Here is a 72,089-nt window from a genome sequence, read left to right as displayed (position 1 = left end):
GAATGAGCTGTAATCCTCTGAGGCGGGGTCTTACCCGACTCCAAATAAGCTTGACGAATCAAAAGCTATAACCAAGAAGCCAAGGAAATAGCAGAAGCTTTCTGACCTTTCCTAGGACCAGAAAATAAAACAAATAGACTAGAAGTGTTTCTGAAATCTTTAGTAGCTTCAACATAATATTTCAAAGCTCTTACCACATCCAAAGAATGTAAGGATCTTTCCAAAGAATTCTTTGGATTAGGACACAAGGAAGGGACAACAATTTCTCTAATAATGTTGTTAGAATTCACAACCTTAGGTAAAAATTGAAAAGAAGTCAGCAAAACCGCCGTATCCTGATGAAAAATCAGAAAAGGTGATTCACAAGAAAGAACAGATAGCTCAGAAACTCTTCTAGCAGAAGAGATAGCCAAAAGGAACAACACTTTCCAAGAAAGTAGTTTGTCCAAAGAATGCATAGGCTCAAATGGAGGAGCCTGTAATGCCTTCAAAACCAAATTGAGACTCCAAGGAGGAGAAATTGATTTGATGACAGGCTTAATACGAACTAAAACCTGCACAAAACAGTGAATATCAGGAAGTTTAGCAATCTTTCTGTGAAATAAAACTGAAAGAGCAGAGATTTGTCCCTTTAAGGAACTTTCAGACAAAACCTTTATCCAAACCATCCTGAAGAAACTGTAAAATTCTCAGAATTCTAAAAGAATGCAAAGAAAATTTATGAGAAGAACATCATGAAATGTAAGTCTTTCAAACTTGATAGTAAATCTTCCTGGAAACAGATTTACGAGCTTGTAACATAGTATTAATCACTGAGTCAGAGAAACCTCTATGCCTTAGTACTAAGCGTTCGATTTCCATACCTTCAAATTTAATGATTTGAGATCCTGATGGAAAAATGGACCTTGAGACAGTAGGTCCGGCCTTAACGGAAGTGGCCAGGGTTGGCAACTGGACATCCCAACAAGATTTGCATACCAAAACCTGTGTGGCCATGCTGGAGCCACCAGCAACACAAATGATTGTTCCTGCATGATTTTGGAAATCACTCTTGGAAGAAGAACTAGAGGCGGGAAGATGTAAGCAGGATGATAATTCCATGGAATGGTTAGCGCATCCACTGCTTCCGCCTGAACATCCCTGGACCTGGACAGGTATCTGGGATGTTTCCAAGCCATGTGAGTGAGGAATAGCAGAATATAAGCTAACTACATCTATTGTTATCCATTCAGTTTGCTCAGTCCACTCTATTTTTTCCATACAGTTTAAGAGGTGCTTAGTGTCCTTCAAATAAGAGGGAAGATTGTAAACAATTGGCTGGAGCAAAGACTCAACCCAAGTGGACATGTTCTCGAAAAGGGAGCCAATGCCTGCCACAATAGGTCTCCCCTTCACCTCCTCAAGGGACTTGTGTACCTTGGGGAGGTGATGGAAAATAGGTACAACAGGGTGTGGCAGATACAGGAAATCTGCTGTATCTTGGTCATAGATCCCCAATTTGAGACCATCATCTATAATTGATTATAAACATTTCCCAAATTCAGTAGTGGGATTACAGGTCAAAACTTGGTAGACATCAGGATCACCAAGTTGTCTCATGGCTTCCTGTATATATAGCGTCTTATCCTGCACCACCACACTTCACCCTTTGTCGGCCGGCTTGATCACAATATCTTCCCTTCTCTTAAGACTCTCTAAGGCTTGTGACTGAGCTACACTTTGGTTATGTCGTGGATGTCAACTCTCCGTGGAAAGTTTGATTAAATCTTCCTCAATTCTACAATGGAATGCTTCCAAAAGCGATCCTCTCTCCCTAGTAGGATAAAAGATAGACTTAGGTCTGTAACCCCTATGTGTAGTCTGAAGGAGTGACTCATCTATTGGTGTATCCAAAGCTAGGTCATGAATGTTAAGATAATCACTTGCCTCACTGAAATAAACTAAGTCATATGGTTTGGGATAGTCACTCCCTCTTATGTCAAAGTCCTCTGTTATGGCATTCGTCTGTGTATCTTTATTCCAAAAAAAAATTCTTAAGTGTTAGATTGCGAACCAGTTTATTAACATCCACAATAGTGTGGAACAAATTAAATTTGAGGTTGGTACAAAGCCTAATCCAAGGCCTAAGACTTCATTTTCAACATCAGTAAGCATAGTGCTTGAAATATTTATAACATTTAGATGGCATATTTGTTTCGACCTCCTCGTCTGAACCTTCCTGCTCCTCTGCTTCTTTGTCCTCTTTCTGCGCTTCCTCCCCCCTCTCCTAGATTGTGGTCCCTGTGAAAAACCTGCTGTTCTCTATTAGCAGAACTAGGTTCCACATCATATGTTATGGGCCTAGAGTCATTGCCGTTAACCACTAAAAAAATCCTGCCTCCTCTGTTCTATTTGGGAGGTCACAACTTGATTAGCATTGGTTTATTTTTGCTGGAGTTCCAAGTCACAATAGGATCTAGGTGAATGATACTTTTAGTCTTGACAGCCTGTTCTGCCTGTATATTGGTATGTTGGGAAATGCGGGCAGGAGGTAAACATAACTGTGTATCTATTGTAGTTGGTAATTGTGAATCTGGAAATGACACATGTTTGTCCTGTGGGTATATCACATTCCTACCTCGTGACCTAGATCTAGACCTAGATCTAGACCTATTTTGTATTGTGTTGTTACGTGTGTGCCATGTATAGACTCTGTTATGTAAATGGTTGTCACTATCTCTCAAAAATTTCTTCAATTTGAAATTATCTAATTCAACACGAAATTTGTTAACAGATTCTTTAAGCAGCATATCCATATCAGTAAATTTAACATGCGTAGTATAGTCATTCATTCTCAGTTGTAATTCTGTTATTTCTTCTCTTATTTTGAACAGGGCTGTCTCTTTGAAGGTAATTATCAGCTCCATAAGCTTCCTTGAACACTCAGTTAGAATAGTCTTCCATTTGGATACAAAAGTTGGATCGTCAACCTGAAAGGTGGGATATTTATTTAAGCGTAGGTCTCTAGGAATATAGTACATCATAAGGTATTTTTCTAGGGCCCGCTTATCCCACCACACCTTATATTCCTTAATAAGAGTCTTTTCCATCTGTAAGTAAATATCACTAATAGAGAGTGTCTCTCTTTGGTTGACAAAAGTATCCTCAATTGTTAGTCTCTCCATATCCATATTTACAAAAGTTCTCCATTATATAATTCTTAGAGATCACTCCCACAAGATAATGCTATTATCGCCAGTAGAAAGTAGTAACTACTACAGGAGGACCGGTCCCAGGCGGCTGTCAGAAGAGGATTTGACACCGTGGTAAAAGGTGTATTAATATAACCATGTTTTCTGTGCAAAACTGGGGAATGGGTAATAAAGGGATTATCTATCTTTTTAAACAATAAAAAATGTTTGCATTGACTGTCCTTTTAAGACGATTGCAATATTTGATTAGCTGGTTTTTGTAACTTTCATTTTGCAATGCCCCTGCAAACCAACACATGTAAAAAGCTTACTTCAAGAGAAGTTTACACTTGAGTGAAGGTGCTAAATAACACTTCACTTGTAATATAGCAATTTGATATTTGTAGAAGATAAAGTAAACCATCTAGTTTTCTTTCCCTTTGTTTGGACTGAGCATTAAGCCTTTGTTGTAGCTATCTTAAATTAGGTTGTTCCCTATAGTATCTAATACCCGATTAACCAAAATAATTACATTATCCCCCTTCCAGATTGTATCTCATATTTCCCCCATTTAAACTTCAGTGTATCAAGGTGTTACAATTTATTTTATATTACTTAGTTGCTTAGTACTCTATATAATGTAGGCTATTATTTTAATTATTTTATATGTATTAGCTATTTTATATTCTATGTATACACACTGAGACAGCGTTTAAGCAACAATATGAGATTACATAATAAGTTGGGATCCAAAAGTGGTCTCCTATTTTTCATTTGCCTTCCAAGAGTTGGCCATCATGCTGATTAGAAGGTTCCATTATAATTTTAATGCATACATAAATCTATGGTTTATAAATCAAATGTTAGCTGAGTGTTACAGGCTTAGAACTAGATATTATAATAACCTTAAGATGATTACAATTGTATGAGCTTTGTATGTATATTTTCTCCACTATCTTTCTTGTAAAAGTGTCTTTATGACTGTAAACTTGTGTTGCATCTTGTTGCCAGTCTCTAATATCTTATACTGCAAACCTTGATAAAAAAAAATGAAGTTGTGATTTGTTCATTCATTTGCAAATTAATAAAGAAAATTCATTTTTTCATATCTTTATTAATTGGGTATGTTGGAAACTGAAGACTTGTGATGTTTTACCATTGCAATATAGCAACAATAAAAGTATTAAGAATATGTCAGGTAAGTATGAATAATACCAAAGTAAAAAAGAACTGAGACTGTAACATTCCAACATAATCACATGGCATATGATATTTTGGTTAAGTTTTGGTTCAATTTTCATTACTCATACAAATAGTTAGACAAATCTGTTGAAATGCGATAATTCAATGTAAGCATAATACAATAAATATGGGAGGTACAGAATTTATTTTTTAATTTACTTATTTAAAGGGACAGTCTAGGCCAAAATAAACTTTCATGATTAAGATAGAGCATGTAATTTTAAACAATTTTCCAATTTACTTTTATCACCCATTTTGCTTTGTTCTCTTGGTATTCTTAGTTGAAAGCTTAACCTAGAAGGTGCATATGCTAATTTCTTAGACCTTGAAGCCCACCTCTTTCAGATTGCATTTTAACAGTTTTTCACCACTAGAGGGTATTAGTTCATGTATTTCATATAGATAACACTGTGCTTGTGCACGAGAAGTTATCTGGGAGCAGGCACTGATTGGCTAGACTGCAAGTCTGTCAAAAGAACTGAAAAAAGGGGCAGTTTGCAGAGGCTTAGATACAAGATAATCACAGAGGTTAAAAGTATATTATTATAACTGTGTTGGTTATGCAAAACTGGGAAATGGGTAATAAAGGGATTATCTATATTTTAAAACAATAAAAATTCTGGTGTAGACTGTCCCTTTAAGTAAAAAAAATCTCTAGAGCTTTTTGAAAGAGACAAATCTTCTAATCTAGTTTTATTATCTAGCCTATTCCTGAAAGACTTCTTCTCACTGACTATAATGAAAGTCAGTAAGATAATAAATAACATCTTACAAAAATATTGTGTAACATAAAGTCTATAAATAACCCTGTATGAGATTTATATTTCTAACATAGCTCAGCTTTGTGGTGAATTAATTTGAGTCATCTATAACCATTGTATGCATTTAGATTGTACAATATTCAGAGAAAAAGAATTATATCTAGAAAATAATAATTGATGGTATGATTACTTTACCTGTGAGAACACTTATCTCATAGTTGCAGACAAAAAGAAAAATTAGAACGGTTATTGTAAGTATTTATCATGCTGTACAGAATATAAATGTTTTAGATTTGAATATTCAGAAATATTATGGCAATTTTGGTACTAATATAAAATATGGGTACTGAGATATAAAGGCAGAAATTAACATAGGTTTTTATGTCACAAAAAGCCTCTCTGTTTACATTTTCTTATGAAGTATAAAGCTTAAAAAGTCATTAAGCGCTAAAAAACTGCTAGAAAGAAAACGAAGATTGATTTGATAATAAAAAGCAGATATATTTGTTTTAACCCCCTTTACATCGTACTTCCCTATGCCCTTAAGGACAGCCGCTTCCAGAGCTCCCATAGTGCAGGTCTCAGAAGTGAGGCAGTGCAAAAATAGCATTAATGAGTTAACCCCAAGTGTACTTGTTAGCAGAATATGCTATGAGGAAGAGAAGTAAGCGGTTATAAAAAGCAACACTTTCATGGAGACACGTTGAAAATGTTTTTTATCATTTATTTGGTGTCTAACTAACTACTGTTGCATAGTCTTGTATCTGCTGGCAGTGTAAATTGATGAATGTGGCTTTAATGCTCCCTATTTCTTTTAATTGTTCTTAATAATTTGAATAAATTATCAATAAAGAAGTATCCGATTATCCAGTAGAATTGTTTATATCTGCACTTTTAGAGCTAAAGTAAAATCATTGCTGAGTATTGCTGATCTATGAAGACTGCAAGTAATACAGTGTTATGCTATGAAAGTGTATTTTCTTTTTTTTATCTCTTTGAGAATCACTCATTTAAATAAGAGGACTTTTTTTTTTCCATAAATGGATTTTAGAACTAATTGTACTTATTCTGTTCTGGTGATTGTATAACTGGTGATTTTATTTGTTATTTTATGCACTTTTCTTACGTTACATTTTTTTTATTTTATTTATTTATGTAGCTTTTACTTTTTTCTTCTAACCATCCAATTGCTTGGATTTAAGATTAGAAAAAAGAAAAACAACAATTGTTTGTCATTAATTTGAAACACCTAGATTACGAGGTTTGCGTTATGACTCAAATAGCATCGTTACGGGCCTCATGTTCCCTAACGCTGCTATTACAAGTTTCTGTAGCGCCACAAAAATCACCATCTACGCTCAAATCCAGAACGCTCTCCCAGTAGTTATTTATAGATCATTACTAAAAACATTCATGAATCGCTTGATAAATATTAGACAAAGTACACTTACACTCATACAACCACTCGACAATTTTTATTTTTTTCAGAATGTATTTTGGAAAAGAAATATAACGGATAAAAGATACAAGATCTCGGGCACAAAATTTTTTTTCACATTGACTTACATAGACATATGTGAACATACACTCATATAGCTACATCTACGTACAAATATCATCACATACATACAGAATTAGATACATACAAACAATATACAGCACATTACGTACACAAAACATATTTTAATTATGAAATAAACACGATTTAGGTACTTTTTCGCAGAAGGACATGACGTCACTCACTTTATGCTCAACACAAGTTTTATTTCATGAAATTTCTCGCCTCCATTGACTTCTATGGGGACTATGTGTTTGTGCACGCGACCAGCAGATTCCCGTAACGCACAAGAGATTTTTCTCCTTTAAAACTCGTAATAGTAGTGTTAGAATTGTGGTGCTAATTCATTCATTCTTGCGTTGGTCCCGCTATGACAGATAGATCAAGAAATAGACTATTTGACACTGGAGTTATGGGTTTTACTTGTGTGAACATCACTACAACATCAAATTCTTTTACAAAATTACATTACATCAACTATAAATCACGATCAATGATATCATCAACAATACGAAATCGGTTTAAAGAATTAAATCATATTTAAACGGACAGAAAATATACTTTTTAAGATTTCATTATTCACAAACAGTAGGCCATTTTAAACACTTGTCTCATTTACGTCTATCATAGCATTTAATGTATTCAAGTCATAAGCTTGGATGAACAGCATATTTAGATAGGCTCACCAGATGATGATTGATGGCTGCACATACATGCCTTTTGTCATTGCCTCACACATGTGTATTGCTCTTTACTCAACAAATGATATAGAAACAATAAACACATTTACATCATACAAGTACATTGGAAGGTTGGTTAACATTGGATTCTCTCTCTCAATCAGGAAAGAGAAATCATGGCTTTAGTGTCCCTTTAACATCACGATTTAAACATAATATAACATTAGAAATTCAGTATAATTATGAGATATTCTTAGAAAATAAGGATAGTTGTCGCTTTTTTGGAAGGAACAACAATGCTATACTGCTTTATATAAATGAACAGATGTGGGAGAGAATCACAATATATACATATATGTACATAACACACATCACACAACAACAAAGCACACATTTATCTTTTTAATCATCACACAATAAGAATGTTGCAAAATACAACAAGAAAACGAAGATTTGCAAACTAGACAAGCATGTTGCTATTATGATGACATCATTCAAAACTTCAACCATACAGATTACAGCATTAGGACTGTACCACCCTTTTCATCAGTTTCTCACTCAATACTACAATATTACATATACGTAGACGAGAGGTTGAAAGATCTTCATAATTATTGCGATTTTAATGGGACACGTAAAATATTGAGATCTCGACAATCTTTTATATATATATATATATATATATATATATATATATATATATATATAAAACATGGAAGGGAACTGCACTCCAAGACCGGATCAGGTACACATCCTGTGACTCAGCAACATCCAGCCCTGGGTGCTAAATAGCACTCCAAAAAAGCTGTGATGTCACCAGAGCCACAGGCAGTTAACCCCAGTCCGGAATGGGTGCAAGAACCAAGGGAGATTACAAATAAAAAGTAATACAACACATAGAAACACCCAGCACTCACCAGCTATCTCACAGCTAAGATAAAATCACAACTGGAAAGGTTAGTCACCGCATCTGGCCAAATGGGAAAGCTCAGGCACCACGTCAAGGTCCTTTCCATAGCCTGAGTCCCTAACACAGGCACACCATCATGCGAGCTCACAGAGCCAAACAAACTGAGAACAAAGAAGGGGTGCACAGGTGGCTGTAATCACCCATAGAAAATACAAAACATGGAAGGGAACTGCACTCCAAGACCGGATCAGGTACACATCCTGTGACTCAGCAACATCCAGCCCTGGGTGCTAAATAGCACTCCAAAAAAGCTGTGATGTCACCAGAGCCACAGGCAGTTAACCCCAGTCCGGAATGGGTGCAAGAACCAAGGGAGATTACAAATAAAAAGTAATACAACACATAGAAACACCCAGCACTCACCAGCTAGCTCACAGCTAAGATAAAATCACAACTGGAAAGGTTAGTCACCGCATCTGGCCAAATGGGAAAGCTCAGGCACCACGTCAAGGTCTTTTCAATAGCCTGAGTCCCTAACACAGGCACACCATCATGCGAGCTCACAAAGCCAAACAAACTGAGAACAAAGAAGGGGTGCACAGGTGGCTGTAATCACCTATAGAAAATACAAAACATGGAAGGGAACTGCACTCCAAGACCGGATCAGGTACACATCCTGTGACTCAGCAACATCCAGCCCTGGGTGCTAAATAGCACTCCAAAAAAGCTGTGATGTCACCAGAGCCACAGGCAGTTAACCCCAGTCCGGAATGGGTGCAAGAACCAAGGGAGATTACAAATAAAAAGTAATACAACACATAGAAACACCTAGCACTCACCAGCTAGCTCACAGCTAAGATAAAATCACAACTGGAAAGGTTAGTCACCGCATCTGGCCAGTTGTGATTTTATCTTAGCTGTGAGCTAGCTGGTGAGTGCTGGGTGTTTCTATGTGTTGTATTACTTTTTATTTGTAATCTCCCTTGGTTCTTGCACCCATTCCGGACTGGGGTTAACTGCCTGTGGCTCTGGTGACATCACAGCTTTTTTGGAGTGCTATTTAGCACCCAGGGCTGGATGTTGCTGAGTCACAGGATGTGTACCTGATCCGGTCTTGGAGTGCAGTTCCCTTCCATGTTTTGTATTTTCTATGGGTGATTACAGCCACCTGTGCACCCCTTCTTTGTTCTCAGTTTGTTTGGCTCTGTGAGCTCGCATGATGGTGTGCCTGTGTTAGGGACTCAGGCTATGGAAAGGACCTTGACGTGGTGCCTGAGCTTTCCCATTTGGCCAGATGCGGTGACTAACCTTTCCAGTTGTGATTTTATCTTAGCTGTGAGCTAGCTGGTGACTGCTGGGTGTTTCTATGTGTTGTATTACTTTTTATTTGTAATCTCCCTTGGTTCTTGCACCCATTCCGGACTGGGGTTAACTGCCTGTGGCTCTGGTGACATCACAGCTTTTTTGGAGTGCTATTTAGCACCCAGGGCTGGATGTTGCTGAGTCACAGGATGTGTACCTGATCCGGTCTTGGAGTGCAGTTCCCTTCCATGTTTTGTATTTTCTATGGGTGATTACAGCCACCTGTGCACCCCTTCTCTGTTCTCAGTTTGTTTGGCTATGTGAGCTCGCATGATGGTGTGCCTGTGTTAGGGACTCAGGCTATGGAAAGGACCTTGACGTGGTGCCTGAGCTTTGCCATTTGGCCAGATGCAGTGACTAACCTTTCCAGTTGTGATTTTATCTTAGCTGTGAGCTAGCTGGTGAGTGCTGGGTGTTTCTATGTGTTGTATTACTTTTTATTTGTAATCTCCCTTGGTTCTTGCACCCATTCCGGACTGGGGTTAACTGCCTGTGGCTCTGGTGACATCACAGCTTTTTTGGAGTGCTATTTAGCACCCAGGGCTGGATGTTGCTGAGTCACAGGGTGTGTACCTGATCCGGTCTTGGAGTGCAGTTCCCTTCCATGTTTTGTATTTTCTATGGGTGATTACAGCCACCTGTGCACCCCTTCTTTGTTCTCAGTTTGTTTGGCTCTGTGAGCTCGCATGATGGTGTGCCTGTGTTAGGGACTCAGGCTATGGAAAGGACCTTGACGTGGTGCCTGAGCTTTCCCATTTGGCCAGATGCGGTGACTAACCTTTCCAGTTGTGATTTTATCTTAGCTGTGAGCTAGCTGGTGAGTGCTGGGTGTTTCTATGTGTTGTATTACTTTTTATTTGTAATCTCCCTTGGTTCTTGCACCCATTCCGGACTGGGGTTAACTGCCTGTGGCTCTGGTGACATCACAGCTTTTTTGGAGTGCTATTTAGCACCCAGGGCTGGATGTTGCTGAGTCACAGGATGTGTACCTGATCCAGTCTTGGAGTGCAGTTCCCTTCCATGTTTTGTATTTTCTATGGGTGATTACAGCCACCTGTGCACCCCTTCTTTGTTCTCAGTTTGTTTGGCTCTGTGAGCTCGCATGATGGTGTGCCTGTGTTAGGGACTCAGGCTATGGAAAGGACCTTGATGTGGTGCCTGAGCTTTCCCATTTGGCCAGATGCAGTGACTAACCTTTCCAGTTGTGATTTTATCTTAGCTGTGAGCTAGCTGGTGAGTGCTGGGTGTTTCTATGTGTTGTATTACTTTTTATTTGTAATCTCCCTTGGTTCTTGCACCCATTCCGGACTGGGGTTAACTGCCTGTGGCTCTGGTGACATCACAGCTTTTTTGGAGTGCTATTTAGCACCCAGGGCTGGATGTTGCTGAGTCACAGGATGTGTACCTGATCCGGTCTTGGAGTGCAGTTCCCTTCCATGTTTTGTATTTTCTATGGGTGATTACAGCCACCTGTGCACCCCTTCTTTGTTCTCAGTTTGTTTGGCCCTGTGAGCTCGCATGATGGTGTGCCTGTGTTAGGGACTCAGGCTATGGAAAGGACCTTGATGTGGTGCCTGAGCTTTCCCATTTGGCCAGATGCGGTGACTAACCTTTCCAGTTGTGATTTTATCTTAGCTGTGAGCTAGCTGGTGAGTGCTGGGTGTTTCTATGTGTTATATATATATATATATATATATATATATATATATATATATATATATATATAGTATTATAGATGTCAGCCGGAAGATCTTCATTATTATTGCGGTTTCAATGGGACACATAAAATATTGAAATCTCGCCAATCACTTATATATAAAATATTATAGATGTCAGCCGTTACTTTATCAGTTTGCAACAATATTGCAGCAACATTGATCAAGCAGATTCTATGCCATGTCTATGCAGACATAATACACAAGAATGCATTTTCATTCGTGTTAGCGTGGACGTGTGTTTTATAATATAAGATCACATTTACTAAGTATTTGTTACGCATATGAACAAACATCACGAAGATGCACTGTATATGTTAAATTTTACACTTTCACATTACGATTTATTGAGGGAAAATAAAATTTCAGCAAACACCAAAAAAAACCGCCCACTTTGAAAGCATTTGCCCCGCTCATGTACAATCAAGTGGATACAATCAGCAATAATTGGAAATTTTGAACTATAAATTACCCAAACAACATGGCCAAAGCGTCACTGGTGATCAACATTGTATCAAATCGCTTTTGTGTTTTTGCATACCTTGTTACTCCTTGTGCGTTTGCTCTGCTGTTTGGCTTTGTGCTGCTTGGCTTTGTGCTACTTGGCTTTGCAAATATGGAAGATCTGCAGTTAGCTTGTGTAGGTGCTGTTGGACAAGTTTTGTACAACAGAATCAGCCAGGCTTGGCATCTCCAAGAGAGGCATAGGAAACGTCTGATCAGAGGTCCTCGTGTTGCAAGGGTGAGGCCCACCTTTGAGAACATGAGCAACTTCGAGGTTTATGACAAGTATAGGCTCAATCGAGAGCAACTTATGGGCCTTTACAAAGTACTTAAACCTCATCTGGAGCCACGTAAATGCATGCGGACTGCAATCCCTGGCATGACCAAGATGCTATGCTGCATACATGTCCTGGCCTCTGGAAATTTTCAAGCCTCAGAGGGGTACGTGCATGGGTTGTCCCAGGGTACTTTCTCTGTGGTTTTTGACAAGTTTCTGAATGCCATGGTACGAGTTTGTAAGCTTTACATAGGATTCCCTCAAAATGAGGACGATTGGAGGAGACTCAAGAGTGAATTCTATGCAATAGCTCAAATGCCCAATGTCTTGGGAGCAATAGATTGCACCCACATTGTGCTGCATGCTCCAGCAGAAGAGATCCCCTACCGAAATCGCAAACACTTTCATAGTCTCAATGTGTAGTTCGTTTGCGACGCACGGATGAGGATTATGCAGGTGTTGCGAATTTCGGTGGGGCTAGTTATGATGCCTGCATCCTCAGGCAGTTGTCACTGTGGTGGAAGTTTGAGGACAGGCAGTTTCCCAATGGGTGGATTGTTGGTGAGTACTTGTGCACAGCATGCTTAAGTAGTTCGATAATTGCTACTGTAATGTTTAAAAACAGTTGTGTTTGTGTAATGTGCAAAATGTACAGCCATAGGATGCAGTTTAACCATTTATTTGTCTTTCAGCAAATGTCTAGTTTTAGCTCCAAACAGATATGTAGCAGGTCATAGCTTAAATGTGCAGATATAGGATGCAATTTAACCATTTATTTATCTCCTTCAACAAATGTCTAGTTTTAGAAACAGATATGTAGCAGGTCATAGCTTAAATGTTCAGATATAGGATGCGTTTTAACCATTTATTTGTCTCCTTCAGCAAATGTCTAGTTTTAGCCAAAATGCATATGTAGCAGCTCATAGCTTAAATGTGCAGATATAGGATGCAATTTAACCATTTATTTGTCTCTTTCAGAAAATGTCTAGTTTTTGCTCCAAACAGATATGTAGCAGGTCATAGCTTAAATGTGCAGTTATAGGATGCGATTTAAGCATTTATTTGTCTCCTTCAGCAAATGCCTAGTTTTAGAAACAAACAGATATGTAGCAGGTCATAGCTTAAATGTGCAGATATATGATGCGATTTAACCATTTATTTGTCTCTTTCAGCAAATGTCTAGTTTAGACGATTTTCATATACACAAATGCATTGTATTATTTTATTGAAATGTATTTTCATGTCGTAATTTGTAAGAAATTGGTAATATTGACATTTTGTAATGTTCATTACTTATAGGTGATCCAGGTTACATGAGCCGGCCTTGGCTCATTACTCTGTTGCATAACCTAGCTGACGAGGCCCAAGTGCACTACAAGCGGACCAGGGCTGTAGTGGAGCGGATGTTTGGGCTTCTCAAAATGTGGTTACGGTTATTATTATTATTATTATTATTATTATCAGGTATTTGTAGAGCACCAACAGATTCCGCAGCGCTGTAAACATAGTCGGTGTACAGGATAGCTTTTGTAGGGGTCAAGTGGGTAGAGGGCCCTGCTGAGAGTATCACTGTTGTAGTCGGCTCTTATGAAGCAATCTGTAAACAGCTGGGCCCAAATGCTTACAATCTAAGGGGTTCAAGGGGAAAGCAATGGCGTTAGGAAAGGTTAGTGTTGGTTGTATGCATCCCTGAATAGTAAAGTTTTTAGGGAGTGCTTGAAGCTGTTAAAACTAGGGGAGAGTCTTATGGAGTGAGGCAGGGAATTCCACAAGATGGGGGCCAGTCTGGAGAAGTCCTGTAAACGTGAATGTGAGGAAGTAACAAGAGAGGAGGAGAGGAGGAGATCCTGAGCTGATCGAAGGGGACGGGAGGGAGAGTATCTAGAGACAAGTTCTGAGATGTAGGGGGGAGCAGTGCAGTTGAGAGCTTTATATGTCAGGGTGAGGATTTTATGTTTAATCCTAGAGGCAAGAGGAAGCCAGTGAAGGGAATGGCAGAGAGGTGCAGCAGATGAAGAGCGATGAGTAAGGAAGATGAGTCTGGCAGAGGCATTCATAATGGATTGTAAAATAGCTCTGCGGCAGCTAGGTAGACCAGAGAGGACGGAATTGCAGTAGTCGAGGAGGGAAAGGATGAGAGAGTGGATTAAAATCTTGGTTGTATCTTGTGTAAGGAAATGTCTAATTTTAGCAATGTTTTTAAGGTGGAAACGGCAGGCTTTAGCCAAGGACTGGATGTGAGGAGTGAAGGAAAGATCTGAGTCAAGTGTGACCCCAAGACACCGGGCGAGCGGGGTAGGGGTAATGGTGGAATTATCAACAGTTATATAAATTTTGGGGGTGGAGACATTGGAAGAAGGGGGAAAAATAAGGAGTTCAGTTTTGGAGATATTTAGCTTAAGGTAGTGAGAGGACATCCAAGATGAGATGTGAGAAAGACAGTTAGTGACACAGGTTAGTAAGGAAGGAGGTAGGTCTGGTGCAGAGAGGTAGATTTGGGTGTCATCGGCATACAAATGGTATTGAAACCCATGGGACTTTATTAAGGAACCTAGTGATGACGTGTAGATTGAGAAGAGAAGGGGACCAAGGACAGAGCCTTGAGGTACCCCAACAGAAAGTGGTAACGGGGCAGAGGATGCTCCGGAGAAGGCTACACTAAATGTACGGTTAGTCAGATAGGAAGAGAACCACGAGAGAGCTGTGTCACAGATGCCAAAGGATTGGAGGGTTTGGAGCAGAAGAGAGTGGTCAACAGTGTCAAAGGCTGCAGACAGGTCAAGGAGGATAAGCAGAGAGAATTGGCCTTTGGATTTTGCTGCAAGTAGGTCATTGGTAACCTTGACAATTGCTGTCTCTGTAGAGTGATGGGAACGAAATCCAGATTGCAGTGGGTCAAGAAGAGAGTTTAGTGTAAGGAAATGGGATAGACGTGCGTAAACTAGCTTTTCGAGGAGCTTTGAGGCAAGAAGGAGTAGGGAAATAGGGCGGTAATTTGAAGGGGAGGGTCGATAAAGGGAAGGTTTTTTTGAGGATAGGTGTAACCAGTGCATGTTTTAGAGATGAGGGAAATATGCCAGTGCTGAGGGAGAGGTTGAAAATGTGTGTGAGTATGGGGATGAGGGTAGAAGAGAGGGAGGGGAGTAGCTGTGAGGGGATGGGGTTGAGGGGACAGGTAGTGAGGTGGGAGAACAGTATAAGGGCAGAAACTTTATCCTCATTAAAAGGGGCAAAAAAGCTGCATTTTTGGATATTTGGGTTTTGGGTGATCGTGAGCTTTTGAGGGAGTAGGAGATTGGAAGTATGTTGAGAGCTTATATAACTTCTGATGGAGTCAATTTTGTTGTTGAAGTGGCTTGCAAAATCTTGAGCTGAGAGAGAGGTTGTGTTAGGAGGTGGGGGTGGGCGGAGAAGAGTGTTGAATGTGTTGAACAGACGTTTAGGGTTAGAGGAAAGAGTAGAGATGAGATTAGAAAAATATTGTTGCTTATAAAGATTCAGGGCAGAATAGTAGTAGTTCAGGATGAACTTGTAGTGAAGAAAGTCAGCTGAACTCCGAGATTTCCTCCAATGTTGCTCAGCAGTACGGGAGCATCTGCGTAGGTATCCTGTCAGAGGAGTATGCCAGGGCTGAGGATGAGAGTGTGGTTTCTGAGCTAAGGTTGGAGGGGCCAGAGTGTCAATGACAGATGTAAGGGTGGAATTATACTGGCAGATAGATTGGTCAGGGCAGGAAAAGGAGGTGATGGATGAGAGGAGAGGTTTGAGGGAGCTAGCGAGCTGATGCAGATCTAGTGACTTAGTGCTTCTGTGAAGTTTGGTGTGAGGGGTAGAGGGTGGGGGAGTTGTAGGTAGGGAAGTGATGTTGCAAGTTAGGAGATGATGGTCAGAGAGAGGAAAAGGGGAGTTTGTTAAATTTGAAAGAGTGCATTGATAGGTGAAAATCAGATCAAGGGAATGACCATCTTTATGAGTGGGAGAGTCAGTCCATTGTGACAGGCCGAAAGAGGAAGTCAGTTGAAGAAGTTGTATTGCAGAGGAGGCATTGGGATTGTCAAGAGGGATGTTAAAGTTGCCAAGAATGAGGGCAGGGGTGTCTGAGGAAAGGAAATAAGGAAGCCAGGCAGCAAAGTGATCTAAAAATTGAGTTGGGGAGCCAGGGGGCGGTATATGACTGCAACATGTATAGAGAGGGGAGAGAATAACCGAATCATGTGTGCTTCATATGAAGAAAATGTGAGTGAAGAGAAGGCCTGTATTTGTTGGAAGGTGCAACGAGAGGAAAGTAAAATACCGACACCACCTCCTTGTCTATTGCCAGACCTAGGAGTGTGGCTGAAATGGATACCCCCATGTGACAGTGCAGCAGTGGATGCTGTGTCTGAAGCAGAGAGCCAGGTTTCTGTAAGAGCCAGAAGGTTAAGAGAGTGGGAGATAAAGAGATCATGGATAGAAGTGAGCTTGTTGCAAACAGAGCAAGAGTTCCAGAGTGCACAAGTGAAGGGGGAGGGGTTTTTAGATGTAAGAGGAATGCAATTAAGGTTACCAGAGTTTAGTTTATGAAGTCTATTGAAAGGCACACAAGGATGTGAAAGGTTAGGAGGTTGTGAGGGACCAGGATTAGGGGAGATGTCGACAGCAGCTAGTATGAGCAAGAGGGAGAGTGATATGAGATGAGAAGCAGATTTGCAGTAATGAGACTGTTGTTTGGCTGAAGTGCAGGGGGGAGAGAGAGTATTTAGGAATAAGTAGAGTTCATGAGTACAAAAGTAAGGTGAGTATAAGAGAGATGGGCTAATGAACAGTGCAGGTGGAGAGGGAGGAGTAAGTGAGTAATGTACTTTGTTATAGAGACAAGAGGTAGCAAAAAGGAGTATGAAGATATTGAGCATTATTCTGAAAGTGGGAACCAAGTAAACACATAAGACACAGTGTTACAGCAGCACTTGCAAAAGGATACAATGAGATACATAAAACATAGTATTACAAGAGTACTTGCCTTGTGTCTTGCCCATTGCCCAATCCTTGTTCAATTCTTAAAATTAATGCCTCACTTATAAAATGTTCACTTGGAAAATGTGAACATATGCTATTGTTAAAAAGTACACAGCCCTGTAAGCAGTGCACCCCTGTGCAGTGCACATCCCCTAACTAGTATGAAATATATACAGGTAGGGCAGTCAGCTGAGTCCACTAAATATACTTAATTGCTAATCAAAGACAGTTGTTTAGGCCAATTGGAATGTTAGAATCTGGTCAGGGTGAGATGAGTTAAGTAAACAGACAATAAAATTTGGAGGGGTTAAAACTGTGACATAAAAGAACTATAAATTTTAGAGTTATAGCAAGTATTGATAAGGAGTGAGCATCACATGGCAATTAACTAGACATTAGAATTGAGACATTGGGAAAAATCATTACAAAAAATGCAGGAGTTAATTTTAAACAGACTAAATTCAACTGCTCAATATATATATATATATATATATATATATATATATATATATATATATATATATATATATATATATATATATATATATATATATATATATATACACACAGAGAGAGATTTGTTGTAAAATGACAGAAAAACAGGGAATAGCAAGATTTCAGTGCAGGGCCTTAGTTCACGTACCAAAAAGAGGGATTTGTTGTAAAATGACAGAAAAGCAGGGAATAGCAAGATTTCAGTGCAGGGCCTTAGTTCACGTACCAAAAAGAGGGATTTGTTGTAAAATGACAGAAAAGCAGGGAATAGCAAGATTTCAGTGCAGGGCCTTAGTTCACGTACCTGAAAGCAGAAGAGACAGTAGGTTAACTCAGCATTCCTTAGCAAATGTCAGTAGGCAGTTTGATAGTTAGTAACCAGCAGTGTGGAGAGTATTGAATGTAATTCTTGTATAATTCTTGTATAATATTGTATAATATATAATTACGATGCCTGGACAGGTCTGGAAGAGCCCTCCAATACAGCCCTGGTAAGGTGGTGAAGATCGTTATAGCTTGCAGCGTCCTTCATAACATTGCTCAGCCGAATGGGATGCTGCAGGCCATCCAGGTGCCCCAAGATCTCCTCCAAGATGAGGAGGATGAGGCAGTTCTAGAGGGGCCATTCCGGGATGAGGGGGTCAATGTCAGAGCCAACATCATCAACCGCCATTTCAGACGGTAAATACTATAAGTTATATAGGAGCATTGAGTAAAATAAAAGTAGAATTGTGCGAACATGTTAGGATTGTTCAAGAAATGATTATAGAAAAATCTAAAATATATTTTATTATCATAGGTAATTTGTACATCATATGATTCTGGCATTGGCTCCAGTAATGACTTCGCCACATGATTTTTAAAGACAACATCAGATGGTAAGTAAACACAATGTATGGACTGAGACGGAGGGGGGGAATTTGTCCATTGATCCATCATATGGCATACAATTAGTTTACATGTAGTATTTAGTTTAGACATTATTAGATTTTAGATATTCTGAAAGGGATAAATGCCACAGATAGCAGATAAAGGGATACTCTGAAGCACATTAGAATTGACAAAGTCATACATCAGAGGTTAAGTATGGACAAAGTATGTGAGTCAGCTTCACAATGTATTTTTAGAACATAACACAAGAGGCTACATACACTAGGTAAGCTATTGCTATAAACATTTTTGGAAATAGGTAGTGTTAGGGGAGGGATGCAGAACTATGTACCATTTTATTAGACATTTGATTTACACTTTTTATTTTCCATTAGGGAGATTGACTTCATCTACAGACTGAAAGTGAAGAATACCAGACTGAAAGTGAAGAATGCCTATGTGATCCTGTCTGTGGTATTGTCTTTCAACTGTGCTGACTTCGAAAAACATACAAAGATACGTTCACATGGTAAGTGTACGCAATTCTATGGAACAAGACTGGGGATGCAGGATACATCCTATGGGAAACACTTATGTTTCCTCTTTTTTCTTTTAGATGTTATTTCACAATCCTCTATTTGGAAAGTGATGAATATGACACATAATGAAGATAAACTGCTATTTTCAATAGAATCAACTTTTAAAGACCATACATCCAGGTTAGTTTGCACAATGCATACTATTAAGAATCATAGGAGGAATAATTGGAAAATAGTTCATAATATATTGAATGTGTCTGACAATTTTCACCATGTCCTATTTTTTAAGATGTTTATTTAATATACATTCCACCTACTTTGTGCTAGAGAGGACTCAGATTGTGATCAATCATACAGATAAAGGGATACATTTCCTAGATGACACTTAGGTATATTAGTTTTTGAAGGGACAGGAAATATTACATTCAATTATGTCCCTCATACAATAGAATAATTAGGAATATTTTAACAAAATTGGATATTAGCCATTATTGTGTCTAATTTTAAATGTTAATATGTAAGTCAACTCTTGATTAGACAATTTAATGTGATTAATTTAAAATTATGTATATATAGATATAGATTTAGATCTCCAGTTTTAACCTGGATTTAATCTAAAAACAAGCAATACATGTTAGGACATAGACAGAAGATTAATTTACAATTATTAGATTTAACAAATATTTGTTTATTCATGTGTTCATTAAATAACATAATTGATTACAGAGTCTAATATATTTTTTTTTCCTTACAGATTTTCATTTTTGATGAATTCCAAAACGAATATTGATTTATTGTTAGATTTTTTTACAAATAAATATCTTTACATACTATATTTTATTTTTTTTAAACACATCTTTTATATATATATATATATATATATATATATATATATACATATATATATATATATATATATATATATATATATATATATATATATATATATATATATATATATATATATATATATATTCTCTATCCAAGTAAGATAATAAGAAATACTTCCTTCTAATATTAGGATATGTAAACAAAATATTAGTCCCATGACTGTTGTTAAAGTATCTATTTTACAAGCACATGCCTGATAGTAAATATAATACAGTTGCACTTTTATTTAATTATCAACACAGCTCAAGCAGATACTGAGTGTTAAAGTCTTGTATCTTACAAAAGTGAAGGTTGAGTTAGATACAGCCATCTTATTTTTGGTTGTGTGATTTAGTGATGTACAAATCATCAAGGTTATGCAGTATATAAGTCTACATAACAACTTTGGTCATGTCACTTTTAAGAAATGTGTAGGGTGAACTTGTTAGATTAAAGTGACAGCATAGTTTAATTTATATATTCACGTTCTAATATTATTATTTTTAAAGTTTAACATATTCTAACAATAAATATAGCTTAGTTATTATGGTATCATTATTTGCAAGGTAACCTAGGTAGATTAAATGATCTTTAAAGAAAACATAATAGCTAAGTTTATTTTCGCATAGGCAGAGCTAGTTATTGTATGCCATATTGATGAATTTTCACTCTAGTGGAGTCATTTGAAGGGACAGTTAACTCATAAGATATTTCAACATATCATTTATCACAATTATCCTCTTTACCTGCTGGAGTGTATAAAATTGTTTACAAGTATTTCTGTTACCATTATTTTTTTTTTTCAAAATATTTTATTTCTCCTATGGTATCTCCACCTATTCATAATGTTTTTGGCCTCAAGGCAAAGCTGTTTAAACACAGCCGTTATAAGATATTTCACTCCTAGTGGGGCATACAATATATAAGGTAATACAAAGTAAAAATGTTTTAGGTTGATTGTTTTGCAGATATAAGAAGTATGTATATGTTAGGAGATCAGATTATCTATCCAAGCTAAGAAAAATATATTTTGTTCTGGCTTCAAAATAATAATTCATAGACAAACAGGACATATTTCATTTCATACATTATACTCTGCTGCTAATAAAATAATAAGGAATTGTAAACACATTAAGTGATCCAAATATTATAGTATACTGTCCCTTTAAGAGTCTGAATCATTAAAAATCTCCATCAAAGGAGGGAGATAAGTGGAAACTTTACATACAATGTCCTCACACAGGACAAATGTATATTCCTATAACAGGATCGAGTATGACAACATGTAGAATGTGTATTAAAGGGACATGAAACCCAAATATTTTAATTCATGATTCAGATAGAGGATACAATTTTAAACAACTTTCTAATTTACTTCTACTATCTTATCTGTTTCATTCTCTTGGTATCATTTGTTGAAGGAGCAGCAATGTGCTAATGGTTTCTAACTGAATACATGGGTGAGCCATTCACAATCAATATATATGTAACCACCAATCAACTAGGTTCTCTGTTGCTCCTGAGTTTGCTTAGATAAACCTTTCAGCAACGGATAACAAGAGAAGGAAGCAAATTAAATAATAGAAGTAAATTGGAAAGTTGTTTAAAATTGTATTTTCTATCTGAATCACGAAAGATAAATCTTGGGTTTAATTTCCCTTTAAAGTAAATATATATATTTATGGTTTACTGTCCCTTTAAATGTATATAACCTTTCATGGGGTATACACTCTTCAATTTAAATATATTATCATATTTAGACATGACTGCATATTTATTTAGAAAATATCCCATTTCATATTTACTATTAGAATATTGGCTATTATGTCAACTATGTATTTTTAGTTAATAGCTTGTGATGACTATTTCATTTGTAGTGAAAGGGAAATGCAACCATAAGTTAATATTCCATAATTCAGACAGGGCAGATTTGAATCAAAAATAAAAATGGACTTTAATAATCACATATGGTTCATTCTCATGTTATCCTAAGTTTGGAAAAACCATATGCATAGGCTTATGAGCAGCAAAGCATTACTGAGAGATATCTACTTGTTTGTGGGTGGGCAACAATGCATAGTTGCAATGGTTAGCCAGATGTCTTTAGATACTTCACACTATTGCATATCTGCTCCTTAACCATAAAGACACAGTGAAAAATAAAATTATATGTAAGAATTTCAGACAAATACATGCTCTATTTGATTTTTATAATTAAGGAACAGAAACATTGAATTTCCATTTTAAAAAATTCCCTTTATTTTTCTCAAAGTAACGTCCATTATAAATACAAATTACGCATTTCACCATTTTGGACATATAGCGTGGAAAACGTATCTTTCAACACGAGATTCGCATTTATGTTAAGTCGAATAAAATTTCACACACTAGCACACAATCGATGTGCATTGTTGGGATAGTAAATACATTTAATAGAGCACTGTCAATACTTCACAATGAGTTATGATATTTATTTAATAAAAAAAAAATACATACTGTTTACTTTTTGAATCTAAAATATTTGTAAAGTTTTATTAAAGAACTTGATCAATATTAAACATATAAATGTGTCATAAACATTTACTAATGTGACTGGATTATATTTACTATCGTGAGTAAAAATACAATCTAGTTCAAATGTCAACAAAATATATTAATATTTTATGGATTCCGTATATTATATGTGCGTCACATATATACGCATACCATTCTCATAAATTCTAAATAAGTATACATGCCAAATGTAGTAACAGCACCCCCAGGAGGTATGTGTATGGAAGTTACAAAATTACAGTATTTTATCCAATCAGATGTACAGATACCATGTCCCATGGTATATCTCATGCTTACTTCCCCATATACAAGTCCATTACATGTTGCCATTTTTGTCAGTTCTCTAATGCCTACTGGTGGATTAATATAAATATATAATATATATAAAATCTATCTAACTCGGCAGGCATGACGTCTCCCAGGTTCACGCGGGCGGAAAGTATTGCACTGGTCCATGCAGTAGAGGAGTTTTATCCACAGCTGTTTGGGACTCAGAAAGGGTCGACAAAGCAGTCGATTAGGAGGGCCCTCTGGGTGTCTATCACCGTTTCTTTGAATTGGGTGAAAGACGTCCAGAGGACCACGGATCATATTGTGCAGAGATTCGGGGATATGAGGTTGCGGCTTTAAAATAAAGTATTCCTCATGTGGGAGTGGGCAAAAGCCCATCAGAGAGGTGGAAATCAGGATCCACCCCCATGGAAAATTTTCCTACAACCATATGAGGAGACTTTATGCGCCCTCCTCAATCTCTGTTTTCTCCGTAGATCTGCTTCCGTAAGCTCTTCGGCCCCTTCACAGTCCCCAGCTGCTGGCTCTGAAACTCCTGACCCGGAGGCCAGTGCAGCTCCAATCTGTGACCTGGGAGAAGGAAATACAGATGCTGAACCAGGTAAATATCAGACTTCATATAATATGTTAATATTTGAGTATATATTTAATACATGTGTATATAGTCATATATTCAACCTATGTAGATCTCCAAACAGACATTACATATGATGGTAGACATCCGAATCTAGATTTGTCACACATTTATAAGGAATAATGCTTTTTCTTGCGCTCTCACGAATATGCGCCACAGACCTAAAATGGAATTGTGCATCCGTGAAATCCCTATCCTCCGTAATTTCATACATTGAATATCGATTCATACAAAAGTTTTAATTATTTTGTATCATTCAATCTTTACAATGATCCTATTGGAATATTGTGATACACACAATTCTAAATATGTTCTAAAGATCTAAAAATTATATTCATCACACTACTAGATCCAAATCAATTCATAATGACGGATGCGCAATTACGCTTTTAATTATTGCGCAATCATCATGGAAGATATAATTGCACAGAGACGTAAACGTGGGTTTGCTGTAACAGTGGCATCACTTTAGGTATGTTGGTCAGATGTATACATTAATTAGTATAAATGTGAAGAATACAGTATCCTTATTTTCAATCTTATAAATTACAAAAGCTATACTAGCAATATAAAAATAAGAATTGACCGCTCAATGTCTAACAATTGATGACAATGCAAGAAGACATAAAATGACTTAAAAGGACAGTCAACAACATAAAGCTTGAAAATAAATATACATTATCTCTTTATTTATAAATACATTTTTGAAAACCGTCAATTTGAAAAACAATGTGTGATTGTTTGTGTCAAAGTTCGTATTTGTGTTAATGATATCCAATCTGATTTAATATTTTACAGAGATGGATGTTGGTGCTGGAACTTCTAGCCCAGGTTTGTCCCATTCTGATATGTCTCATTATACTTTACTTTTGGCTTACAAATTTGGACATAACATTGCCTAATCCATTCACATTGATCTATATTAACATGTATCCACTAATTTGATTTCAAAAGGATTTAAAAAGAAGAATCACCATTCAGAGATCGAATTCCATTGTAATCCAAATCTCGAAAGTACTGCACTGGTCCACGCAGTAGAGGAGTTTTATCCACAGCTGTTTGGGACTCAGAAGGGGTCAGCAAAGCAGTCGATTAGGAGGGCCCTCTGGGTGTCTATCACCGTTTCTTTAAATTGGGTGAAAGACGTCCAGAGGACCACAGATCATATTGTGCAGAGATTCGGGGATATGAGGTTGTGGCTTTAACATAAAGTCTGCCTCATGAGGGAGTGGGCAAAAGCCCATCAGAGAGGTGGAAATCAGGATACACCCCCATGGAAACTTTTCCTACAACCATATGAGGAGACTTTATGCGCCCTCCTCAATCTCTGTTTTCCCCGTAGATCTGCTTCCGCAAGCTCTTCGGCCCCTTCACAGTCCCCAGCTGCTGGCTCTGAAACTCCTGACCCGGAGGCCAGTGCAGCTCCAATCGGTGACCTGGGAGAAGGAAATACAGATGCTGAACCAGGTAAATATCAGTCTTCATATAATATGTTAATATTTGAGTATATATTTAAACAATGTGTATATAGTCATATATTCAACCTATGTAGATCTCCAAACAGACATTACATATGATGGTAGACATCCGAATCTAGATTTGTCACACATTAATAAGGAATAATGCTTTTTCTTGCGCTCTCACGAATATGCGCCACAGACCTAAAATGGAATTGTGCATCCGTGAAATCCCTATCCTCCGCAATTTCATATATTGAATATCGATTCATACAAAAGTTTTAAATATTTTGTATCATTCAATCTTTACAATGATCCTATTGGAATATTGTGATACACACAATTCTAAATATGTTCTAAAGATCTAAAAATTATATTCATCACACTACTAGATCCAAATCAATTCATAATGACGGATGCGCAATTACGCTTTTAATTATTGCACAATCATCATGGAAGATATAATTGCACAGAGACGTGAACATGGGTTTGCTGTAACAGTGGCATCACTTTAGATATGTTGGTCAGATGTATACATTAATTAGTATAAATGTGAAGAATACAGTATCCTTATTTTCAATCTTATAAATTACAAAAGCTATACTAGCAATATAAAAATAAGAATTGACCGCTCAATGTCTAACAATTGATGACAATGCAAGAAGACATAAAATGACTTAAAAGGACAGTCAACAACATAAAGCTTGAAAATAAATATACATTATCTCTTTATTTATAAATACATTTTGAAAAACAATGTGTGATTGTTTGTGTCAAAGCTCGTATTTGTGTTAATGATATCCAATCCTGATTTAATATTTTACAGAGATGGATGTTGGTGCTGGAACTTCTAGCCCAGGTTTGTCCCATTCTGGTATGTCTCATTATACTTTACTTTTGGCTTACAAATTTGGACATAACATTGCCTAATCCATTCACATTGATCTATATTAACATGTATCCACTAATTCGATTTCAAAAGGATTTAAAAAGAAGAATCACCATTTAGAGATCGAATTCTATTGTAATCCAAATCTCAATTTATTAGTATTCGAAGATATTCCTCTGATTCTTGCTATCTTTATTTGAATGTAATAATTAGGGTCTTGACCATTTGGTATTCTGCATCTGGGTAGTGCTTGACAGTTGGTGGCTACATTTAGACAACACTAACACATTTTTACACATCTGCAGAATATATAAATATACATCTCATATACTTTGATATTTTCTTCTTATCATTAAGAGAGAAGGAGAATTAAAGATATTTGATGGAAATTGCATGCTCTCTGCGATTCATTACTTCAACATATGGAATAGATAATTCCTTTAGAGTGACATTCTCAAATATTTCCATTGAATTTATCTATAGATAAAAAATATATTTCTTAATCATTACACTGTTTTGATGAAACAATACTGTGATTTAAATCACATCTTTCACTCTCGGACTACCTTTATATATAAGCAAATCCTAACAGCACCATTATGACATAGTTTAAAATATATCTTATGTATTGCACTTTGATTAATATGTGTTGTGTCAGAAACCAAATTACTGTACATTAGTGATGTCGCGAACCTAAAATTTTGCGTTCGCGAACGCAAACTTCCAAAACTGTTTGCAAACGGGCGAACCGGGCAAACCGCCATAGACTTCAATAGGCAGGTGAATTTTAAAACCCACAGGGACTCTTTCTGGCCACAATAGTGATGGAAAAGTTGTTTCAAGGGTACTAACACCTGGACTGTGGCATGCCGGAGGGGGATCCATGGCAAAACTCCCATGGAAAATTACATAGCTGATGCAGAGTCTGGTTTTAATCCATAAAGGGCATAAATCACCTAACATTCCTAAATTGTTTGGAATAATGTGCTTTAAAACATCAGGTATGATGTTGTATCGATCAGGTAGTGTAAGGGTTACACCCACTTCACAGTGACAGACCAAACTCCCCGTTTAAAGGGACAGTCTACACCAGAATTTTTATTGTTTTAAAAGATAGATAATCCCTTTATTACCCATTTCCCAGTTTTGCATAACTAACACATTTATAATAATATACTTTTAACCTCTGTGATTATCTTGTATCTAAGTCTCTGCAAACTGCCCCTTTTTTCAGTTCTTTTGACAGACTTGCAGTCTAGCCAATCAGTGCCTGCTCCCAGATAACTTCTCGTGCACGCGCACAGTGTTATCTATATGAAATACGTGAACTAACACCCCCTAGTGGTGAAAAACTGTTAAAATGCAATCTGAAAGAGGTGGGCTTCAAGGTCTAAGAAATTACCACATGAATCTCCTAGGTTAAGCTTTCAACTAAGAATACCAAGAGAACAAAGCAAAATTGGTGATAAAAGTAAATTGGAAAATTGTTTAAAATTACATGCTCTATCTGAATCATGAACGTTTATTTTGGCCTAGACTGTCCCTTTAACGCACCACAAACAACCGCAAACAGTCCATTTGCACAACTGCAAACTCCCCATTTGCACAAGGTTGGATACCAAGCTAGCCATGTCCCGTTCCTTGTCCTCACTGATGTCATTGAAGGTCTCTTCCTCCACCCAGCCACGTACATTACAAAGGGTCCCCGAAAGGTGACAACAAGCCCCTTGGGACGCCTGCTGTGTTTGGTCTTCCACCTCCTCAAAGCCACCTTCCTCCTCTGACTCCTCTTCTTCACACTCCTCTCTCTGCATTGCCTCTCTCTGCGTTATTATAAGGTGTGTTAAGTAGTACTATTCCTATCAGTTTAATCCCTGTTACGTCCCCTATCAGGGGACGTGTATATGGCATTGATTTTAGGAACCAGGAGATGGAAAAAGATGCTTGGTCGGTCCTCCTACTTCAAATTTGGGGCACTGCGCGTGCAATCTAAGGTGCCACCAGATAGGAGTGGTGTGTTAAGTAGTACTATTCTTATCAGTTTAATCCCTGTTACGTCCCCTATCAGGGGACGTGTTAATGGCATTGTGTATATGGCATCGATTTTAGGAACCTGGGGATAGAAAAAGATGCTTGGTCGGTCCTCCTACTTCAAATTTGGGGCACTGTGCGTGCAATCTAATGTGCCACCAGATAGAAGTGGTGTGTTAAGTAGTACTATTCTTATCAGTTTAATCCCTGTTACGTCCCCTATCAGGGGACGTGTATATGGCATCGATTTTAGGAACCGGGAGATGGAAAAAGATGCTTGGTCGGTCCTCCTACTTCAAATTTGGGGCACTGTGCGTGCAATCTAATGTGCCACCAGATAGAAGTGGTGTGTTAAGTAGTACTATTCTTATCAGTTTAATCCCTGTTACGTCCCCTATCAGGGGACGTGTATATGGCATTGATTTTAGGAACCAGGAGATGGAAAAAGATGCTTGGTCGGTCCTCCTACTTCAAATTTGGGGCACTGCGCGTGCAATCTAATGTGCCACCAGATAGGAGTGGTGTGTTAAGTAGTACTATTCTTATCAGTTTAATCCCTGTTACGTCCCCTATCAGGGGACGTGTATATGGCATTGATTTTAGGAACCAGGAGATGGAAAAAGATGCTTGGTCGGTCCTCCTACTTCAAATTTGGGGCACGGCACGTGCAATCTAAGGTGCCACCAGATAGGAGTGGTGTGTTAAGTAGTACTATTCTTATCAGTTTAATCCCTGTTATGTCCCCTATCAGGGGACGTGTTAATGGCATTGTGTATATGGCATCGATTTTAGGAACCTGGGGATGGAAAAAGATGCTTGGTCGGTCCTCCTACTTCAAATTTGGGGCACTGTGCGTGCAATCTAATGTGCCACCAGATAGAAGTGGTGTGTTAAGTAGTACTATTCTTATCAGTTTAATCCCTGTTACGTCCCCTATCAGGGGACGTGTATATGGCATCGATTTTAGGAACCGGGAGATGGAAAAAGATGCTTGGTCGGTCCTCCTACTTCAAATTTGGGGCACTGCGCGTGCAATCTAATGTGCCACCAGATAGGAGTGGTGTATTAAGTAGTACTATTCCTATCACTTTAATCCCTGTTATGTGCCTTTTTTTTTGGTTCGGTTTTTGAAGCCACAGTGCAGCACCAGAGGCCAGAAAAATTAGGCATGTACACATGCCTGAAAAATTAGGTATTGTTGCAGCCACTGCTGTAGCAGCGGCCAGAAAAATTGATGTTTGTTTCCCAGGCAGAAAGTGCCCTAAAACATTGTGGCTTGAACCCTAGTTGGTGGCGGATAAGTCACGCAAGTCATCCGGCATTCAGAGATAAAATACAGCAGCGTGTGGAGCATTTTTAGCCCAAGGCAGCTCATCTCATCAGGCCTTTTTTAGTCGAATGTATCGCCCACTGTCAGTCCCTTCGGGATCCATCCCTCATTCATCTTAATAAAGGTGAGGTAATCTAGACTTTTTTGACCTAGGCGACTTCTCTTCTCAGTGACAATACCTCCTGCTGCACTGAAGGTCCTTTCTGACAGGACACTTGAAGCAGGGCAGGCCAGAAGTTCTATTCCAAATTGGGATAGCTCGGGCCACAGTTCAAGCCTGCACAACCAGTAGTCAATGGGTTCATTGCGTGTCGATATCTGCAGTTAAGGCGAGGTAGTCTGCTACCTGTCGGTCGAGTCGTTCTCTGAGGGTGGACCCCGAAGGGCTGTGGCGATTAGTAGGACTTAAAAAGCTCTGCATGTCCTCCATCAACAACACGTCTGTACAGCGTCCTGTCCTTGCTGGCATGGTCGTGGGAGGAGGATTACTTTCACCTCTTCCCCTGTTAGATTCCCGTTGTGCTGTGACATCACCCTTATACGCTGTGTAAAGCATACTTTTTAATTTATTTTGGAACTGCTGCATCCTTTCCGACTTGCAGTAATTTGGTAACATTTCAGGCACTTTATGCTTATACCGGTGGTCTAATAGCGTGGACAACCAGTACAGGTCATTCTCCCTTAGCCTTTTTATATGAGGGTCCCTCAACAGGCATGACAGCATGAAAGACCCCATTTGCACAAGGTTAGATGCCGAGCTACTCAAGTCCCGTTCCTCGTCCTCAGTGATCTCACTGAAGGTATGTTCTTCCCCCCAGCCACGTACAACACCACGGGTACCAGATCGGTGACAACGAGCACCCTGGGATGCTTGTTGTGGTTGGTCTTCCTCCTCAAAGCCACATTCCTTCTCTGACTCCTCTTCCTCACAATCCTCTTCCAGCATCCAGGTCCAGCAAGCGAAGCTGATAAGGATGTTTCTGGTGGTGATTGTGACCACAACTCTTCCTCTTCATGCTCATCTATGGCCTGATCCAGCACTCTTCACAGGGCAAGCTCCAGGAAGAAAACAAATGGTATGATGTCGCTGATGGTGCCTTCGGTGCGACTGACTAGGTTTGTCACCCCCTCAAAAGGACGCATGAGCCTCCAGGCATTATGCATGAGCATCCAGTAATGTGGCAAAAAAATTCCCAGGTCCGCAGAGGCTGTCCTAGACACCCAGTCATACAAATAGTCGTTAACGGCTTTTTCTTGTTGGATCAGGCAATCAAACATTAGGAGTGTTGAATTCCAACGTGTCGGGCTGTTGCAAATCAAGCGCCTCACTGGCATGTTGTTTCGCCGCTGGATATCTGAAAAGTGCGCCATGGCCATGTAGGAACACCTGAAATGGCCACACACCTTCCTGGCCTGCTTCAGGACATCCTGTAAGCCTGGGTACTTATGCACAAAGTGTTGTACGATCAGATTACACACATGTGCCATGCTAGGCACATGTGTCAACTTGCCCAAATTCAATGCCGCCACCAAATTTTCTGCCGTTGTCACTAACCACTTTGCCGATCTCCAGTTGGTGCGGAGTCAGCCACTGATCCACCTGTGTGTTCATGGCGGACAGGAGTGCTGGTCCGGTGTGACTCTCTGCTTTCAAGCAAGTCAACCCCAAGACGGCATGATACTGCCGTATCCGGGATGTGGAATAGTACCTGGGGAGCTGGGGGGTGCCGTTGATGTGGAGCAAGACGCAGCAGAAGAGGACTCAGCCGAGGAGGTTATGGAAGAGGATGGTGTAGGAGGAGAAGAGGAGGTGGCACCAGGCCTGCCTGCAAGTCATGGTGGTGTCACCAACTCCTCTGCAGAGCCATGCATTCCATGCTTGGCAGCCGTCACCAGGATTACCCAATGTGCAGTGTAGGTGATATACCTGCCCTGACCATGCTTGCAGACCAGGTATCAGTGGTCAGATGGACCCTTGCCCCAACGCTGTGTGCCAGACATGCCATTACATCCTTTTGCACAATCAAGTACAGGTTGGGGATTGCCTTTTGTGCAAAGAAATTTCGGCCGGGTACCTTCCACTGCAGTGTCCCAATAGCTACAAATTTTTTGAATGCCTGAGACTCCACCAGCTTGTATGGTAAAAGCTGGCGGGCTAAGAGTTCAGTCAAGCTAGCTGTCAGATGCCGGGCAAGGGGGTAACTTTGTGACATTGGCTTCTTACGCTCAAACATGTCCTTGACAGACACCTGACTGTGGGCAGATGATCAGGAACTGCTCAAGGCGAGACACAGAGTGGCGGATGGTTGAGAGTGGGCAAGGAGGACAGCAGTGGTTGACGTGGCTGAAGATGCTGGACCAGGAGGAGGATGGCGGCTTTGAGTTTGTGTGCTGCTTTTACTCATGTGTTGATCCCATAGGCATTTGTGATGTGCGATCATGTGCCTTCGCAAAGCAGTTGTACCTAGGTGGGTGTTGGACTTCCCATGACTCCGTTTCTTTTGGCACAGGTTGCAAATGGCATCGCTGTTTTCAGAGGCAGACACACACAAAAAATATCACACTGCTGAGCTCTGCAATGATGGCATTCTGCTGGTGGCAACAGCATGCGTTGATTGGCGTGCTGTCTGGCTGACCCCGGGTGCCGATGCATGCTGTCTGACTGTGCCACTAGCTCCTTGCGATGACCTCCCCCTCCTTCCAACTCATCTCCTCCTCCTCTCTGTCTCCCCATCTGAACTTTCCCCCTCTTCTTCTTCTCTTCTAGAGGGCACCCATGTGACATCCACGGACGCATCGTCATCATCAACTGCTTTACTTGTATCTGACAACTCAGCAAAGGAAGCAGCAGCGGGTACAACATCATCATCACACCGTATGTCCATGTGTGTAATGCTGCCTGACTGAGACATATCCCTGTTATCTACATCCTCTGTCAATAATGGTTGCACATCACTATCACTTATTTCTTCCAACTGATGTGTAAATATCTCCTCTGACAGATCAAGTGAAGCGGCTGTGGTGCTAGTGTTGGTGGTGGAGGTAGGCTGGCGAGTGGTAACTTGAGAGGTGCCCGAAGCAAAGCTGGAGGAGGATGGTGCATCAAGGTTCCAAGCGGAAGCTGTAGAAGATTGTGTGTCCTGTGTTAGTTAGTCAACTATGTCCAAAGAACTGTTCAAGTTCAGGGTATGTGGCCTCTGAACACTGGGCACTATTCTAGGGCCAAAGGGAATCCCAGCACCATGACGGCCCCTGCGGGGTGGCCTGCCTCTGCCTGTAATTTTTTTTTCGATTAGTGGTACTATGCGTGCAAGCTACTGTGACAACCGATATGAGTGGCACTGTGCACTGGCAGAAAATGGCAGAGTATACGCTGTAGGCCTGACACACACGCTTGCAGACAACTAACTGCTATTCAATCTCTTACAGTCAAAATTGTATTTTTTTTTTAAATGTACACTACTGTTACACCAGATATGAGTTGCACTGGGGTGACACTGTGCCCTGGCAGGCACTAAAACGCACACGTGTGAAAAAAACTGACTACTATTATTTCACAGTCAAAAAAGTGTTGTTATTTTTAAATGTACACTACTGTTACACCAGATATGAGTTGCACTGGGGTGACACTGTGCCCTGGCAGGCACTGAAACACACACGCATGAAAGAAACTGACTGCTATTATTTAACACAGTCAAAAAAGTGTTGTTTTTTTAAATGTATACCACTGTTACACCAGATATGAGTTGCACTGGGGGGACACTGTGCACTGGCAGGCACTGAAACGCACACGTTTGAAGGAAACTGACTGCTATTATTTCACAGTCAAAAAAGTGTTTTTTTTTTTAAATGTACACTACTGTTACACCAGATATGAGTTGCACTGGGGTGACACTGTGCCCTGGCAGGCAGGCACTGAAACGCACACGTGTGAAGGAAACTGACTGCTATTCTTTAACACAGTCAAAAAAGTGTTTTTTTTTTTAAAATCTACACTACTGTTACACCACATATGAGTTGCACTGGGGTGACACTGTGCCCTGGCAGGCAGGCACTGAAACGCACACGTGTGAAAGAAACTGACTGCTATTATTTAACACAGTCAAAAAAGTGTTTTTTTTTTTTTAAATCTACACTACTGTTACACCACATATGAGTTGCACTGGGGTGACACTGTGCCCTGGCAGGCAGGCACTTAAACGTACACGTGTGAAGGAAACTGACTGCTATTATTTAACACAGTCAAAAAAGTGTTGTTTTTTTTAAATCTACACTACTGTTACACCACATATGAGTTTCACTGGGGTGACACTGTGCCCTGGCAGGCAGGCAGGCACTTAAACCCACACGTGTGAAGGAAACTGACTGCTATTATTTAACACAGTCAAAAAAGTTTTTTTTTTTTTAAATCTACACTACTGTTACACCAGATATGAGTTGCACTGGGGTGACACTGTGCCCTGGCAGGCAGGTACTTAAACGCACACGTGTGAAGGAAACTGACTGCTATTATTTAACACAGTCAAAAAAGTGTTGTTTTTTTTTTAAATCTACACTACTGTTACACCACATATGAGTTTCACTGGAGTGACACTGTGCCCTGGCAGGCAGGCACTGAAACGCACACGTGTGAAGGAAACTGACTGTTATTATTTAACACAGTCAAATTTTTTTTTTTTTTTTAAATCTACACTACTGTTACACCACATATGAGTTGCACTGGGGTGACACTGTGCCCTGGCATGCAGGCACTGAAATGCACACGTGTGAAGGAAACTGACTGCTATTATTTAACACAGTCAAAAAAGTGTTTTTTTTTTTAAATCTACACTACTGTTACACCAGATATGAGTGGTGGCACTGGGCAAGTGGGCACAGTATACGCTGTGAGCCTGACACACACGCTGGCAGGCAGGCAACTGCAATTAGATTACACAGGGAAAAAAAAAGCAGATGTTCCAGCCCTAAAAAGGGCTTTTTGGGGTGCTGTCCTTACAGCAGAGATCAGATGAGTCCTTCAGGACTGTAGTGGACACTGAATACACTAGCCTAGTTATCGATTTCCCTATTCAATCAGCAGCAGCTACACTGTTCCTCCTCTCACTAACAATGCAGCTTCCGAATGAATCTAAAATGGATGCTGTCCAGGAGGTAGGAGGGTCTGGGAGGGAGGGTCTGCTGCTAATTGGCTGGAATGTGCCTGCTGACTGTGAGGTACAGGGTCAAAGTGTTACTCAATGATGACGAATAGGGGGCGGATCGAACATCGCATATGTTCGCCCGCCGCAACGAACACAAAGATGCTATGTTCGCCAGGAACTATTCGTCTGCGAACTATTTGCAACATCATTACTGTACATAGCACAAATTGATATATGTGCTACATGTATTATGCTCTAGTTGTCACCAGTTGTTATTCAAAGTGTTTGGATTATTCAAAAAAACAGGGACCAATAGTTATTTGTAGATATGCCATAGATTAATATGATAAGAATTGGCTGTCTAATATTTTAAGAAATCTGACATAATTTTCTTTCCACTCACCTTGATGAAATAATGAATTTATATTTCATATTACTGGTCTAGTCTTATCATTTCAAAATATATTTTTTTAGATAGTTTAGAATAGTGTTATTTTTGAATACCAGATATGTATATTTAAAGCTGATGTACAAATTGTGTTACATAATATTTATTTATATAATTAATAGATCTAGTTATTGTGACAGGCTCGGAGGGATCCAGCACTGACACAGACCTGCCTTTGCAAGGGTTCTGATAAGTCAATTGACTCATTCATACATCATTAAAGGTGTCTTTTTCAGAAATATTCTGATCATGATTATGATGAAGCATTCCATTTGAATAAAACATATAATGTACTCCTCTAGTTCTATTTATTTTTATTTTATTAGTTTAATATTAAGATCTCAAAGCTTCTTAGTCTACACCTTTGTGCTTCAGAACATGGCTAGCACATGTTGATATTTTGTATAAATGTAGACAACAATCATCAAGCGATACACACGTGAGAACTATTAAATGTTCTGTGTACTATGTTTTTTTTACAGATTTTCCAAATACAGACAATCACATTTAATTATTAATCATCAATAATTATATATTTTATTTCAATTGCCTGCTCCATCCAAATTAAGAAATTCCTAACTTTGGTTCAGTATCTCTTTAATGCAACATTTATGTGTGTCTTTGAGCACCAGTAACACATTATAATATTTGATTTTAACGTGTACACAACATATTATGTTTTACAGAGATTGATGTAACAACATGTGCGATGGAGGAGGATGGTACGTCAAATATATATAACATGTATCTAACGTGTATTGTTTCAAAATCATACTATTGAAGAGAACTAAAGTCTACAGCTTTGTCCCTTTAAAATATATTATTCCATTAATTTTCTAATACACTACTGCCCCCCTTTCTATATCATGCAGCATGAACATATGTTTTAATTTATTTTCCAATTTATGTATGAATTGCCATGAATGACATCATGATGTCCCATGCATATTACATCCAAACACCCAATAATCATATTATGATTGTACAGACAGGCATTGCTATTCATCTGAGTGCCTAGATGCAGACCATATCATTATGTCATCATTGTTTGGAGCTTTTCAGCCACATCTAAGTATACATAAAACATAATCATGTTGAAATTCATTGATTTAATTCCATGTTGTATGATATGTAAAGGGATTTAAAAATGATTTATATGTGGACTGTCTATTTAACTCCAACAAACATTAATAATACCTCTAACCTAAATATTCAACTCTGATTGTGTCTATTAATATTGGGATTACATACATTTAATCCTAATGTAAAAGAGATATTCACAAAACATACTCTGTAAAATATACCATTCTATTCTTAATATTTAATATAAACAGTAGTATCTACCATGTATAGATTATGAATAGTAATTGATTGAACCATCAATCTTATAGGCACACTGAACCCAGATTTCAACCCCAAGATGTTCTAGCCCTAAAAAGGGCTTTTTGGGGTGCTGTCCTTACAGCAGAGATCAGATGAGTCCTTCAGGACTGTAGTGGACACTGAATACACTAGCCTAGCTATCAATTTCCCTATTAAATCAGCAGCAGCTACACTGTCCCTCCTCTCACTAAGAATGCAGCTTCCAAATGAATCTAAAATGGATGCTGTCCAGGAGATGGGAGGGTCTGGGAGGGAGGGTCTGCTGCTGATTGGCTGGAATGTGTCTGCTGACTGTGAGGTACAGGGTCAAAGTTTACTCAATGATGATGAATAGGGGGCGGACCTAACATTGCATATGTTCACCCGCCACGGCGAACGCGAACAAGCTATGTTCGCCAGGAACTATTGGCCGGCGAATTATTCGCAACATCACTACCAGTGAACAATCAGAGTTTCAAGGATCAATTAAATATGATTATTAATTATGCTTGATTCAAATCAATCAATACCTTTAAACATAGTCATTATTGTGACTTTGTATAAATATTTTATGAGAACAACAATACAGATTTTAAATGATGGTGAATATTGATTTCTCTCAAGGTAATAATATATTTTCATTTAATATATGTATTTATATATTTCAGATGGAACTTCCACTTCTGGGCATCAGCCTTCCACCCCTTCCCATCCTGACCCCTCTCCTGGCCCTTCCCGTCCTGATCTCTCTCCCGGCCCTTCCCGTCCTGTCCCCTCTCCGGTCCCTTCCCATCCTGACCCCTCTCCTGGCCCTTCCCCACAAAAAATCCCTGCCCTCCTTAGCCGCTCTCCCCATTTTGCCTGTGCTGCTTCTACCCCACCTGCACAGCCACCAAATCCCCCAGCCCATAACTCCCCAGCTGTGCAGGCTCCACTGGAGCAGGAAACCAATCCCCCACCTCGACCCATCCCTCCCCAACAACACCTTTACCATAATCCCCACATTCATTGTCCTGGGTGTCAGATTGTCCTTCCCAGCCACCGATGTAAGTATCATTACAAATCAACAATAGAACATACATTGTTAAAGGGACATTATACTGATCTAACTATACATACATTGATTTTGAATAGAAAATGTTTTTTATAAACCTTTTCTTTATTTGCTTAATGTAAATTTTTGGCAATTAACATACTAATTTTCTAATATCTAAATGATATTGCCTAGATGTTGGATATATATTATGTATATGTGCCAATATTTTGGATTTGTTATCACCGCTTTTTCACAGTGTGTCATAAACCAATTGATTGATAGGGTTTTGAGTTTTCTTAATATCTTTATGGTTTATCTATGAAGAACATATTTAATGTGCAATTCTTCTTCTCTATAGCATATATTATTATAATAATGATTTGTATTTTAATTAGTACAATGTATCTTTGATCTATTCCTATTATGTTCTGTAATTATTATTATTATTATTATTTTTTTATTTTTTTTTTAGGTTGTGACTCAGCATAGTTGATGCTAGAGACTCTAGCATGTATTGAGCAGACCATGCTGAGTTTCAATCAGTTGCTGGGAAGAATGCATGACACCATGCGTCTCCAGCTGTGGCTTCATCGCTTGACTATAGACCAAATAATGTGGTTAGAGGCAATGCATGAAGCCGCTGCTGGAGGGGCGCAGGACGATAAAGGTGATGCTAATGCCCCATAAGTGGAGGATCCGGAGATGGCCCGAGGGAGAACTAATAACTCCTCCATCCACATGTTGTTATTTGTTTGTATTTGTTGCCATTTGGCCTATTTTGTTTTTATTGTTGTGCCTTTTGCACTATTTCACCTTGTCAGATTTATACTAAAGGGCCATGTTGGCCTTTGTTTGCCTTTGTCAACTCCCTCCAAGTATTGTGATGCACTATGTCACCTTGTCAGATGGCTCTAAAGGGGCCGTGTTGGCCTTTCTTTGCCCTTGTCAAATCCCTCCAAGGACTGTGATGCACTGTCACCTTGTTAGATTGCTCCAAAGGGGCTGTGTTGGCCTTTGTTTGCCCTTGTCAACTCTCTTCAAGGACTGTGATGCACTATGTCACCTTTTCAGATGGTTCCAAAGGGGCTGTTTTCTCATTCTGACTTATTTTTAAAGTTATCTTATTTATTTAAGTTTTATGACATTCATAAATCATATTTATCATAATAAAAAGAATGTCATTAAAATGTTTTGGCTAGATTACGAGTTGTGTGTTAGGGTAAAAAAAAGCAGTGTTAAGAGATCCTAACGCTGCTTTTTTATGCCCGCTGGTATTACGAGTCTTGTAGGTTTAGGGTCACCGCACACTTCTTTGGCCTTACCGCAAAACGACTTTGTAAAGTATTTTTTCTATGGGACTTCCATAGCGCCGGTATTATGAGTCTGTCCTGGGAGGCCAAAAAGTGAGTGGTACACCCTACCCTGTCAAGAGTCCTAACGCATTTAAAAGTCAGTAGTTATAAAACTCATAACTAAAGTGCTAAAAAGTACACTAACACCCATAAACTACCTATTAACCCCTAAACCGAGGCCCTCCCAAATCGCAAATACTAAAATAAAATTTTTAACCCCTAATCTGCCGATCCGGACACCGCCGCCACCTACATTATATGTATGAACCCCTAATCTGCTGACCCCAACACATCTGACACCTACATACTATTTATTAACCCCTAATTTGCCACCCCCAATGTCGCCACCACCTACCTACACTTATTAACCCCTAATCTGCCGTCCCCAATGACGCCGCCACTATAATAAACATATTAACCCCTAAACCGCCGCACTCCCACCTCGCAAACATTAGTTAAATATTATTAACCCCTAATCTGCCGGCCCTAACATCGCCGCCACCTATCTACATTTATTAACCCCTAATCTGCTGCTCCCAACGTCACCGCCACTATATTAAAGTTATTAACCCCTAAACCTAAGTCTAACCCAAAACCTAACACCCCCTAACTTAAATATAATTTAAATCTAAATCGATATATCTATCAATAATTAAATTATTCCTATTTAAAACTAAATACCTGTAAAATAAACCCTAAGATAGCTACAATATAACTAATAGTTACATTGTAGCTAGTTTAGGATTTATTTTAATTTTACAGGCAAGTTTGTATTTATTTTAACTAGGTAAAATAGTTATTAAATAGTTATTAACTATTTAATAACTACCTAGTTAAAATAAAGACAAATTTACCTGTAAAATAAAGCCTAACCTAAGTTACACTAACACCTAACACTACACTATAATTAAATAAATTAACTAAATTAAATACAATTACCTAAATTAAATTAAATTAGATAAAGTATAACAAAACACACTAAATTACAGAAAATAATAAACAAATTACAGAAATTTACACTAATTACACCTAATCTAATAGCCCAATAAAAATAAAAAAGCCCCCCCAAATAAAAAAAAAACCCTAGCCTAAACTAAACTACCAATAGCCTTTAAAAGGGCCTTTTGCGGGGCATTGCCCCAAATAATCAGCTCTTTTACCTGTAAAAAAAAAATACAAACAACCCCCCAACAGTAAAACCCACCACCCACACAACCAACCCCCCAAATAAAATACTACCTAAAAAAACCTAAGCTACCCTTAAAAATAATAAACACTAAAAGATAAAAACTAATTAGATACAAAGTATTAATTATTATCATTAGTGTTTATTATTTCTTAGCCTTTGTTGGCGCTGTACCCATTTATTTATTTCACTATCTGTTTTCTCTGAGGGTTGATTAGGCCCTCTTTATGTGTACAGCTTAGAAAATATCTTAGTGCTTGGTTATATTACCCTATTTCTGCACACCCTTAAAAAAACCTAACACTAACCCCCTGAAGATCGACTTACCGGGAGACGTCTTCATCCAAGCCGGGCGAAGTGGTCCTCCAGACGGGCAGAAGTCTTCATCCAGACGGCATCTTCTATCTTCATCCATCCGGTGCGGAGCGGCTCCATCTTCAAGACATCTGACGCGAAGCATCCTCTTCTTCCGACGACTAAAACAGAATGAAGGTACCTTTAAGTGACGTCATCCAAGATGGCGTCCCTTAGATTCCGATTGGCTGATAGAATTCTATCAGCCAATCGGAATTAAGGTTGAAAAATCCTATTGGCTGTTGAAATAAGCCAATAGGATTGAGCTTTCATCCTATTGGCTGATCCAATCAGCAAATAGGATTGAGCTCACATTATATTGGCTATTCTAATCAGCCAATAGAATGCAAGCTCAATCCTATTTGCTGATTGGATCAGCCAATAGGATTAAAGCTCAATTCTATCAGCCAATCGGAATCTAAGGGACACCATCTTGGATGACGTCATTTAAAGGAACATTAATTTGGGAAGAAGATGCCGAACGAAGAGGATGCTTCGCGTCGGATGTCTTGAAGATGGAGCCGCTCCACGCCGGATGGATGAAGATAGATGTTGCCGTCTGGGTGAAGACTTCTGCAGACTTGGATGAAGACTTCGGCCGCTTGGATGAAGACTTCTGCCGGCTTCTTGGAGGATGGATGTCGGATCTTCAAAACTGTAAGTGGATCTTCAGGGGTTAGTGTTAGGATATTTTAAGGGTTTATTGGGTAGGTTTCATTTTTAGATTAGGGATTTGGGCTGCAATAGAGCTAAATGCGTTTTTCAGGGCAATGGGGAGCTTAGGTTTTTTTAGTTAGGTTTTTATTTGGGGGGTTGGTTGTGTGGGTGGTGGGTTTTACTGTTGAGGGGATATTGTATTTTTATTTGCAGGTAAAGAGCTGATTTCTTTGGGGCAATGCCCAGCAAAAGGCCCTTTTAAGGGCTATTTGCAGTTTATTGTAGGCTATGTTTTTTTTTTATTTTGGGGGGTCTTTTTTATTTTCATAGGGCTCTTAGATTAGGTGTAATTAGTTTAAGACTTTGATAATTTATTTTTTTTATTTTGTGTAACTTAGTGTTTATTTTTTTGTAACTTAGTGTTTGTTATTTTTTGTAACTTAGTTGTTAGTTTTTTGTAATTTAGTAATTTCTTAGTGTAGATTTAAATTATTTGAGTAGGGTTAGGTGATTAAATATATAATATAGTTAATTTAATTTGTAGTTTAATGTAATTTTTTTTTAATATTTTTTATTAAGATAGAAGAACAAAAGGTAGTACAGAATTGCTGTATATACATCCAACACAAAATGGGCAACAACAGTCAGCAAGGGCATTATGATATACATCATTATGGAATATCTACATTACAGCTGCACATATAACAAGGTAATAATACGTCTATCTCACGTTTATATAACAATAACAAGTATGCATTTTTCTTTCTCTTTTTCTTTTTCCTTTTCATGTTTCTTTGAAAGCTGGTAAAGCATAGTCAATAATATAATTGTGTGAAGCAAGCACAAAATAAAGAACATAACACTCTTAATAAACATGGGTTATTTGTAAGAATAACCCAGAGGGGATAAAGGTATTAGGGGAAGAAGGGGAGGGAGTGAAGAGCGAGGCTGAAAGAGGGAAGAAGAGGAGAAAAAAAAGGGGGTGCATTTGAGCCTCCCATTCTACAATGCTAGGGGTTCCAAAACCTAATTGCCCATTGTTAAAAATTTCCCCTTAAGGTCTATCTACTTGTCTCCAGATCTCCCAAATCTGTGAGTGCAAGAAGATTATATTTTGCTGAGTGAAAATCGGACTCTCGATGAGTTCAAAGTAATTCATTATTCTAACTATGTCATCCCAAATGGGGATGGTCTTTTGTTTCCAGAGTCTGGCAATTGCTAGTTTGGCTGCAGAGAATAAGTATACACTAAGTAGGTCTGTCGGGATGGAGGATGTTTTAATGTCTAAGTGAAATAGAGCAGTTTGCGGGGTGATTCTTAGTAGGGGGTCTAATTTAGCACATCTACAGGAGATCTCGTTCCAAAAAGGCTGCAGTATCGGGCACTGCCACCATATATGTGCCGGCGATCCCACCAACCCACATCCTCTCCAGCATAGTGGGGAGTTTAGGTGAGAAATTTTAAAATGCCTGAGAGGTGTGATGTGCCACTGTGTGCATACTTTAATGTATAGTTCTAATAGAGTGATACAGTGAAGTACCTGCCTGGTTTGTACAACGGCCTTGGACCACTGTACCTGCTCTGCGTGAAAATGTAGATCTCTCTCCCACGCTACAATGTAAGCTGATTTGTAGAAGGTAGGGGAGTTCAGCAGATCTCTATAGGAGACTGAAAATGCTCGAGGAACCTTTATGGAGTTTGTCCACCTTTTTTCCCATTCAGTGGGCTCACGTAGTGGCCTATCCAGGAACCCACATGATTTCAGCAAGCTGCGTAGTCTCCAGAATTCAAACTGTAAAAGATGTGAAGGGCTATAGGCATAAAAGAACTGTGAAGTTGCGATAAAGTGCCCATTGGAGAAAAGGTTGGTTATGTGGTTAATGTCACATTCTTGCCACAAGCATGGATGTGAATCCCTAAGAGCCGTTAGGAGTCCCAAAAGGGAATGTATAGGTGAGGGATGTGGAGCAATTTGTTGCAGAGAATGAATTCTATCCCATAGATGGAGGGCGTGCAAAATAATTGTGTTCTGTGTTCTGTATCTTATAGGGGGATCTGACGTGTTTGGGCCACCATATGAGATCTGGCAGTAAAAGTGGACTGGACAATGTTGCTTGTTCTAGCACCCGCCATTTACTGTTACAAGGGGAGACATTCCAGGAAAGGATGTGAGCTAGTCGCAAAGCTTCATGATAGATAATTAAGTTGGGGGCGCCCGCGCCCCCTTTGAGGAGTGGTTGCTGCATGATTCGTGTGGCTACTCTAGGATGTTTATTCCTCCAGATATATTTGTTGCAGACCTGTTGAAATTTACCTATGAGAGATTTAGGAATCGGGATAGCGAGCGAACGAAAGAGGTATGTGAGCTTAGGGAGTAGCACCATTTTAAATGCTGCTATGCGACCCAACCAGGAGATACATGGAACGCCCCACTTGTCTGCATTTTTTTGAAACTGTTGTAGTAGAGGGTACAAATTGGATTCTATGATAGTGGACATATTGCAAGAGAGAAATACACCTAGGTGCTTAATTCTCTGCTGTGACCAATTGAAGGGGTAAGTCCTCTTAAGGATTTCAAGCTCTCTCTCTGGAATATTAATAGTATAGGCCTCAGTTTTGTGGACATTAAGTTTGTAAAAGCTAATCTGGCCGAAGCGATTTAGTAAGTTGAAAAGAGTGGGGAGGGAGTGGGAAAGATCTTTCAAGAATATAGTTAGATCGTCCGCGAATAACGCAGTTTTCTGTAGTGCCCCATCAATTTCCACACCTTGAATGTTCGGATTGCTTCTTATCACCTCAGAAAGTGATGGAACCACCAAGTGATGGACCAGGACGAATAGTAGCGGGGACAGGGGGCAACCCTGGTGCGTTCCATTTGTAACTGGAAACACCGGGGAATGGAATCCCAAGCCTCTTACAGAAGCTGAGGGAGTAGAATATAGCACTTTAACGCAAGAAAGAAAATATGGGGGGAAGCCAAATTTGTTTAGGACTTCAGAAAGTTAGGCCCAATTCACCCCATCGAAAGGATTTTTCGGCGTCAAGCACCAAAGTTGTACAAGGGAGGTTCCGCCGTTTAGCTTCACAGTAAATGTTGAGGAGTCTCTGGGTGTTGTCTGGCCCCTCTCTCCCCATCTATCAACGATGGAAGGACTCAAATTCAGCCATAAGGCCAAGAGTTTGGCTAGGATCTTTACGTCCGTGTTGATTAGAGGTATGGGACGAAAATGTTCACATATATTTGGGGTTTTACCTGGTTTTGATATAGTAACAATGACTCCCTCAAGCAGCTCCGGGGGGAGAGAGCCAGATTGTCTGGCCAGCAAGCAAACTCTGGTAAGTAATGGGGAAAGCTGTGGGAGAAAACTTTTGTAGAAAAGAGCATTATAGCCATCTGGGCCAGGGGCCTTGTGAGATTTCAGAGATTTAATAACTGAAACCACCTCCTCAACACAAAAAGGAGAGTCAAGTAAGTCTTTCTGGTCATCCGACAAAGCTGCAAGAGAGAGTAAGTCTAAAAAGTCCCGAATATGTTGGGTAGAAGGCGCGGGGGAGTCTGGAAAGTCCTTTAAATTATATAAGGAGGAATAATAAGAGGCAAAAGCCTTTCCTATATCCGCGGGGAGATGTTCAACTCCCTGCACTGTTTTTATGAATGGGATGCAGGCTTCCGCCTTACGCTGTCTAAGTTTATTGGCTAACAATCGGTCAGCCTTATTCCCTTTTGCATAAAAAGTTTGCTTAAAGCGGTGAACCTGTGACTGATATCTCTTAAGTTCCAGAGCCTCTATCTTTGCTTTGGTATCCTCTATTTGTGAAAGTATCTGGGGATCTAGTGATAAGATGTGAGAGGGGGTTAGGTTGCGAAGTGTTAGGTGAAGTTGAGCTAAAGTCCCTCCTAGATATTTCCTATGCTCTGCCTTAAGCTTGAAAAATAGCCCTCTAGTATATGCTTTAAGGGTGTTCCATAGGCAGAAATAATCTACGGCCCCATTATCATTAATAGCTAAAAAAATTGTCTAGTTCCTTCTGTATATACAGGATTTGCTCTGGCGTTGAGAGCAAATATTCTGGCCCCTTCAAAGAGGGCCTAGAAGATATACAGTGTGTGGCTTTCATAGCGAACTGAATTGGGGAATGGTCAGACCAAGAGCAGCTGGGTATGTGAACTTTCTGGACATGATCTAGTAAGCGGGGTTCGCAGAAGATATAGTCGATTCTGCTATAGGTGTTGTGAACTGTAGAATAGTAGGAGTAGTCTTTGGAGGAGGGGTGGTGGGATCGTCAAACGTCAAACAGGTTATGCTGAGAAATAAGATTATTAAATTGTTTAGCAGTTCTAGAGGTTTGAGGATCACAGGGTTTGAGCCTTGGCGAGCGTCTATCTAGAGTCGTATCTAAAATCATATTAAAGTCGCCTGCCAGAAGCAGGTTTTGGGTTTTATGGGAGGCTAACAGTCTCAGGAATTTTCTGAGCGCTTTTACCTGTCCAGAGTTTGGGCCATAATAGCTAGCTAGGGTGTATGGGACATTGTCCAATTTACAGTTTAGGATGAGGTATCTACCTCTGGGATCTTTATAGATTTCCAGTTTTTCATAGAGTATTGTCTTGTGTACTAAAATTGCGACTCCTCTTTATTTGCCCTGGAAGGAAGCTGTCTCAACTACTGGGTAGTGTTTACAATGAAAGGAAATAGGCGCTCCTTCAACCCAGTGAGTCTCCTGCAAGAAAACTACCTTCGTCTTAGCATGGGTCAGGTAACTCATGAGCCGACTCCTTTTATTTGGAGTATTAAGTCCCCTCACATTGTGGGAGGTACATATGAGAGACATAATGATAGCTAATTATTCGGCTTGTAGTAGGAGGGGGGAAAAAAAGGGGGGGGCAGAAAGGAGGAGGGGGAAGAGGAGGGGGTTGGTGGGAAAAGTGGGCTTAGGATGGAAAAGAGTTAGGCAGAGACGATAACTCCTACCCTGTGGGTCACTCTATGTTAAACCTTAGTGCAATGTTTTTCTAGTGGGTGAAGTATAGTCGAGAAAAAACGCGTAGGTAGTCCTCCTCAAAGAGGGGGGGCTCCTTATAATTAGAAAAAAAAACAAAAAGGGGGAAATAAGAACATTAAGATTATGGGGGGGGGAGGTAGGAGGTATGAACAGTGGACTTTATGCCAACGGCAAGGGTCTTGAGAGAAGGGATGGTCCCATAAATGTAAGGTTTAATATCTAATTAGGGGAATTGATGTTTCAAAAGTAGTGGCCTTAATGCCCACCACATGGTATGAGTGTAAAAGATATAAATATTCTGACAGTGTATAAATGAGAATAAAGTGGAGCGTTTCAATGGTTTACACAAACATCAATACAAGTATATGAAAACAAAAGGGGTCAACCATTCACAAATGTAACAATAACATCAACTGTAACATTTTCCATGTTATTTTTGGTTATACCTTATCAAGACAGCTTGCAGCCTAATGGCCTAGCCAAAAACATTCAGCTTAGTTGGCATTGTCATTCAGGTCTACCTCTGTCTAGAGTATGTTATATCTTGTGCCAGTCCTGTTCTTTAGACGTCTTTGTGCTTGCGGCGGTACCGCCAAAGTATGTAGCCTAGCTGAGATGAATGAGTCTCTGTCTCTTTGTTTCCCAGTCACTATAGCGTATGAACCCACATATGGTAATAGTTACGGATAGGCAGACGTCTCTGCCTATTGTGTCAAGTGTCATCTGCAGTTTGTGTGTCAACAACTTGAGGTGACAGGCTTGGAAATGTCTATCTAGGGAATACGTTAAGTACCTCATTTGTATCTACTTAAGGGTCTAGAGGGCCATTTTACTTCATTAGTGCTAGATTTTACTGTAAGCTACGGTGGTGGTGCAAGTACTATGTGTTATAAGTGGTATTGCTTAGGGCCTGCAAAGGTAGGGATTTATGTCTTACTCTTCTGAGTAATCTAAAAAGAGATAAGTCCTCAATATTTTGCATGAGGGTAGAATCGGTGCTCAGGCTGGGCTCCCACTGCACACTCCCACGTTGCTAAAGTGGCTAATTCTATGAGATGTTTCTACTGGCCCACTTCTATGTCTTGTACTAAACCGTCATCAGGTATATTAGTAATGCGGCTAAATATTGATCTGCATGACATTTGCACAAGGAGTACATCTCTATTGTGTGTTAACGTTGAGGAGATATAATTGACGGACACCTAGGAAAGACCAAGAGAGGTCTCTAATTTTCTCAAACTTAGTGTAAATTAGATAGCAGAAATAACATCTTAGATATAACTAACAGCGTATAGGAAAGTTACAGATAACATATAAAGAGTATATTTCAGCTTATACTTATCGTCCAAAGTTCAGGTACATTGAGACGGATGTCCAAGAAGACAAAGGAGCAGAACATTAACTGGCAATCTCAGGCTGCTCTTTTTGGATCTAACGGGACCTTTCAAGATGATGATGATACAGATCTGTGTCTTTGTGGGAGGGCTGACCACTCAGGCCTCTCCTAGTGTTTACGGTGAGCAGGGCCTTGCCCTTCAGTGGTATTCCACATAGAATCTGAAGAGCCGTGGGTAGGTGCTGAGAGCTGTCGATTAGGTAGGTTGGATGGGATTGACCATTCTTCTGCCGAAGCTCAGAGTTGGCTGTGCTGTGGCTGTGATTTTTCTCTACGGGGGGTCGTTAGACTCCACCTTTGCAGAAGCTCATAGCCTTTGGATGGCTTAAGGATGGTGAACACTTGATTGTCCTTGAAGACAAGTAACTTAATGGGGTAGCCCCACCTGTATCTGATGTTGTTCTTCCTGAGCACAGACGTGATCTCAGCAAAGGTGTTTCTCTTTTGTAGGGTCCGCATGGACAAGTCAGGAAATATTTGCAGGTTTTTGAACTTATCTGGTAAAGTGGGTTTTTGAAAGTGAGCTCTTTGGATTCTCTCTTTATAAGTAAAATAATGGAGGCAGACTATTGTGTCTCTAGGTTGATCCTCCGATAGGCCTTTAGGTTTAAGCGATCGATGAGCCCGGTCCATCAAGCCTTCAGGCTCTGTAGCTGGAGGAGCTAGCATGTGAAACAGCTCTCTCAGGTACGGCTGCAAGTCAGTCATGGAGACAGTCTCGGGTATACCTCGGATCCTTAAGTTATTATGCCGAGATCTGTCCTCCAGATCTGCTATTTTGTCATCTACAACATCAAAATACTCTGAAAGGCGCTGTGTATAGGTTAGAAGGTTGGATTGTTCCGTGGAGATATCTTCCTGTCTCCTTTCAAGGGAGTCAATGCGCTCATTTGTGGATGAGATTTCCTTTTTGAGTTCCGCGGTAGAAGCTGCTATTTTAGCTGTAAATGAGGCATGGTGCTTGTCTAATAGCGACTTTAAAGAGTCCATGATGAAAGTAGGAGTAACCATCTCCGAAGGGAGTTGTTGGATATTCTGCATAGCAGCTGAAGTGAGTTCAGACATATCAGATCTGGGTGAATCTGGAGTTTCCATCTCACTTTGTGGTGCCACACAAGAGGGCCCGAAATGGTCAATCACAGTCTTTTTTGGCATGAAAGGCTGTTTATTTTTCCTCCTGGCTGACTGCAACATGTTTAAAAAGATATAAGATGGAATAAAAAAAGTGAGGTAATAATAACCTGTATTTTTTGTTCAGGTGTGCAAATATATGAGTAAAAATGTCACAATACAGTTGAATTGCACTGCGTGGTAAGCAGGCTTAAACGGCCTGTGGGAACTTACTCCATGGCTGTGCGGCCCAGTGCGTTCAAAAGAATAAAGAAAAATTTAGTTAAGAGGGGCCTGCTGCTAGCCTTCAATTGTTGCCCCCTCAAGGGTACAGTGCTGAAATGATTTTGTGCCCAGAATTACCAGTTAGGAAAACAGAATGAGTCTCTAAATTCCAGGTGGGGTAACACTGTAAAGATCAAATCCAGACAAGAGGCCTTTATATATCAGATGTTATAGTTCCTCAGTTTCTTTAACACAGGAGGGGGAAAGAAGTAGTTTCCACTGGCTTGGGTGCCTGAATGTCTCTTTGTTGTGAGGGTTTTCTATTTATACTGTACAGCTACTCTGGGTCTGGTAGGCCACATGGAGTACAGTGCAGTGTAATCTGTCAGCAGATGTTTTGTGAGTAAGGCTTAGAACTATTCAGTCTGTATTTGTGTAGCAGTCAGAGATTATACGTTCACCACAAGCCTATCCTCAAGCCAATACAGTCCCAAACTCCTAGGGATTTGATATGTAAAAATGCCTGCAAGGACCCGCAGCGGTCTTACAAGCCTGCAGGGGATAATATAGCTTCAAAACACCCAACTCTCGCTTTTACTACTTATGCAGCAGTGGTTGTGGAACTGTAGGGTTCTGTAAAAATATTCTTTTCTTACAAAGGGTCTTCTACTGACAACCCGAGTAGTGAGTTCAGCCTGGCTTCTGTTTAAAGTTTTAGTGCGCTGTGCACTTGCCGGGCAAGATGGCAACCCTCTTCTCTATGGGAGCTTTATCGGGTGTATGTTCCCGCCTTCACTAGCTTATAAGGGCAGCAAATCAGCCGGTCTAAGAGGCTGTTTGTGGGGATGAGTGGTGCAAACCCCTTCGATCTGGTTACACGGCAGCACTTCTCTGAAGTATCCCACAAGCTTGAGTAAGGACCTCTGCCTTAGATGACTCGGTACTGCACAGGACTCTGTAGATTAACTCTGGAGTGGAGCGCCGACCCTCCAGAGTTCTAGGATTAGAGTCCTGAAGCGGGAAACTGAGATACTTGTTGTCCGTTTGCCGCGCAGTCAGGGTAGTTATCTCACCTCTCCCCTCCAGCTATACAGACGTACCCCTGCAGTTAGACACAGTATTCTAATCCTGAACAGCCGGTACAGATATCTAGCAGATTCAGAAGACTAGATACGTTTTTTTATGGGTTTATTGTATAATTATAGTGTATTGGGCTCAGGAGCCCTCTAGACCTGCAACCGGTGCTTTGGATTGCTGGCTCCACCCCCCCGTTTAATGTAATTTTAGTCTAATAATTAGGGTAGATTAATTATTAGTTTAATATAGTTTAATGTAATTTTAGTATAACAGTTAGGGTAGATTAATTAATAGTTTAATATAGTTTAATTTAAATCTAAAGGTAAGTTTAAATGTATTATAAGATAGGGATGAGTTAATATTTAATGTAAAGTTAGCGGGTTGTTAGGTTTAGGGGTTAATAGGTTAATTTAGTTTATGGCGATGTGGGGGGCTGGCGGTTTAGGGGTTAATAACTTTATTTAGTTGCGGTGGGCTCCGTGAGCGGCGGGATAGGGGTTAAGAACATATTGTAGGTGGCAGCGGTGACAGGGCGGCAGATTAGGGGTTAATAACATAATGTAGGTGGCGGCGGTGTAGGGGTGGCAAATTAGTGGTTAAGAACATAATGTAGGTGGCGGTGGTGTAGGGGGCGGCAGATTAGGGGTTAAGAATATAATGTAGGTGGCAGCGGTGTAGGGGGCAGCAGATTAGGGGTTAAGAACATAATGTAGGTGGCGGCGGTATAGGGGGCGGCAGATTAGGGGTTAAGAACATAATGTAGGTGGTGGTGGGGTCCGGGAGCGGCGAGATAGGGGTTAATAAGTTTATTAGAGTTGCGGTGGGCTCAGGGAGCGGTGGGATAGGGGTTAATAGATTAATACGTTTATTTAGTTGCGGCAGGGTCCGGGAGTGGCAGAATAGGAGTTAATAAGTTTATTTAGTTGAGGGGGGTCCAGGAGTGGTGGGATAGGGGTTAAACATTTTAGTATAGTGGCGGTGTTTAGTGACATGGTACAAATAATAAAGCTGGGAAAAAGTCGAATAGCAGCAAGATCGATGACTGTTAGTTAACAACAGTCTGCTGCTCATCACCCCGTACTTGGTGCACAGCTTTTTGACAGCTTTTTTGTTAAATATGGAGAGTGTATTCAGGTCTGCGCCCGCAATGTTAGGCGATGTCAGGTGAGCGTATAGGTGCCGGCGAATGCAGCACAGTTGACAGCTTGATAAGTAGGCCTCTTAATCGGCCGCCCCCGACATTAGTTATATTGTAGCTATCTTAGGTTTTATTTTTATTTCATAGATAAGTTTGCATTTATTTTAACTAGGTAGACTAGTTAATAAATAGTTATTAACTATTTACTAACTACCTAGTTAAAATACATCCAAACTTACCTGTAAAATAAAACCTAACCTGCCTTACACTAAAACCTAACATTACAATAAAATGAAATAAATTAAATAAATAAAATACAATTATCTAAATTACCAAAAAAAATAAACACTAAATTAAACAAAATAAAAAATAAAATTATCAAAAATAAAAATGAATTACTCCTAATCTAATAGCCCTATCAAAATAACCCCCCTCCCAATAAAAAAAACCCCTAGCATACACTAAACTGCCAATGGCCCTTAAAAGGGCCTTTTGTGGGGCATTGCCCCAAAGAAATCAGCTCTTTTACATGCCCAGACCCTACACTAAAAATAAATCACACCCAATAAACCGAACACTAACCCCCGACGATCCACTTACAGTTTTTGAAGTTCCACTTGAAGGATCCATCCAGCCAGCAAGAAGTCTTCATCCATTCTGCCTCTTTCATCTTCATCCAGCCCGTGAAGTTTTCATCCATGCGGCCTCTTCTATCTTCATCCATCTGGCGCAGAGCAGGTCCATCCTGAAGATATCCGGTGAGGAGCTCCTCTTCAATATGGTCTCCACCGTAAACTGGATCTCGAATGCAAGTGATGTCATCCAAGATGGCGTCCCTTGAATTCCTATTGGCTGAAAGGTTCCAATCAGCCAATAGTATTAGAGCCGCTAAACTCCTATTGGCTGTTCCAATCAGCCAATAGGATTTGAGCAGCTCTCATCCTATTGGCTGTTCCAATCAGCCAATAAGATTGAGCTCATGTCTGTCTTTAGCTGATCTTCATATGCGCATCTGTTCAGTTTTATTATTATTATTAAGGGAGACGTCCCTTCAGTGTATTTTATGTGCTTTTTAAGTGATTTAAATTGTTTTATATTTAGTCCAATAGTTTATGAAACACAAATTATAGATTCTATATTACAAAGAGAGTAAGAAGTGGATCTGTTAATTAGAAAATTAATAGTTACATTGAAGTCAATCTCAGTAAGACCCTGATATTCAAAGAATCCTCCATCTTGGAGGGAAATAGTAGTTCAGACTATCACAGGGACTGAATGCTCAATAGAAAAAGGACGGAACTCTCCAGCACTGTGAGATATCTAATTTCTGCACGTGAAGAAGAGAGAAGCCCAGTGCAATTTAGCAATGCATGATATGAAAATTTTGTTACACTTACACTTTGTGCATTGTATTTTAAATTGCTTTACACTTCAGATTGGGTCCTTTTAGTATTATTTCATTCAAGCTTTATACTTTCTCATTTATATTTTAATAACAAATTACATTGCACATTGTATTTACTCCATTGTAAACTAAAAATAACCGTTTCTGAGAGTGTGTGGGACAGGGCAGTTGCCTAGGCAGAACAAGGAAGTTCCCAGAGTATAGGGTTCCCCTGAAACTGAAGTTAAGAAGCAGTGATATTAAGACCGCTGCTCCTTAACTCATCCACCACCTCTGAGGTGGCGGAAAGCAAGCAACCCTATTGGATATCGGGATGATTGACACCCCCTGCTAGCAGACAATTGTGATAGACTGTAGAAAGAGTAGATTTCTCCACAGGGAAATATACCATCCTTCAAGACCCAAATGCTGTAAGACTTGCCAGCTCACTGCTGTAAACATTCCTATTAGTAATATGCAGACAACAAGAAGTCAATTAGCAACAGCTTAGAACAGTTAGAGAGCTATATAACGCCTAGATTTAGAGTTCTGCATTAGCCGTCAAAACCAGCGTTAGGGGCTCCTAACGCTGGTTTTTACTGCCCGCTGGTATTTAGAGTCAGTCATGAAAGGGTCTAATGCTCACTTTCCAGCCGTGACTTTTCCATACCGCAGATCCCCCTACGCCAATTGCGTATCCTATCTTTTCAATGGGATCTTTCTAACGCTGGTATTTAGAGTCTTGGCTGAAGTGAGCGTTAGAAATCTAACGACAAGACTCCAGCCACAGAGAAAAGCCAGGAGTTAAGAGCTTTCTGGGCTAACACCGGTTCATAAAGCTCTTAACTACTGTGCTCTAAAGTACACTAACACCCATAAACTACCTATGTACCAATAAACCGAGGCCCCCCACATTGCCGCCACTCTAATCATTTTTTTTAACCCCTAATCTGCCGACCGCACACAGCCGCCACCTACATTATCCCTATGTACCCCTAATCTGCTGCCCCTAACACCGCCGACACCAACATAATATTTATTAACCCCTAATCTGCCCCCCCCAACGTCGCCGCTACCTACCTACACTTATTAACCCCTAATCTGCCGACCAGACCTCGCCGCTACTCTAATAAATGTACTAACCCCTAAAGCTAAGTCTAACCCTAACCCTAACACCCCCCTAAGTTAAATATAATTTAAATCTAACTAAATAAATGAACTCTTATTAAATAAATTAATCCTATTTAAAGCTAAATACTTACCTGTAAAATAAACCCTAATATAGCTACAATATAAATAATAATTATATTGTAGCTATTTTAGGATTAATATTTATTTTACAGGCAACTTTGTATTTATGTTAACCAGGTACAATAGCTATTAAATAGTTGATAACTATTTAAAAGTTACCTAGTTAAAATAATTACAAAATTACCTGTAAAATAAATCCTAACCTAAGTTACAATTAAACCTAACACTACACTATCAATAAATAAATTAAATAAACTACCTACAATTACCTACAATTATATCAACTAAACTAAATTACAAAAAAAACCCTCTAAATTACAAAAAACAAACACTAAATTACAAAAAATAAAAAAAGATTACAAGAATTTTAAAATAATTACACCTACTCTAAGCCCCCTAAAAAATAACAAAGCCCCCCAAAATAAAAAAATGCCCTACCCTATTCTAAAATAAAAATTGTAAAGCTCTTTTACCTTACCAGCCCTTAAAAGGGCCTTTTGCGGGGCATGCCCCAAAGAATTCTGCTCTTTTGCCTTAAAAAAAACATACAATACCCCCCAACATTACAACCCACCACCCACATACCCCTAATCTAACCCAAACCCCCCTTAAATAAACCTAACACTAAGCCCCTGAAGATCTCCCTACCTTGTCTTCACCACGCCAGGTATCACCGATCCATCCAGAAGAGGGTCCGAAGTCTTCATCATATCCAGCAAGAAGAGCTCCTCCAGAGGATCCAAAGTCTTCCTCCTATCCGGGCAGAAGAGGACATCCGGACCGGCAGACATCTTCATCCAAGCGGCATCTTCTATCTTCTTCCATCCGGCGCGGAGCGGGTCCATCTTCAAGCAGCCGACGCGGAGCCATCCTTCTTCACCGACGGACTAACGATGAATGAAGGTTCCTTTAAGGGACGTCATCCAAGATGGCGTCCCTCGAATTCCGATTGGCTGATAGGATTCTATCAGCCAATCAGAATTAAGGTAGGAAAAATCTGATTGGCTGATTGAATCAGCCAATCAGATTCAAGTTCAATCCGATTGGCTGATCCAATCAGCCAATCAGATCAGATTGAGCTCGCATTCTATTGGCTGGTATTACAGAACCATTCTATTGGCTCTGTAATACCAGCACTCATGAAAGCGTGCTTCCATAGGCTCCAATGGGAGCCTCGTTCCCATGCCTAACTATGGTTTAAATATATTTTTTTTTATATAAGGAATTGATAATATTTTAGATAAAATACACATTTTAGTCGTGTCCCCAGGTTTTCACTCAGTCCTGTTACCCTAACATATTCTACCTCCGAAAAACTTAGAACATTCCACAAGACATATTTTTAACAGGAAGTTGCAACATCTGGATCTTCTGAAGGCCATGGGCATTCAAAAAGTAAGTGCTCTCATTTTCTTCTCTGTATATTTGATGATATTGTAACTTTGACTGAGAAGATCAATCTCAACGTACTGTCCTGTTACCTTCATTATTTCTTATATTTTATTTGTTTACATTAAAATGACTAGATTACAAATAGAGTTCTATTTATTGCTCCTGCATGTGCGTTAACTGCGCTAGAAGTAAGCTTTTTGCATCCATAGGGTAGCGCGTGTATTACAAGTTGAAAGTAAAAAGTTTTTGCATAAGTGCTAACCTGAAAAGCCAAGGTACGAATATCACAACCAGATTAACATATTGCCCAACAAAAGTCAAAGGAGCAAGAAAAGTGGGAAAAAACAACCTACTCATGTGCAAACCCGATCACATTTTCTCAAGTGCACTTATCCGACATAAAAATATTAATATTTCACATTCCAATGTTTTTCACGTAGCAGAATATATTCTATTTATTCATAAATACATATTTCTATATATGTATCTGATGTTTGTTTTTTTTGGAGAAATATATATATTTATATGATTATATGTAGGTATTGATATATACATATATATAAAGGAATATCTATTTACAAATACATAGAACATATTCTGCTATGTGCAGAACATTGGAATGAATAATATTTACAGTAAATGCATACATAGTTTAACACTTATTAAATATGAATATTACAAAGTATGATTTTTCATGTTTTCATCTACTTAACTGCAAAGATATATACATATATATATATATATATACAGGTATATATATATATATATATATATATATATATATATATATATATATACAGTGGGGCAAAAAAGTATTTAGTCAGCCACCAATTGTGCAAGTTCTCCCACTTAAGAAGATGAGAGAGGCCTGTAATTTTCATCATAGGTATACCTCAACTAAGAGAGACAAACTGTGGAAACAAATCCAGATGATCACATTGTCTGATTTGGAAAGAATTTATTTGCATATTATGGTGGAAAATAAGTATTTGGTCACCTACAAACAAGCAAGATTTCTGGCTCTCACAGACCTGTACCTTCTTCTTTAAGAGGCTCCTCTGTCCTCCACTCATTACCTGTATTAATGGCACCTGTTTGAACTTGTTATCAGTATAAAAGACACCTGTCCACAACCTCAAACAGTCACACTCCAAACTCCACTATGGTGAAGACCAAAGAGCTGTCGAATGACACCAGAAACCAAATTGTAGACCTGCACCAGCCTGGGAAGACTGAATCTGCAATAGGCAAGCAGCTTGGTGTGAAGAAATCAACTGTGGGGGCAATAATTAGGAAATGGAAGACATACAAGACAACTGATAATCTCCCTCGACCTGGAGCTCCACGCAAGATCTCACCCCGTGGGGTCAAAATGATCACAAGAACGGTGAGCAAACATCCCAGAACCACACGGGGGGACCTAGTGAATGACCTGCAGAGAGCTGGGACCAACGTAACAAAGGCTACCATCAGTAACACACTACGCCGCTAGGGACTCAGATCCTGCAGTGCCAGACGTGTCCCCCTGCTTAAGCCAGTACATGTCCGGGCCCGTCTAAAGTATACTAGAGAGCATTTGGATGATCCAGAAGCGGATTGTGAGAATGTCATATGGTCAGATGAAACCAAAGTAGAACTGTTTGGTAGAAACACAACTCGTCGTGTTTGGAGGAGAGAGAATGCTGAGTTGCAACCAAAGAACACCATACCTACTGTGAAGCATGGGGTTGGCAACATCATGCTTTGGGGCTGTTTCTCTGCAAAGGGAACAGGACGACTGATCCGTGTACATGAAAGAATAAATAGGGCCATGTATTGTATTGTGAGATTTTGAGTGCAAACCTCCTTCCATCAGCAAGGGCATTGAAGATGAAACGTGGCTGGGTTTTTCAGCATGACAATGATCCCAATCACACTGCCCGGGCAACGAAGAAGTGGCTTCGTAAGAAGCATTTCAAGGTCCTGGAGTGGCCTAGCCAGTCTCCAGATCTCAACCCTGTAGAAAACATTTGGAGGGAGTTGAAAGTCTGTGTTGCCCAGTGACAGCCCCAAAACATCATTTCTCTAGAGGAGATCTGCATGCAGGAATGGGCCAACATACCAGCAAAAGTGTGTGACAACCTTGTGAAGACTTACAGAAGATGTTTGACCTCTGTCATTGCCAACAAAGGATATATAACAAAGTAATGAGATGAACTTAAGATATTGACCAAATACTAATTTTCCACCATAATTTGCCAATAAATTCTTTCCAAATCAGACAATGTGATTGTCTGGATTTGTTTCCACATGTTGTCTCTCATAGTTGAGGTATACCTATGATGAAAATTACAGGCCTCTCTCATCTTCTCAAGTGGGAGGACTTGCACAATTGGTGGCTGACTAAATACTTTTTTGCCCCACTGTATATATATAAAAAATATGTATACATATGTATTTATACGTTTGTATATGTCTGTAAACACACATATACACATATAAAAATGCATATATAACACACACACAAAAATATATATATATATATATATATATATCACTCGCCCACTAGCCATAGGTGAGTAGAAATTGAACTGTGGCAAGTAGATATCCTATTCAGGTTACAAAGTAGGGGAGTGTGCATAAATCATTAATTTGAATGAACATTGCAGGGAAATAAAAAAATCTCTATACCCATAGATAAATCCCTTAAAGGGATAATGTGCATAGGCAAGAAACTGATGAGGTTTTTTTGTATTCAAAGTAACTGCAAGGACACTTTTCCTTCTACCCCAACTGCAAATACTGCAGTATTGACAAGATCAGTATACGTGGCAGTTCCCACAGGCAAATTCAGCTATTATAATTGATTGTTCCCTTTATCAAAGTAATACCTGGAGCCTTAGGGGGGTAGTTATCAACGTGTCAACTTTCCTGCCTTCGCCGACCCAATACGCCCGCCTAAGCTTGCCTACCTTCGCCGCCGCGGACCTGAAAAATACGCCTAAGTTATCAAAAAAAGCTGTCAAAAAGCCGCGGGGCGATGAGCAGCGGACTGTGAGAGTTATCACTCATCCGATCTCGCTGCTCTTCGGCTGTTTGACAGCTTTCTTGCTAGCCTGTCACTAAGCACCCACACTATCTACACTGTTCTACCCCCTATACCGGCGCCCCCGGAGCCCCCCGCAACTAAATAAAGTTACTAACCCCTAAACCGCCGCTCCTAGACCCTGCCGCAAGTCTTATAAATGTATTAACCCCTAAACCGCCGCTCCTAGACCCCGCCGCAAGTCTTATAAATGTATTAACCCCTAAACCGCCGCTCCCGGACACCGCTGCCACCTACATTATACCTAGTAACCCCTATCCTGCCCCCCCTATACCGTCGCCCTCTATAATAAAGTTATTAACCCCTATCCTGCTGATCCCGCACCTCGCCACAAATAAAAAAATAGTTTAACCCCTAAACCGCCGCTCCCTGAACCTGCCGCAACCTATATTAAATTTATTAACCCCTATCCTGCCCCCCCTACACCGTCGCCACCTATAATAAATTTATTAACCCCTATCCTGCCCCCCCTACACCGTTGCCACCTATAATAAATTTATTAACCCCTATCCTGCTTCCCCTACACCGTCGCCACCTATAATAAATTTATTAACCCCTATCCTGCCCCCCCTACACCGTCGCCACCAATAATAAATTTATTAACCCCTATCCTGCCCCCCACTACACCGCCGCCACTGTAATAAAATTATTAACCCCTAATCCTTAGTCTAACACTAACCCTAACACCCCCCTAACTTAAATATTAATTCAATAAATCTAAATAATATTTATATTATTAACTAAGTTAATCCTATTTAAAACTAAATACTTACCTATAAAATAAACCCTAATATAGCTACAATATAAATCATAATTATATTGTAGCTATCTTAGGATTTATTTTTATTTTACAGGTACCTTTCATTTTTTTTTAACTAGGTACAATAGCTATTAAATAGTTATTAACTATTTAATAGCTTACCTAGCTAAAATAAAGAGAAATTTACCTGTAAAATAAAAACTAACCTAAGTTACAATTAAACCTAACACTACACTATCATTAAATAAATAAAATAAACTACCTACAAATAACTACAATTAAATACAATTACATAAACTAACTAAAGTACAAAAAATAAAAAAAGCTAAGTTACAAAAAATAAAAAAAATAAGTTACAAACATTTAAAAACATATTACAACAATTTTAAGCTACTTACACCTAATCTAAGCCCCCTAATAAAATAACAAACCCCGCAAAATAAAAAAATGCCCTACCCTATTCTACATTAAAAAAGTTCAAAGCTCTTTTACCTTACCAGCCCTTAAAAGGGCCTTTTGTGGGGGCATGCCCCAAAGAGTTCAGCTCTTTTGCCTGTAAAAGAAAAATACAACCCCCCCCAACATTAAAACCCACCACCCACATACCCCTAATCTAACCCAAACCCCCTTTAAAATAACCTAACACTAATCCCCTGAAGATCATCCTACCTTTAGTTGTCTTCACTCAGCCGAGCCACCGATGGAACTGAAGAGGACATCCGGACCGGCAGAAGTTATCCTCCAAGGGGCGCTGAAGAAATCTTCCATCCGATGAAGTTATCCTCCAAGTGGCGCTGAAGAAATCTTCCATCAGGGAGAGGTCATCTTCCAAGAGGCGCTGAAGAAGTCTTCTATCCGGGCGAGGTCATCTTCGAAGCCGGGTCTTGAATCTTCATCCCGCCGATGCGGAACATCCTTCTTTCCTGACGAACTACCGACAAATGAAACAAGTGAAAATATCCCAATAAAGGGATATAAAAGAGCGCTGATGTTTGAAAAGGAAAACAATATACAATGTAAAACCAAATATTGTACTTTTGATATAGTAGATCAGGTCTACCATGTTAGTCCTGTTTACTGTCCATATGCTGGTGGTAGATAAGGAATAAAGATGTCCTCTTGAAAGGAATAATGAATCAGGCTGCTCCTCTTGATCCCAGAGAGTATGGAACACCTTTCACCTTTCACTTTTTTATCTGATGAAACAACCCCTGTAGGTTGAGAAACGAGTCATAAAGTATTAAAAGTCATTTTTATTTGAAGTTGTCTGTGTTGCGGTTCATCCATACCAACTGAACAACACACATAAGATTACTCCTTTGCAGTACCTGAAGTCCAGACAACAGGAGTTAAACACCAAGTTGCAACTAGGACAAGTGCCTTTGGAGCCTGGCTCCTACAGTGTACTAGCCACTGTTAAGTGCTAGCCTGCTCTTTTGCACTGGTCAAAGTACAGTGCCACTCCATCTGGTAAGCATAATACCTACTTTTATCTGTACCTGCATTCCAGACGATATCACGCTATTGTGGCGCCCTCTCTCTATTCTTCCACCGACGAATGAAGGCTCCTTTAAGGGACGTCATCCAAGATGGCGTCCCTTCAATTCCGATTGGCTGATAGGATTCTATCAGCCAATCGGAATTAAGGTAGGAAAAATCTGATTGGCTGATGGAATCAGCCAATCAGATTCAAGTTCAATCCGATTGGCTGATCCAATCAGCTAATCAGATTGAGCTCGCATTCTATTGGCTGTTCCGATCAATCGGCTGTTCAATCGGAATTGAAGGGACGCCATCTTGGATGTCCCTTAAAGGAGCCTTAATTCGTCGGTAGTTCGTCGGGATGAAGATTCAAGACCCGGCTTCAAAGATGACCTCGCCTGGATAGAAGACTTCTTCAGCGCCTCTTGGAAGATGACCTCGCCCGGATGGAAGATTTCTTCAGCGCTGCTTGGAGGAAAACTTCATCGGATGGAAGATTTCTTCAGCGCCCCTTGGAGGATAACTTCTGCCGGTCCGGATGTCCTCTTCAGTTCCATCGGTGGCTTGGCTGAGTGAAGACAACTAAAGGTAGGATGATCTTCAGGGGATTAGTGTTAGGTTTTTGTAAGGGGGGTTTGGGTTAGATTAGGGGTATGTGGGTGGTGGGTTTTAATGTTGGGGGGGGTTGTATTTTTCTTTTACAGGCAAAAGAGCTGTTTTCTTTGGGGCATGCCCCCACAAATGGCCCTTTTAAGGGCTGGTAAGGTAAAAGAGCTTTGAACTTTTTTAATGTAGAATAGGGTAGGGCATTTTTTTATTTTGGGGGGGGGGGTTGTTATTTTATTAGGGGGCTTAGATTAGGTGTATGTAGCTTAGAATTGTTGTAATATGTTTTTAAATGTTTGTAACTTATTTTTTTTATTTTTCGTAACTTAGCTTTTTTTATTTTTTGTACTTTAGTTAGTTTATGTAATTGTATTTAATTGTAGTTATTTGTAGGTAGTTTATTTAATTTATTTAATGATAGTGTAGTGTTAGGTTTAATTGTAACTTAAGTTAGGATTTATTTTACAGGTAATTTTGTATTTCTTTTATCTAGGTAGTTATTAAATAGTTAATAACTATTTAATAACTATTCGAACTAGCTAAAATAAATACAAAGTTGCCTGTAAAATAAATATAAATCCTAAGATAGCTACAATGTCATTATTAATTATATTGTAGCTATATTAGGGTTTATTTTACAGGTAAGTATTTAGTTTTAAATTGGAATAATTTATTAAAGTATAGTGTAGTGTTAGGTGTAATTGTAACTTAGGTTAGTTTTTATTTCACAGGTAAATTTCTCTTTATTTTAGCTAGGTAAGCTATTAAATAGTTAATAACTATTTAATAGCTATTGTACCCAGTTAAAATAAATTGAAAGGTACCTGTAAAATAAAAATAAATCCTAAAATAGCTAGAATATAATTATTATTTATATTGTAGCTATATTAGGGTTTATTTTAAAGGTATTTAGTTTTAAATAGGATTCATTTAGTTCATAATAGAAATATGATTTAGATTTATTTAATTAATATTTAAGTTAAGGGGTGTTAGGGTTAGTGTTAGACTTAGGTTTAGGGGTTAATAATTTTATTACAGTGGCGGCGGTGTAGTGGGGGGCAGATTAGGGGTTAATAAATTTATTATAGGTGGCGACGGTGTAGAAGGGGGCAGGATAGGGGTTAATAAATGTATTATAGGTGGTGAAGGTGTAGAAGGGGGCAGGATAGGGGTTAATACATTTATTACAGGTGGCGACGGTGTAGAAGGGGGCAGGATAGGGGTTAATAAATTTATTATAGGTGGCGATGGTGTAGGGGGGCAGGATAGGGGTTAATAAATTTAATATAGGTTGCAGGTGTCCGGGAGCTGCGGTTTAGGGATTAAACTATTTATTTAGTTGCGGCGAGGTGCGGGATCGGCAGGATAGGGGTTAATAAATTTATTATAGAGGGCGGCGGTATAGGGGGGGCAGGATAGGGGTTACTAGGTATAATGTAGTTGGCGGTGGGCTCCGGGAGCGGCGGTTTAGGGGTTAGTATGTATAGAGTAGCTTGCGGTGGGCTCCGGGAGCGGCGGTTTAGGGGTTAACATATTTATTATAGTGTCGGTGGGCTCCGGGAGCGGCGGTTTAGGGGGTAATAACTATATTTAGTTGCGGCGGTGTAGGGGGGGCAGATTAGTGGTGTTTAGACTTGGGGTACATGTTAGGGTGTTAGGTGCAGACAGCTCCCATAGGAATGAATGGGATGTCTGTCAGCAGCGAACTTGTACTTTCGCTATGGTCAGACTCCCATTGATTCCTATGGGATCCGCCGCCTCCAGGCTGGCGGTTTGAAACCAGGTACGCTGGGCTGGAAAAGTGCCAAGCGTACCTGCTAGTTTTTTGATAACTAGCAAAAGTAGTGAGATTGTGCCGTACTTGTGTGCGGAACATCTGGAGTGACGTAAGAATCGATCTGTGTCGGACGGAGTCCGGCGGATCGAAGTTTACGTCACAAAATTCTACATTTGCTGGTCTGTAGCCTTTGATAACTAAGGCGAATCAGCCTCGCCACAAATACGCTGCGGAATTCCAGCGTATTTGAGGTTGACGGCTTGATAACTACCCCCCTTAGACTGATCCTGCCCTGGTTTACACAACTTTGCATTATGATAGATAAATGCTGTCTGTACAGCTTAATAACTGTATTAAAATGACTTACACTATTATGGTTTTTTTAAAAAAAAGTAAATTACTGCACAATAAGGTGCTTCACAATGGCTATGGAAAGAGGGGGTGGGGGAGTGGGTGCAGTATGGGTAGGTGATGGATAGTGATGTCGCGAACCTAAAAATTTTGGTTCGCGAACGGCGGACTAAAACTTCCGCTACTGTTCGCGAACCGGGCAAACCGCCATTGACTCCAATAGGCATGCAAACTTTAAAACCCACAGGGACTCTTTCTGGCCACAATAGTGATGGAAAAGTTGTTTCAAGGGGACTAACACCTGGACTGTGGCATGCCGGAGGGGGATCCATGGCAAAACTCCCACGGAAAATTACATAGTTGATGCAGAGTCTGGTTTTAAGCCATAAAGGGCCTAAATCACCTAACATTCCTAAATTGTTTGGAATAAAGTGCTTTAAAACATCAGGTATGATGTTGTATCGATCAGGTAGTGTGAGGGTTACGCCCGCTTCACAGTGACAGACCAATCTCCCCCTGTAACGCACCGCAAACAACCGCAAACAGTCCATTTACACAACCCCGAGATAGATAGATTTCATAGATAGATACATAGATTACATAGATCAATAGATGCAATATACATATGATAGATACGAATTACATAGATCAATAGATGCATTATACATTTGATAGATACGAATTACATAGATCAATAGATGCAATATACATTTGATAGATACGAATTACATAGATCAATAGATGCAATATACATTTGATAGATACGAATTACATAGATCAAAAGATGCAATATACATTTGATAGATACGAATTACATAGATCAATAGATGCAATATACATTTGATAGATACGAATTACATAGATCAAAAGATGCAATATACATTTGATAGATACGAATTACATAGATCAATAGATGCAATATACATTTGATAGATATGAATTACATAAATCAATAGATGCAATATACATTTGATAGATACAAATTACGTAGATCAAAAGATGCAATATGCATTTGATAGATACGAATTACATAGATCAATAGATGCAATATACATTTGATAGATATGAATTACATAGATCAATAGATGCAATATACATTTTTTTAGATACGAATTACATAGATCAATAGATGCAATATACATTTGATAGATACCATTTACATAGATCAATAGATGCAAAATATATTTGATAGATACAAATTACATAGATCAATAGATGCTAAGCTGGAGGTGGATGGTGCGTCAAGGTTAGGAGCGGAAGCTGTAGAAGATTGGGTGTCCTGTGTTAGCCATTCAACTAGGTCCTCCTCAGAACTTTTCACGTTCATGGCACGTGGCCTCTGAACACTGTGCATTATTGTAGGGTCAAAGGGAATCACAGCACCACGACCACGACAGCACCTGTGGGGTGGCCTGCCTCTGCCTGTCATTTTTTTTTTTTTAATGTAGACTTACACTACTATTAAACAAAATATGAGTGGTGCCACTGGGCAAGCTGGCGGGCTAAGAGTTCAGACAAGCCAGCTGTCAGACGCCGAGCAAGGGGGTGACTTTGGGAAATTGGTTTCTTACACTCAAACATGTCCTTGACAGACACCTGACTGTGGGCAGATGAGCAGGAACTGCTACGTAAGAGAGACTGAGTGGCAGATGGTTGAGAGGGGGCAAGGAGTACAGCAGTGGTTGACATGGCTGAAGATGCTGGACCAGGAGGAGGATGGCGGCTTTGAGTTTGTGTGCTGCTTCTACTCATGTGTTCATCCCATCAGCGTTTGTGATGTGAGACCATGTGCCTTTGCAAAGCAGTTGTACCTAGGTGGGTGTTGGACTTCCCATGACTCAGTTTCTTTTGCCACACTGCTGAGCTCTGCGATGACGGAATTCTGGTGGTGGCAACAGCATGCGTTGATTGGCGTGCTGTCTGGCTGACCCCGGGTGCCGATGCATGCTGTCTGACTGTGCCACTAACTCCTTGCGACGACCTCCCCCTGCTTCCAACTCGTCTCCTCCTCCTCCTCTCTGTCTCCCCATCTGAACTTTCCCCCTCTTCTTCTTCTCTTCTAGCGGGCACCCACGTGACATCCACAGATGCATCATCATCAACCGCTTCACTTGTATCTGACAAATCAACAAAGGAAGCAGCAGCGGGTACAACATCACCGTCATCATCACACCATACGTCCATGTCTGTAATGCTGCCTGACTGAGACATATCACTGTTATCTACATCCTCTGTCAATGATGGTTGCGCATCACTCATTTCTTCCAACTGATGTGTCAATAACTCCTCTGACAGATCCCAAGTGAAGTGGGTGTGGTGCTAGTGTTGGTGGTGGCGGCAGGAGGGCGAGTGGCACTGGTCACTACTACTATTAAACAAAATATGAGTGGTGCCACTGGACAAGGGGGCACAGTATACGCTGTGAGCCTGACACAAAAAAAGCAGACTGATGTTTCACAATCCAAAAAGTTTATTTTTTTTAAATGTACACTTACACTACTATTAAACAAGATATGAGTGGTGGCACTGGGCAAGTGGGCACAGTATACGCTGTGAGCCTGACACAAAAAAGCAGACTGATGTTTCACAGTCAAAAATGTTTATTTTTTAAATATTTAAACTACTGTTACAACAAATATGAGTGGTGCCACTAACTTGGCAAGTGGGCCTGGCACACACGTTGGCAGGCAGGCAAATGCAATAAGATTACACTAGCAGACTGATGTTTCACAGTCCAAAAAGATTTGTTAAAAAATATTTACACTACTGTTACAACAAATATGATTGGTGCCACTAACTTGGCAAGTGGGCCTGGCACACACGCTGGCAGGCAGGCAACTTCAATTAGATTACACTAGCAGACCGATGTTTCACAGTCCAAAAAGTTTTTTTAAAATATTTACAGTGCTGTTATAATAAATATGATTGGTGGCACTAGTTGGCAAGTGGGCCTTGCACACACACTGGCAGGCAGGCAACTGCAATTAGATTACACTAGCTGACTGATGTTTCACAGTCAAAAAAGTTTTTTTAAAAAATATTTACAATACTGTTATAACAAATATGATTGGTGGCACTAGTTGGCAAGTGGGCCTGGCACACACGCTGGCAGGCAGGCAACTGCAATTCGATTGCACTAGCAGACTGATGTTTCACAGTCAAAAAAGTTATTTTTTAAAATATTTACACTACTGTTACAACAAATATGAGTGGTGCCACTAACTTGGCAAGTGGGCCTGGCACACACGTTGGCAGGCAGGCAAATGCAATAAGATTACACTAGCAGACTGATGTTTCACAGTTCAAAAAGTTTTTTTAAAAAATATTTACACTACTGTTACAACAAATATGAGTGGTGCCACTAACTTGGCAAGTGGGCCTGGCACACACGCTGGCAGGCAGGCAACTTCAATTAGATTACACTAGCAGACTGATGTTTCACAGTCCAAAAAGTTTTTAAAAAAATATTTACACTACTGTTATAATAAATATGATTGGTGGCACTAGTTGACAAGTGGGCCTGGCACACACACTGGCAGGCAGGCAGGCAACTGCAATTAGATTACACTAGCTGACTGATGTTTCACAGTCAAAAAAGTTTTTTTAAAAATATTTACAATACTGTTATAACAAATATGATTGGTGGCACTAGTTGGCAAGTGGGCTTGGCACACACGCTGGCAGGCAGGCAACTGCAATTCGATTGCACTAGCAGACTGATGTTTCACAGTCAAAAGAGTTATTTTTTTTAAATATTTACACTACTGTTACAACAAATATGAGTGGTGCCACTAACTTGGCAAGTGGGCCTGGCACACACGCTGGCTGGCAGGCAGGCAACTTCAATTAGATTACAATAGTAGACTGATGTTTCACAGTCAAAAAAGTTTTTTTTTTTTAAATATTTACACTACTGTTATAACACATATGAGTGGTGGCACTAGTTGGCAAGTGGGCCTGGCATACACGCTGGCAGGCAGGCAACTTCAATTAGATTACACTAGTAGACTGATGTTTCACAGTCAAAAAAGTTTTTTTAAAAAATATTTACACTACTGTTATAACAAATATGATTGGTGGCACTAGTTGGCGAGTGGGTCTGGCACACACACTGGCAGGCAGGCAGGCAACTGCAATTAGATTAAACTAGCTGACTGATGTTTCACAGTCAAATTCTTTTTTTAAATATTTACAATACTGTTATAACAAATATGATTGGTGGCACTAGTTGACAAGTGGGCCTGGCACACAAGCTGGCAGGCAGGCAACTGCAATTAGATTGCACTAGCAGACTGATGTTTCACAGTCAAAAAAGTTTTTTTTTTTAAATATTTACACTACTGTTACAACAAATATGAGTGGTGCCACTAACTTGGCAAGTGGGCCTGGCACACACGCTGGCAGGCAGGCAACTTCAATTAGATTACAATAGCAGACTGATGTTTCACAGTCAAAAAAGTTTTTTTTTAAATATTAACACTACTGTTATAACAAATATGATTGGTGGCACTAGTTGGCAAGTGGGCCTGGCACACACGCTGGCAGGCAGGCAACCACACACGCTGGCAGGCAGGCAACTGCAATTAGATTACACTAGCTGACTGATGTTTCACAGTCAAAAAAGTTTTTTTTTTAAATATTTACACTACTGTTACAACAAATATGAGTGGTGCCACTAACTTGGCAAGTGGGCCTGGCACACATGCTGGCAGGCAGGCAACTTCAATTAGATTACACTAACAGACTGATGTTTCACAGTCAAAAAAGTTTTTTTTTTTAAATATTTACACTACTGTTATAACAAATATGATTGGTGACACTAGTTGGAAAGTGGCACAGTATATGCTGTGAGCCTTTTTTTAAATTTACACTAATTTACAACAGATATGAGTGGTGACACTGAGGATGGAAGTAGGCACAGTATATGCTGTGAGCCTGACACACAGGCTGGCACTAGTGGCAGGCTGGCCTGGCAACTAAAATTAAATAACACTAGCAGACTGATGTAAAAGTTGTTGTTTTTTTAAAAATTACACTAATGTTACAAGAGATATGAGTGGTGGCACTGAGGATGGAAGTAGGCACAGTATATACTGTAAGCCTGACATACAGGCTGGAACTAGTGGCAGGCTGGCCTGGTAACTAAAATTAAATAACACTAGCAGACTGATGTAAAAGTTTTTTTTAAAAAACATTACACTAATGTTACACCAGATATGAGTGGTGGCACTGAGGCTGGCAGTGGCAGGCTGGCCTGGCAAATGAAATTAGATTACACTAGCAGACTGATGTAAAAGTTTTTTTAAATTTTTTTTACACTAATGTTACACCAGATATGAGTGGTGGAAAACAGAGCAATTAGGCACAGTATATGCTGTGGGCCTGACACACAGGCCTGATGGAAAATGAAATTAGATTACACTAGCAAACTGATGTAAAAATTTTTTTTTTAAAATTTACACTAATGTTACACCAGATATGAGTGGTGGCAGTGAGCAAGTAGGCACAGTATATGCTGTAAGCCTCACACACAGGCTGACAGGCAGGCAAATGCAATTAGATTACAAAAAAAAAAAAAAAAAACGACTGAAGTTATAGCCCTAAAAAGGGCTTTTTGTGCTGAAGTTCTAGCTTTTTGGGGTGCTGTCCTTACAGCAGAGATCAGATGAGTCCTTCAGGACTGTAGTGGACACTGAATACACTAGCCTAGCTATCAATTTCCCTATAAAATCACCAGCAGCAGCACTATCACTCCTCTCACTAGGAATGCAGGATCATAATGAATCTAAAATGGCTGCTGCCCAGGAGCTGGGAGGGTCTGGGAGGGAGTGTCTGCTGCTGATTGGCTGAAATGTGTCTGCAGACTGTGAGATACAGGGTCAAAGTTTACTCAATGATGACGAATAGGTTCGGCCGCTGCGGCGAACGCAAACAAGCTAAGATCGCAGGGAACTGTTCTCCAGCGAACTGTTCGCGACATCACTAGTGATGGATGGGATCGGTGGCGAGTAACATTTTGGCCTGGCTAGTAGCTTAAAAATTAAAATCTGACAAATTATATATAATATATATATATATATATATATATATATATATATATATATATATATATATATATATATAATCCCAGAACAAAAGTGCACTGTCTGGATTTTCCAAACTTGGGACTCTAGTTATCAAGCTCCTTAATTTGCTTGCATTCACCGGCCCAATACGCCCGCCTAAGCTCGCCACATATGCTAGCCAAAGTTATTAAAAAGCTGTCCAAAAGCCGTGCACCAAGTACGAGGCGATGAGCAGCGGACTGTGATAGTTATCACACATCGATCTCGCTGCTCTTCGGCTTTTCTACAGCTTTATTAATGCCCCTGTCACTAAGCACTCACACTATACTATACTGTTCTACCCCCTATACCGGCGCCCCCGGAGCCCCCCGCAACTAAACAAAGTTATTAACCCCTAAACCGCCGCCCCTAGACCCCGCCGCAACTATAATAAATGTATTAACCCCTAAACCGCCGCTCCCGAACCCCGCCGCCACCTACATTATACCTATTAACCCCTATCCTGCCCCCCCTATACCGCTGCCACCCATAATAAATTTATTAACCCCTATCCTGCGGATCCAGGACCTCGCCACAACTAAATAAATTGTTTAACCCCTAAATTGCCGCTCCCAAACCCAGACGCCACCTATATTAAACGTATTAACCCCTAATCTGCCCCCCCTACACCGTCGCCACCTATATTAAATTAATTAACCCTTATCCTGCCCCCCTATACCGCCACAACCTATAATAAAATTATTAACCCCTAAACCTAAGTCTAACCCTAACCCTAACACCCCCCTAACTTAAATATTAATTAAATAAATCTAAATAAAATTACTATTATTAACTAAATTATTCCTAGTTAAAACTAAATACTTACCTTTAAAATAAACCCTAATATAGCTACAATCTAACTAATAATTATATTGTAGCTATTTTAGGATTTATTTTTATTTTACAGGCAAATTTAAATTTATTTTAACTAGGTACAGAAGCTATTAAATAGTTATTAACTATTTAATAGCTACCTAGTTAAAATAAAGACAAATTTACCTGTAAAATAAAAACTAACCTAAGTTACAATTACACCTAACACTACACTATCATTAACTAAATTATTCCTATTTAAAACTAAATACTTACCTGTAAAATAAACCCTAATATAGCTACAATGTAATTAATAATTACATTTTAGCTATTTTAGGATTTATATTTATTTTACAGGTAACTTTGTATTTATTTTAACTAGGTAGACTAGTTATTAAATAGCTATTAACTATTTAATAACTACCTAGCTAAAAGAAATACAAATTTACCTGTAAAATAAATCCTAACCTAAGTTGCAATTAAACCTAACAATACACTATCATTAAATAAATTAAATGAATTAACTACAAATACCTACAATTAAATACAATTAATTAAACTAACTAAAGTACAAAAAATAAAAAACTAAGTTACAAAAAATAAAAAAATATTACAAGATTTTTAAGCTAATTACACCTAATCTAAGCCCCCTAATAAAATAACAAAGCCCCCCAAAATAAAAAATGCCCTATACTATTCTAAATTACAAAAGTTAATAGCTCTATTACCAGCCCTTAAAAGGGCCTTTTGCGGGGCATGCCCCAAAGTAATCAGCTCTTTTGCATGTAAAAAAAAATAAACCCCCCAACATTAAAACCCACCACCCACATACCCCTACTCTAACCCACCCAAACCTCCCTTAAAAAAACCTAACACTAACCCCCTGAAGATCTCCCTACCTTGAGTCGTCTTCAGCCAGCTGACCACCGATGGAACAGAAGAGGACATCCGGTGCGGCCGAAGTCATCATCCAAGGGGCGCTGAAGAGGACTTCCATCCGATAGAAGTCTTCATCCATGCGGCGTCTTCAATCTTCATCCATACGGAGCGGAGCCTTCTTCAAACGAGCCGATGCGGAGTCATCCTCTTCCAACGACGCCTACTCGACGAATGGATATTTTTTTAAGTGACGTCATCCAAGATGGCGTCCCTCGAATTCCGATTAGCTGATAAGATTCTATCAGCCAATCGGAATTATGGTAGGAAAAATCTGATTTACTGATCCAATCAGCCAATCAGATTCAAGTTCAATCCGATTGGCTGATCCAATCAGCCAATCAGATTGAGCTTGCATTCTATTGGCTGTTCCGATCAGCCAATAGAATGCAAGCTCAATCTGATTGGCTGATTGCATCAGACAATCATATTTTTCCTACCTTAATTCCGATTGGCTGATAGAATCCTATCAGCCAATCGGAATTCAAGGGACGCCATCTTGGATGACGTCACTTAAAGAAATATCCATTCGTCGGGTAGGCATCGTTGGAAGAGGATGGCTCCGCGTCGGCTTGTTTGAAGAAGGCTCTGCTCCGCTCCAGATGGATGAAGGTTGAAGATACTGCATGGATGAAGACTTCTATCAGATGGAAGACCTCTTCAGCGCCCCTTGGATGATGACTTCGGCAGCTCCAAGGTCCTCTTCTGTTCCATCAGTGGTCGGCTGGCTGAAGACGACTCAAGGTAGGGAGATCTTCAGGGGGTTAGTGTTAGGTTTTTTTAAGGGGGGTTTAGGTGGGTTAGTGTAGGGGTATCTGGGTGGGGGTTTTAATGTTGGGGGGGTTTAATTTTTTTTACATGCAAAAGGGCTGATTACTTTGGGGCATGCCCGCAAAAGGCCCTTTTAAGGGCTGGTAATAGAGCTGTTAACTTTTGTAATTTAGAATAGGGTAGGGCATTTTTTTATTTTGGGGGGGACTTGTTATTTTATTAGGGGGCTTAGATTAGGTGTAATTAGCTTAAAAATCTTGTAATATTGTTTTATTTTTTGTAACTTAGTTTTTTTTATTTTTTGTAACTTATTTTTTTTTTTGTTTTTTTTGTACTTTAGTATTTAATTGTAGGTATTTGTAGTTAATTAATGTAATTTCTTTAATGATAGTGTAGTGTTAGGTTTAATTGTAAATTAGGTTAGTATTTATTTTACAGGTAAATTTGTATTTCTTTTAGCTAGGTAGTTATTAAATAGTTAATAACTATTTAATAACTAGTCAACCTAGTTAAAATAAATACAAAGTTACCTGTAAAATAAATAGAAATCCTAAAATAGCTAAAATGTAATTATTAATTACATTGTAGCTATATTAGGGTTTATTTTACAGGTAAGTATTTAGTTTTAAATAGGAATAATTTAGTTAATGATAGTGTAGTGTTAGGTGTAATTGTAACTTAGGTTAGTTTTTATTTTACAGGTAAATTTGTCTTTATTTTAACTAGGTAGCTATTAAATAGTTAATAACTATTTAATA

This window comes from Bombina bombina, chromosome 1, assembly GCF_027579735.1.
Source record: "Bombina bombina isolate aBomBom1 chromosome 1, aBomBom1.pri, whole genome shotgun sequence".
NCBI classification, from domain to species: Eukaryota; Metazoa; Chordata; class Amphibia; order Anura; family Bombinatoridae; genus Bombina; species Bombina bombina.
The sequence above is the reverse complement of the archived record's forward strand: the minus strand, read 5'-3'. Positions refer to the sequence as shown.